The 69,119-nt window shown below is 56.2% G+C and overlaps 1 long non-coding RNA gene across 1 annotated transcript; it reads right to left on the bottom strand.

Moving 5' to 3' along the window:
- Nucleotides 1-10,455: 10,455 nt before the first annotated feature.
- On the bottom strand, nt 10,456-19,582 carry LOC309662651. Its single transcript, XR_014264872.1, has 4 exons — nt 19,288-19,582; nt 17,230-17,370; nt 14,454-14,599; nt 10,456-12,858 (listed from the first exon to the last, which is right to left on the bottom strand). It is a non-coding gene; the product is annotated as an uncharacterized lncRNA (long non-coding RNA).
- Between the last annotated feature and the right edge of the window lie 49,537 nt (nt 19,583-69,119).

The following is a 69,119-nucleotide window of genomic DNA, read 5'->3' as shown; positions in this document are numbered from 1 at the left end:
TCCAGCTTCTGGCCTGAGCGACCCACCTGGTAAGTGGTGAGCTGGCATCTCCCCAGCCGGCCTGACGCCACGTGCAGCTCTCGCCACAGCCTCCCTGCCCCCTCTGCCCACAGTTGACCATGACCACGGCTCTGAAGAGGGGCTCTCAGCAGAGTCCCAGCCCGGCTGCTCTCGCCCTTTGGCAGACTTGGAGGGGCCACTGGGCGAGTCTGCCTCCCCTCCTGGGCTCCAGGCGGGGGTGGGGCCTGAGGCCACCAGCTGTCCTGCCCCTGCGGGGTGGGCGTCTGGGGAGCAGGTCCCGGCTGGAGCTCCTGGCTCCCAGGGGCTGAGCAGGGCTGGCTGGAGGACCGTGCCTGGGTCTCCTAGGGGTCTGTGGAGAACTGAGCGGCCGGGGCTGGAGGGCCTGTCAGGAGGACGTCTGGACGCAAGTGGAGGGGTGGTGCCCGCCTGGCCTGCCCGCCCGAGGCCTCGCAGGGCGCCCACGGAGCGGCCCCTGGGGCTACGTGATGTGGGCCCGGCCCTGACCCTCGGGGCACCTGTCTTCTTGCCCTGGCTCCTCGACGTCCCTCGGCAGAGCTGGCCCCGCGCGCTCTGAACCTCCCCGACCAGCCTCCTCCTGAGCCCCAGGCGATGCCAGGCCTCCACCCGTGGTGTCCCTTCCGGGCTGCAGCTTTGTGTGTGTTTCTGTGCCCCTGTCTGTTGTAAAAGTGACACAAACACGGCTACAGAACATCTGGAAAAGACAGAAGAGAAAAACAAGCAGCCTGGCACCAGCAGGGCTGGCATTTTGGGGTATTTACCGCCAGTCCTTCGCCCTGACAAGGCTCCTCTATTCTGCTCCTGTGGGTGACAGGGGCCCAGCACAGCTCCGAGGCCTCCTTCCTCAGCGTCGGTGGACAGAGCCCAGGACCCATCCGGGTCTGGCTGGTCACACCCTATTTTTAGCAGCTCCCGGGGAGCTGAGGCTTCAGGGAGTGAATGTGAGCGATGGGGCTGGAATCCCCCAAGTGGTTCAAGATGTCAGGGGGGTTAGGGAGGGACGCGGGGCTGGCATTTCCTGTGCTTGCTTTGAAGATGTGCAGACAAAGGATGGACTGTGGACGTGGGCGGAGGGACCTGCCGCCTGTCTGGCCTCTGAGCCGGGATGTGCAGGGCAGGGGAGGGCTACTCACCCAGGAAGGGACTGGCGGGGACCAGCAGGGGGGACGTTGCCCGCGGGGCCTTCGGGCAGGGAGCCCCGGGCGGGAGAGCGCTCCCTCCTGGCCAGCTGGGGGCCCCCGCTGCGGCGACGGCCACCCTCCGGGCGCCCTCCTGGGGCCGGCGGGGTGATGATTTCCCAGACCTCTAACTGCGCCTGGGTCTCCCCAGGAGCCTGTCAGTTACCTCAGCTCCCCCCTCTCCCCACCGTCACCCCTGACCCAGGCCGGGAGGGTGCCAGCCCTGGGGCACTTGCTGACCCCTCCACAAGCACCTGATCAGTCACCTTCCCAGCTGCCCAGGTGGGGAAGGGGTTTCCAGGAGAGGTGCCCCCAGAAGATCTTTCAGCAGCTGCCCCCATTCTGCCGCAGTTCAGCAAACCCGCCTTGCATTGGGCGCTGTCAACAGCTACACACACATGGTCCTCCCATCACTGAGCTGATGCTGTCACAAAGGTGGGGTCCTCTTCCGGGTGGGACCCGGGCCTACGAGCTGACTGGGCAGGATGGCGCCATGGGAAGTAGAGAAAGTGTTGTGGGCAGGCAGATGGGCGCAGGCACAGAGCCCCCCGGGGGACTGCCCGTTCTCACTGCCCGTGAGGACAGCCCTGTGCCCTAATGGCCCTGCCAGCCCCCGCCCTGCTGCCGGCTCTCAACACCCCTCCCCTTGAAGATGGTAAAGGCAGCATTGCAGATCCTTTGGAGGGTGAGGGCTTCAGGGTGAATGCCCTGAGCTCCTTCTCCTCTTGGTCGCTCGCTGGGGGCAGGAGACAGAACAGGTGAGCGGAAATAAGAAGAAAAACCAATTTCTTAATGAAATCTGTCCACCACTGCACGCTTGTGCCCCAGCTCCTGCCTGTGGGAATTCTAGGGGGGCTGCCGCTGGGGGGGCGCCTCAAGGTGAGGGTGTTCGGGGGGGTGAGGGGGTCTGTTCTGGACGTGGGTGTGGCCCCGGGGCAGGGAAGGTCCAGCCTGGACCTTGTCACTGCGGCCCTGGCCCACGGCCCTCCTGCTGCTGGGCCTTGAGCGTGCTCACTCCCGGGCAGCCCTGCTTCTAGAAGGAGTGAGGGCAGAGCCGCAGAACCCGGGTGCTGCCTGCCTGGGCTGAGCCCACGTGGCCTGGGGTGCTGGGACCCACACCCCTCTTTCCCCTGAGGCCCTGTGAGGCCTTGGGCTGCGAGGCTGAGCAGGGGGTGCCCAAGGTCCAGTAGGCCCAGCCCTGCTCTCGCTCATATGGGGCGGGGGTACCCCGTCAGCTGCCCGGGGTTTGCTCAGCCCATCCCTCTGGGGTGAGGGTCCTCGATCCCGGAGACAGAGAGGGCAGGTCCGAGGACCCGGGCCCTGGCTGGCCTCCTCAGACCTGATGTCCAGGGGAGGGAGAGATTGTGAGCTGTCTCTGACCACGTTTCTGCCCCCAAACGTGATTGTTGAACCACATTCCGGAGCCCTGCACGCCCTCCATTGCTTCGTATGAAACCTCCCCTGACTCCACCTTCGTAAACTGGCCCCAAGCCCCCTGGCCTCTGCGGGGGGGCAGCGCCCCTGGCCTCACGTCTCCCTAGGGCGGTTCTGTGGAGCCCCCAGTCTGCCGCAGGGCTGGGCCTGGGCCAGGCCTCTGTCCTGTACACCCTGTGTCTGCAAGTCCCCCTGTCTGTGTGGGGCTGGCCTCCACCATGGGCAGGACCAAGGATCTTGCCTGAAGACAGAAATCCAGCTCAGAGGAGCTCAGTGATGGAGAAATGAGTGTCACATGTGAGACCAAGCTGCCTGCCGGGTGAGCTGTAAGTCACCTCTCCAAGCCCTGGTGGCTATGTGACCTCGGGGCAGTTTGGGGCAGAGTCAAGGCAGCTAGAAGATCCCTAACTCACCTGGAGCCAGAGGAAAGCCCAGAGACCTCGCCTTCACCTGGAATCCTGGAATATGAGTTCAAGGCTTCCCACCCAAGCAAGTGGGCTCAAGGCCCTCTTGCTGCAACTGAGGTCAGAGGTCAGTATCTGGGTTGTGGGCAACGAGGTGTGAGGCCTGGAGCCGGGCGAGGCGGCCACGGTGAAAGGGCCGGGGGTCCGGGCATGCAGGGAGCCGCTCGAGGCCCTGCAGGGAACAGGCGGGGCTGGCTGTGCAGCTGGGAAGGTTCACTGCGGAGATGGAGATGCGATGGGCGGAGGTGGATGAAAGGGCCACCCAGCAGGAGGCCGCTCAGCGCCCTTTGCTGCCCCCTCCCTGGGGCTGCGCTGGGCCAGCCTCCTCCCCAGCTCACGGTCACCCACCCTTGTGTACGTCCCTGCCCACCTTGGGATTCTGCAGGGCCACCCCTGCTGGCCCCTGGGGTCCCAGCTCTAGAGTCCCCAGCCAGCCGCTGCACCCGCCGCACCCCGCCTGCTCCAGGCCCTGTGTTACTGTGTTTCTTGTGTCCTTTCCTTGTAGATAGCTCAGCATCCCCCCACCCCTGCCTCACATACTTGAGGGTGAGATGCAGGTACTTTCTGGCACCTTCCTGCCCCACCCACAGATGTGTCTGCAGCTCCTGGGGCCAGGGTAGCCTTGTAGAAGGCCTAGCTCAGCTAGTGTTTACGGAGTGAAGGGCAGGGAGCAGAGGGGAGGGGAAGGGGCAGGGGCAGGAGAGAGAGCAGAGGGGAGGGGAGGGGAGGGGAGGGGAGGGGAGGGGAGGGGAGGGGCAGGGGAGAGAGCAGAGGGGAGGGGCAGGGGCAGGAGAGAGAGCAGAGGGGAGGGGCAGGGGAGAGAGCAGAGGGGAGGGAAGGGGCAGGGGCAGGAGAGAGAGCAGAGGGGAGGGGAGGGGAGGGGCAGGGCAGGGAGGGGAGGGGCGGCAGTGTGCCGGGAACAGCCGGCTTCCTCTGTGGTTCCGTGGCCTCCTTGGGTGGGGATGGATGAGTGGGTGGGTCGGGCCCCCGGCCAGGGAAGGGCCTCTCCCAAGGAGACCACCTGCTGGGAGGGACCGCCCATGGAGAGCCCAGTGCCCTCAGCCAGGAGCCCCGGGGCCTGGGCTGGGGTCCCTCCCCCACCCTTGGGCCCTGAAGGGGCGTCTGGGCAGCACATGCAGAGGCCACTCCAGCGGGGCCACACCGTAGCCTGCTGCAGGGCCAGATGCTCCTGGACACGGCTGGCTGCATGTCCCCGGGGGCTGGGCGTCGGGTCTTGTCGACTCTCTGCACCCTGTGTGTCACTTCTGTGGGTGGAGGCTGCGATCCCGTCAATGAGCTGCCCAGGTCACTCCGGCGTGTCCCTATGGTGGTGCTGAGGGTCAGAAGACCCAGGACCCGTGTTGGGGCCCCTCAGCACGTCACCCCCAGTCACTGAGGCTGCAGAAGTCAGTGTCGGTGGGGAGGGGCGAGACCCCCGGCCTTAGAAGCCCCCTGGTTGCTCAGCGTGGGTTCTAGTATTAAAGCAGAAACTCTAGAGTCCCAGCGCCCATCACATGTCCAGTGTAGACCCCACTGGCCCTCAGAGGGGGTGGGAGGGCCTCGCCCCTCACAGCACCAGCCTCACCCCAGGAAGCCCCCTTCCTAACACACCTCAGTCCTGGAGTCGCTTGTGACCTCGGTCTGTTCCCTAAACTGAAGGGGAAACGGTGCTTTCCCGCTTTGCGGTCTCCGGCTCTGCAATGTAACTTTCAGATCCGTTAAGCTGTTCAGGACTAAAGATCTGGATAAAATACATTCCGTCTACAGGACGTCAGCTTCTGGGATTCAGGGACACACAGCTGTGGGACCAGATGCTGCACATTTTAGACTTTTTATGAGGCAATTTCTAACGGTGGCGACACCGCCCTGGGGGTATTTGTGATGCCGCAGCCCTGTGGCCTCTGGTCAGGTGAGGGCCACGGGCAAGGAACTGGACGCCCCCTTGACCCTCCCTGGGGTGACCACAGCAGACAGAAGCTTCCAGAAAGCCCCCTCCCCCCGCTGCTCAGGCTTGTCCTGGACACTGAGAGGCTCGTCTCCCTCAGGGTGCTGCTGGTCTGCCTGGGCTCCTCCTCCTGTGTCTGGACGCCTGGTGGGTTGGCGGGGTGGACCCTGCAGGACCTCCCTGGAGATGGCAGGGGCTGGCTCACCCCTGGCCCGCCCTGGTCAGCATTCCCGCAGCCGAGGTCCTTCCCCAGAGATAAGCCCCCCCCAGAGCCCTCACAGCAACTCACCAACATCAGGCCACATGGTGTGGGAGTCTCCCAGGCCCCGACCGGGGCTCAGAGCCCATGGAGTCGGGCAGCGCTCGGCGGCTCTCCTCCCCCAACTCTGTGGGCCTCGATCTTATAGAACAGTCTGCTGGCTCTCCAAGCTCCCTTCCCTGGTTGCACCTGGGGGACTGGGGAGCTCTGACCGGCACCCCCAAGGAAGCGGAGGGCTCCGCGATCTTTGAGGATACAGGATGCTCATCGCTACGTGTTCTGTCTGGCCACACCGAGGCCTCTGTGGCCCTGCTGCCCGTGGTCAGCAGGCAGCCAGGCCTGGTCTCTGGGATACCCTTGGTCCCTCGGGGGCCTCTCTCCTGGGCAAGCCCGCCCTCCCCCACGGCCTCCAGGACAGCCTGCTGCTGAGGACTCCCTCGCTGTCCACACATCTCCCTGGTGGCGGCCGGGATTTCTCCCCAGACGCCCTCAGGGGAGCCAGCACCCCCGGGACCCCAGAGGAGCCCTCCTCCCGTCCGGCCCCAGCTCTTACCTCATGTACGCCAGGTCATCTCTGTCTGCTCACTGCTTAGCCCCCGGGCTGGCCCTGCCCCCGGCCCTCTCTACGCTGTGGCCAGACAGGTCCTCCCCAGATGTGCTGAGTCCTGGGCCTGGGTCACCCTCGGGATGGAGCCCAGTGTTGACCCTTCGTAATCCGGGCCAGCGCAGCCTGACCTCCTGACCCCCCACCCTAGTCTGAGGCTTTGTGGACCACTCAGGGCCCCCCGAGGGTCCAGCATTTCCGCCGCCCTGGCCCGGTGAACACCACATTCCTCGTTGGCGGTTTGGTGGCTGGGCCAGCCCTCTGGACGCCTTGCTCGGTGCTGAGCTCCCAGGTCATGGCTCTGACGACCCCGCGGGAGGTCTGGGCGAGTTGGTCCCTCTGCCTGCCTCCGTTTTCCTGTGTGTCCGCTGAGGAGGCCAGAACCCTGTTTTGCTACCTGTTGTCTGGGGTGGAAGGTGCTGGCCGTGCTGGGGTTTGGTCTGTGGAAGGTGTGCAGCTCTGGCTGCCTTTGGTCACGTCTTCGATCCCGGGAGGACCTGCCTGTGGGCTGGGTGAGAGGGTGTGAAGGCAAGGTCGGCCAGCAGCCCCTGCTGGGAGGGGCCCACGTCCCATAGGAGGAACAGGTGCTCCTGACCTTCTAGAGCTCGTGCCCTGCCCCATTTTTCCCTGAGCCTGAGGAAGCCTCCCATTGTGTGTTCAAAATGGGCATAGTGCCCAGGGCCCCAGCGGATGCAGAGGAGCGTAGATGGCCGTGAGTCAGGAGGTGTTCCTTAGGGCTCCCACTCTGGGCGCCCCCCCCAGCCCCCGCCTCCCCAGTCGGGCCACAGCCAACAGGAGTGTGGGAGCTGTCTCGGTCAGAGGCCTCCGGACAAGCTTTCTCCAGTGGAGAAGACTTCTGGGGTCCCTTCCAACTCTGGGGTTCTGGAATTGGGGACATCGTGACTCAGCAATTGAAGATGAGTCAGGAGCTATGAGATTTATAATTTAGCCATTTTCGATCGCATGACTCAACTATTTTAAAGTCCTATGATTCATCAATCTCGAAATGCTCGAATGGCTATTAAACCTCCTTTATTCATAATATCCAGATAGGACTGAAATGTGAATATCCTGATTGAAACGCCAAGATTACATTTATCTGTGACTTCAAGTTATTTGACTGTTCTAAGGATAACAGAGCTGCACAGAAATCTTTTTTTTTTAAAATTTTATTTATTTATTTATTTATTTTTGTCTGTGTTGGGTCTTTGTTTCTGTGCGAGGGCTTTCTCTAGCTGCGGCAAGTGAGGGCCACTCTTCATCGCGGTGCGCGGGCCTCTCACTATCACGGCCTCTCTTGTTGCGGAGCACAGGCTCCAGACGCGCAGGCTCAGTAGTTGTGGCTCACGGGCCCAGTTGGTCTGCGGCATGTGGGATCTTCCCAGACCAGGGCTCGAACCCACGTCCCCTGCATTAGCAGGCGGACTCTCAACCACTGCGCCACCAGGGAAGCCCCCAGAAATCTTAGTTTAATTGTTAGAAGTAATATGTTAATGTTTATCAAGTACGTGTGTGTTTTTATACTTCTGCTGTAGATGAATGCAAAAGAGTAGTTCAGTGATTAGGAGCAAAGATTTTTAATGTAAAAGACGAGAGACGCAAGTAGAAAAGTTGATTAAAAATCCTTACTGTCGGGCTTCCCTGGTGGTGCAGTGGTTGAGAATCTGCCTGCCAATGCAGGGGACACGGGTTCGAGCCCTGGTCTGGGAAGATCCCACATGCCGCGGAGCAACTGGGCCCGTGAGCCACAACTACTGAGCCTGCGTGTCTGGAGCCTGTGCTCCGCAACAAGAGAGGCCGCGATAGTGAGAGGCCCGCGCACCGTGATGAAGAGTGGCCCCCGCTTGCCGCAACTAGAGAAAGCCCTCGCACAGAAACGAAGACCCAACACAGCCATAAATAATAAAATAAATAAATAAATAACATTCCCTTAAAAAAAAAAAATCCTTACTATCAGGCTTGAGTTGTATCAGGATGAACTCATTCTTTTTTCTTTTCAAACAGATGTGTTTCCCAGCTCACTGCCCAGAAAAGGCGGGAAGCCGTGACAGCTGATGGCGGGAACACACGCGCCCACATGTGGGTCTGGACAGAGCCCCACCGATGGGAGCCCTCAGGGATCTTTGGTGAAATGGCCAAGTCCAGGTCTGGGGCAGGGAAAGCGTCTGCCGTGTTGTTTTAATAACAGCTTTGTTGAGAAATGATTCACATGCCATGTAACTCACTCAAGTACAGTGTGCAATTCACTGGCTTTTAAGTATGTTCACCCAGTTGCGCAACCTTCACCACTATCCAATTCCAGAGCCCCTCGTCACCCCAGAAGGAAACCCCCACGGCTGGCGGCTGCTACTCCCCGCCCCCGCCCGGGCCACCACGCGTCTGCTGTCCCTCTCTGCGCACTTGCGCGTTCCGGACATATCGCGTCGATATGGGCTTCAAGGCTGCCTGCTTTCCCTGAGCACATGGAATATGCAGGAGGTTGTTTTCGAAGATTGCCCTCCACCACCCAGTTCTTCCAAGAGCTCCTTTGTTGCTTCTCCCTTCAGGGCTGGGGTCTCCTTCTTGCTCCCCTTGCCTCTGGGCTGGCCTCGTCCCCCACAGCACTTGGTGGAAGCCACTCAGTGCCATCACATTCCTGTGGCCTCTGATGGGCCCCAGGGCCAGCAGACCCCGGCAGGCAGCGTCCTGTTTGTGGGTGACACTTGCGAGTGCCACTGAGGCCCTACAGACCCGAGTCCTCTTCATCCCCCACCGCCACCAGCTTCTTCAGGCCCACAGTGGCCTTCGGAGTGGGCCAGCCTGGTCCTTTGAACTCTTCCAGCCCATAAGCTCAGGCAGTGTAAACTGGCAGCCCCAGGCCAGCCAGGCCAGCCCAGCCCAGCCCAGCCCAGCCCAGCTCAGCCCAGACCAGCTCAGCCCAGCTCAGCCCAGACCAGTTCAGCCCAGCTCAGCCCAGCCCAGCCAAGCCCAGCTCAGCCCAGCCCAGCCCAGCCCAGCCCAGCCCAGCCCAGCTCAGCCCAGCTCAGCCCAGCTCAGCCCAAACCAGCCCAGTCCAGCTCAGCACAGCCCAGCCCAGACCAGCTCAGCCCAACTCAGCCCAGCCCAGCCCAGCCCAGACCAGCCCAGCACAGCTTAGCCCATCTTAGCCCAGCCCAGGCCAGTCCAGCTCAGCCCAGCCCAGCCCAGCCCAAGTCCTGTTCTTCTCCTACAGGAGGACGCGCTTTGTGGGTTGGAGCTGGGCCGTCAGAGAAGCGCATGTGGGGCTGGGGGCAGGGCCAAGAGGCCTCGCCAGGCTGTGCAGCTGAGGGCCTGACCCAGAGGAGCCTCGGAACTGGTACGGGAGGCAGGGCCAGGTGCTGGGCCGAGGCCGGTGGTGGGATACGCAGCGCATCATGGGTTTCTGTTGGTACAGTCCTCAGGTCAGCACCTGCCCTCTGCGGTGCCCACTGCACGTCTCCTCCCACCTCTGCGCCAGCCACGATGGGCGTTTGCACCTCAGAGACTGGCAATCGGGCAAAGCAGCCTGTCCCCATCTGAGAGCCCACCGCTGAGCATTAAGCCGCAGACTGCCAGTTTAACTGATTTACTGAAAATCAGGGTGGGATCAGTGTTCCCCCCAGAACAGTGCCTGCCCCAAGTCCTCACGGGCTGCAGGACGTGCTGGAGGGGGAGGGGAAGGACGCACCCTAAGGGAGGTGGGCATTGGGAGCGCCCTTTGGTGGCCCTGACCCTGGGCCTGCTGCAAGCCAGGTCCTGGGCCCTGAGGATGGGGCTTCCCCTGTCAGACCTGGTCCCGCACCCGTGGAGGGCTGGGCCCCATGCCGGGGCCGGAGCACACAGAGCAGGCCCTGCCACGGGCCCAGGAGACTCTGAGACCCACCCGTGACCACCGGGCAGGGCAGCCTGCAGGGGGCACAGAGCGGGTGGGGAGCGGCTGCCAGACCCAGGCGCCGCGTGTCCAGCTGGTCTCTCCTGGCCGTTTCCACGCTGCAGTTCACAGGGGTGACCTGGAGGGACCCCACGGCGGCCCAGCCCGATCCAGGAGTGTGGCAGAGCTGGGTGTGCCCTTCGTCCACTCATTCGTTCTCTCACCCCTTCATTCATTCATCTGGAAACATCCGGGGAGCACTGGGCTCTGACTGGTGCTGGGTCTAGGGGTGACTGGACAGGCTCTGTCCTCAGGGACTCACAGGTAGCTGAGAGACATAAACAGGAAAGAAAAATGAAGGGACAAAGAGACAGCGTGTTCAGGGCAACCTGCCGGGGCAGGGGAGGCGGCGTGTCCGATTTTCCAGGCCAGGACACAGAGGGCTCCTCCTGGGACGCTGGACCTTCCTAGTGCCCTTGCCTGCCTTCAGGGCTCCTTGACTCACGCCATGTGAGTGAGTTCTGTTCCTGGCGACCAAGCCTCTCCCAGACGCCGCCTTGCTGGCCAGCCACGCTGACCCCTGCAGCCCCGCGTCCCGGGACCCAGCAGCAGTGAGCATGTGGCTTTGTGGAGACGAGTGTGGGGCCGCAGCAGCGGGCGGCAACGAGTCTGAGCTGAGAGGAGGGGGAGGAAGCCAGACGTGCCCAGGGAGCCTCGCTTTTCTGACGTTAGGTGGGGATTGGCCATGAGAAGGGCCGGACAGTGACCTAAAGACAGGCTGGGAGGGTCAGAGGCTGACCGACTGCAGGCCTGAGGGTGCCTGGCCTGGGGGGTGAGGGGCTGCTACGGATGGCAGGCCCTCGGGCAGCCTGGCAGCCCTGTGCCCATCTACAGCTCCCCCGCCTGCCCCACACCTCAGCCCCCTCGTGCCAGCCACTCTGCTTCTCCATAAGGATGCTGGCGACACACACGCCCCACTTGGAGCTGGCCCGTGAGCTGTGCCAGCACGTGGTCTCCGAGAACCGGCTGCGGTTGCATACAAGACGCATTGATCTTGAGCGTGATTCATCTTCAGGTTCGTCAGAGCGTGGAGCCAAAAGATGGATTCATCCTTGGAGGGCAAAGTTTGCTTTCCAGAGCTAACTTACGGGGGATATAAACTGTGAATTTTAAAAGCTAAGAACAGCATGTGAAAAATCTTCCAAGCCTTTTAATTCTCTTATCTCCGAAGAACTGGTGAGGATACGCTGATAAACGCAGGATTCAGACCCATGCATCTCCCAGGCCCATTGGCTCCTCCAGCAGGTTTGGAGAGACCGTCTCTACCAGCAGCAAATCATTTCTGGGTTCAGCAGCTGCCATCTTTGCTGTGGACCACGGCAGAACCTGCAGCGAGCAGATTACCCCTGAAGTTCAAAGGCTGCACATACATTTTCATGGGCAAGGTTTTTTTAGTAACCTTTTCACTGAAGAGTAATATATATACAGAAAAGTTCACAAACTGTAAACGTGCAGCTTCATGCATTTAAAAGAGTGAACACACCCATGAAACCACCACCCAGACGAAGGCACAGAACATCAGCAGAGCCCCAAGAGCCGCTCATGCACCACTCCCCCTCGCTGACCCCCCTCAAAGGAAACCACCATTCTGACTTCCATTACCATCAGCGAGTTCTGTCTGGGTTTGAACTTTGCATAAATGAAATCATACAGTACATGCTCTTTTTTGTGTCTGGTTTCTTTTGCTCAACTTATATTTGTGAGATTCTTCCAGGTTATTACGGGCAGAAGTTCATTCTTTTTTTCCCTGTTGCATTCAACTGGATGACTATATAATTGAAAGTATTTCTCTATGGTATTGTCAATGGACAGTTATGTTTCTGGCTTAGGGCTCTGATGAATACCATTGCCCTGCCTCCATGCCGGTGTCCATTTGTGAATATACACAAGCATTCCTGGGAATGGAATCATTGGGCTGTAGACTATGTGTATTTCCAACTTTAGAAGATACTGCCGAACAGTTTCCTAAACTACAGCACCAATTTACACTCTCACCCAAAGCGTCGCTTCCCTTTCTTGCATTGGTGAGAACCCTTGGTTTTGTCAGTCCTTTTAATTTTAGCCATTCTGGTGATCACTGTGGTTTTAAATTTGCATTTCCCTGATGACAAATGACGTTGAGCACTTTTTTTCCACGTTTGTTTACTGTTTTGTGAGTGCCTTTTCAAGTCTTTTGCCCATTTAAAAAAAATGAGCTGTCCCTGCACACAGAGGTTTATAGCAGTTTTATTCATAATTGCCAAGACTGGAAGCAACCAAGATGTCTTTCAGTGATGGATAAATAAACTATGAGACATCCAGACCGGACTATTACTCAGCGCTGAAAAGAAATGAGTCTTCAAGCCAGGAAAAGACATGGAGGAACCCTAAATGCGTATGACTGAGTGAGAGAAGCCAGTCTGAAAAGGCTACATGTGTGTGATTCCAACTAGATGCCATTCTGGAAAAGGCAAAACTAAGGAGACAGTAGAAAGACCCATGGTTGTCAGTGTTTGGGGGGGCACAGGGGATTTTTAGGGCAGTGAAAATACTCTGTATGGTGCTGTAATGGTGGACACATGACATCATGCGTTTGTCCAGACCCACAGAATGTACACCACCCGTAGTGGACCCTAGATTACGGATTCTGGGTGATGACGTCATGTCAGTGTAGATTCATCAGTTGTAACAAATACACCATCCGGGGGGGATGTTGATCAGAGGGGAGGCTCTGCCTGTGTGGGGGCTGGAAGTAGATGGGAAATCTCTGTACCTTCCTCTCAATCTTGCTATGAACTTAAAACTGCTCTAAAAAAATAAAGTTTATTAATTAAAAAACACAGTATTTAGAAAAGAAGCAAGAAACAAAATAATAGGTGCAATACGATTTCTTTGATATAAAGTGACTTTTGATGGAATTTGTCAAGATGTTCATCGTGTCCTGATACACGATTATTTTTAGAAAGCTTATGGATGCTGGCAAAGAAGGTGTGTCCACTGACTGTAGCGCTCAGCGTGGGTTATACGTCTGAAATACAAATATGTAACATTGTGAAGTTCTACGTTCTTGTATGCATACTTTCAGTTGTGTTACATTCCATTAGTGAAATCTTTTCTATTTTGGGAGGTCAAAGGGGCTTTTCTGGACAAAACTCAAGTGCCAGAACATCGTTTTGTTTTACCTAAATCACAGGTCATTGCCGGGTGGGAACATGCCTGTCGGGCATCCCTGGGCACCTCCCCGGCCCGTCCCAGTCACTCAGGGTCCCCAGGGTCTCTCCCCGCCCAGACCTCGGCTGTGTCTTCAGTCCCCATGGTCGGTGTGGACACACGCGGGGTCAGGTCCACTGGGCCTGGTGATCTCCAAGTGCCCCAGGAAGGGCCACCGGGACTGCCCATGGGTGTGGGGTTGGCCGGTCCTCTTGGACCCTGCCACCTCCCTAGGGCGTTGCCATGGCTCCTCCTGTCCCCTGGGGCCCACCCCAATCCCACCCCTCGCCAGGGTGCCCCTGTCTGACCCCTCCAGGGGTCCCTCTGTCCGCTCTCCGCAGCAGGAGCCCTGCCCTCAGCTGCACGTCCCTGTAAACCTGCGCTGGGCTCCCCAAGCCGGGGGCGGGGGGAAGGGGGTGTATGGCACACTCCATTCGGCATATTTTTTTGCAATTTGCTGATTTCCATCTGCTGATTTTGGCCTTTTTGATCTTCCAGAGAAGACGGGAGCTTTTAAATTTGCCTGTTAATCTAGTCCCATCTATTTCTCCCTCTTCTCCTTTTTAAACAAGTATTTGTTTCCCCAAGTATTTGTTTATGCAAAGCCAGTGGGGAAGTTCACGTGTTTCATGCGTTTCTCACGAGCACCAGCCCGGTCATTTCCCTCCTCCTCACCCTCAGGGCCCGTGAGGCCCAGGCCTCCCTGCAGGAGAACCATTTGGCCCTGGTTTTGGCCCAGTCTTGTGGAGACTGAGTTCTGGGGCCAGCCGGGCGGGAAAGGGGGTCGAGGTGCTCAGCCTTCCCCGAATGGGTGCTTTCAGCACAGGCTGGGCTCCTGCCCTCCAGCCAGCACCCGGGGAGGGCGACACCTCCAGCTGGGCCCTCACAGGCTCTGCTGCCCCACGGCCCTGAAGCCCCTCCTGGTCCAGCACCCAGAAGCAGCAGCTGGCAGGGATGGGGCCGCAGTGGATGGGGGCAGCCGTGGGACCAGGTGTGCAGGTAGGGCCAGGCCAGGCGGGGCTCCCAGACTCTGCCCACGGGCCTGCCCTGTCGGCCTCGGGGAGGATCGGTCCTCCCAGACTCCGCTCCAGTTGTCTGCCCGTCCTCCTTTTCCAGAGAGGGAGAACTTGTGCTCTGGTCTTCGAGGATGGCTGAGCACCGACTGGGAGAGGCGGCCGGGGGGCGGCCTTGTGCCCTGAAGCTCTCGTGCCCGGCATATTAATTAAGACACTAAAATCATCAGACGTGTCGCTCGCTGCACTCCTGTGAGCAGAGTGCCGTGAGCCTGCACTGTGTGTGTCCAGGGCCCCTGCCCCAGTCTGGGGAGGGGGCTTCCTTCCCCTCCTGGGTGAGGGGCTGACCGAGCTCTCTGAGGCCCAGGGCCACCTGTCCCACCGGACGCTGTCTCCTCACCTTTCCTGGCATCGCTGTCCCCTGCTTTCCCCTGTTGGCTCCAAGCTGGATCACCCCCATGGGGGTGGGGGGAGGGGGGCAGCTGAGGACTTGGCTTCCGGTTGGTCCTTCCCAGTGGATTTGTGCTTCTGAGCCCTCGCCACGCTCTGTGGATGAGACACACAACCGGAGAGTCATTTCTTCTCGCTCCTGCCCGGAAGCCGGGCCAGGAGGGAGCTGTCGGCGCCGAGGCCCTTCTGCGGGCACACTGCTTGCCAGCCGCTGTTGGGCGAAAATCTCTCCTCCCTCGTCTGCGTGATGCTCTCCCTCTTCAAGACTCGCCCCCTAGGTGAAGTGCCCACTGGGAACCTCTCCCCGGTGCACCTGGCTCGGTTCTGCCCCGCATCACCTCTGTTCAGTGGAGTCCCAGGGGAAGGGGATGCCCTGTTCGCTCCCACTTAGTATCAGGCCCCAAACGTCTGGGCAGCATTGATTAAGTGAGTAGGGAAGAAAAGGCCCCAGATCCCGAAGAAGACAAGCCCCCGAATGAATGGAAAAAGATATTTGCAACATATGTAACAGACAAGACTTTGTATCCAGAGTATGTGAAGAGCTCCTGCAAAGCAATTACAAAACAGCAGGAAACAGAATAGAAAAACAGGCAAGACACTGGCCAGTTTTTCCCAAAGAGGAAACCCAAATGGCCATCAACCTCAGGGAAATGTGCCCAGCCTCGTAGCAAGCAGGGAGGTGTGCGTTGAACCACAGTGAATCACGACACAGCCACCAGAAGGGCAAAGATACCCAGTGGACGAGGCCGGGGGAAACAGGAACTGGCATACACTGAGTGCAAATCGATAAGGTCGCTCCGGGAGATGTTCTAACAACACGGAGTCGACCTCGCCCCTGACACACACCCTGGAGAAGTCGAGGTGTAAGTGATGGCACCAAGGTACACGGCAAAAGTGGTCATAGTGGCCTTATCCTAATGGCCAGAAATTGGAAAGGACCCGATGGCCGTTGGGAGTAGAATGGAGAAACGTGAGGCACAGGTGTTGCAGGAGGAGGCCGCCTGGGGCCACGACCGCAGTCTAGGGTGCCCAGGTGGCTGGGACCTGCACCTGCGCCGGCTCTTGGAGCCCTCGCCCGGCCAAGGAGGGCTCTGCAGCTTCTCCTGGGCCCAAGGAGAGCAGGGAAACTGAGTCTTCATTCCGTGGCAGCCGAGAGCACTGGTGTGTTGATTCCAAAGATCCAGCGAAAGTGAGTTTCAGCCCAACACCATCATCCCCCGGTGTTGTTAGTATTCGTTTTATTGGCTTCATACAATTGTTCCCGTTTAGCTTGCAAACATCTAGTTTTACGTTTAAATATGTTTAAATCGTACAATAAACCTGATTTAAGTCAATCTTGGAGCAGTAGGAATTGCATTGTCTTTTAAAGGGACCCATGGAAGTTGTTCCAGGGCTTTCTCTCGGGGCAGGGCTGGGGGCGCTGAGGACGGGGCAAGGACACTCCTAGAAAGCTGGGGCTCTCGGGGGTCCTGGTGGTCCCTGGTCCTCAGTGCTGAGGAGGGGGACACGGTCGAGGCCTGAGGCCAGTGACCAGGCCGGGGGCTGGACGCTCCTGACCCTGACGGCCACCACCAGACCCTGCCCACTGCCCACTGCCTGAGAGCCCAGTCTGGGGACCCTGCCCATGCCAGGGCCTTCAGGGGCCGGGGGTGGGGCCTGTGAGTGTCTGAGGGCAGGTTTGTCACGTGAATGCCTGCGTCGTGGCCGGGAGGCCTCTAGGGTGGGCTTCCCTCAGTGACAGCCTGTGATAAACAGGAGTTGAGTCATTCCTCAGGAATGTGACTCGCCCCTGTGGCCCCAGACCTCGCCACCCGGCTGGCATCAGAGGACCCTCCGGGCCAGACCTACACGCCCTCCTCCTTCTCTGGGTCTGGTCCTGTGGGCGTGGGGCAAGCACTGCTGCCCCCGCACAGATGGCCTGGGCTTGCCGGGCTGTGGGTGCATCTTCCCCGTCACGGCACCAGGGCCTGCTCGTCTCTGGACACCGGCTGAATGGCGCAGGGCCGTGGCCTTGCAGTCAGCCGGGAGCCTCAGTCCCAGAGGAGTTCCTGACCACGAGGAGGGCAGGTCAGGTCAGGTGGGGCCGGCCAGCCACCAGAGTCCAGGGGTGGGGAGGGGCCTGAGAGTGGCCGCACCAAGCCCGCCCCGGGGCCCTGTGCCTGCAGCCAGAAGCCTGGCCGTGGCCTGGTCAGAGCCCCGCGGGGGCCGCATGGGGCAAGAACCAGGGAACAGGCTGGGGTGGGGACCCTGGCCCTGGAGCAGGCCTCCGAGACAGCGCCCCCTGCAATCCCAGGGCCCAGCACCCGGGCCCCAGCTGGACAGCCCACAGAACTAGGGAGTCCGTCACCTGCAGCACCCCTGCCAGGCCGCGCTTATGGTGGACGAGGGCTCGGCCCTGGCCTGGTTGGGGCTGAGCGAGGATGAGGGTCAGCTTCTGAATGCGCGTCTCCTGGAACCTGGACCACGTCAGGGCAGACACGGCCCTGCTCTCGGGGGCAGGCAGACCAGAAACGGGCTGAATGCAGGGGGGCGTGACTGCGGGAGCACCGTTTCAGACCAGGGAGGGGCTCTGAGGAGGCGCCGTTCAGGCAGAGACCAGGAGGCAACGGGGTGAACCTGTGTCGGGGACGGCGCCCCTGACAGCCGAGCGGCTGTGCAAAGGCCCTGGGGCAACCTTTGGGAGGGGAGAGGTCAGTCCGTGCACGTACAAGGAAAGGGAGGCTTACGGCAGGAGCGGCCAGTGGAGCTTGACAGAGTCCTCTGCTGGTCACCCCAGGACCCCATGCAGCGGCCACGTGGAGCCTGGTCCCCACAGCACCTGGCACAAGGCCGCTGGGCCAGGCTGGGCAGGCTTTTGTCTGAGGAACCTGGAGAGGAGGAGAGAGGGAGCTCGGACCGAGTGAGAGGTTGGCTTCGGGGGGAAGAGGGCGCAGACCCCCGGGACCTGATGGTCAGGGGACCCATGTTGGACTAGAGGACCCAAGTTTGAGAGAACAGGAGGAAGCCTCAGTGTCCCCTGGGGTTTGAGAGCCAGGGGCGGCTCTGGGGGCCTCCCTGGCCCTCCTCCCTCTTCCCCACACCACCCCCTCCCGAGTCCCCCGTCATCCTGATTCTCTCATCTCCTGCCCCCACTGCCCTCCCCAGAGGCAGGAAACCTCTGTGGGAGGCTCCGCTCAGGACCTGTGTGCCACCTCAGGCCTCGGGGTGGGCAAGCCCAGGACTTCAAAGGCCCGAGGAAGCCCCCAACCCGCTCCCCCCTGGGTCTGGCGCACAGAGCCCCTTTGTCTCCCTGCCCCAGGCCCTTCCCCGCCCCTCTGCACACAGCAGTCTGCCGGAAATCCTTGGGGTTGCCAGCCAGGGGACCCCCACCACCACTGCCTGGACCGGTCCCTGGGAGCCTGGCCTGCCCAGGACACTTGGGCGGGCTCTGGGCCAGTGTCTATGGGGGGTGACAAGCAGAGGAGGGAGACCCCTCTTATTCCTGCGATGGTGGCTGCTGTACCGGGTTCCAGAAGCTTCTGCAGAGACCACGCGCTGAAGACCCAGAGAGGTAGGGACAGCCTCAGTGGGAAACCCAGCACAGACCAGCAGAGGCCAACACCAGATCAGAGGACCAAGCCAGTGGGGCCCTTGGCAGCCCCCTGGGGGACCCAGGCCAGCTCTCTGGTCAGACTGGATTCCAGGCTTCACGTCACCTGTTCCATCCCACGAGGCACTGTGTCTGCATCTGGGCTCAGCCCTCCCTGATCTACCTGAGTGCCAGGACTTCAGCACATCTGCCTGCTTTGTCTTACGTGTCCCGGGTGTGACAGGTCCTCAGCAGCTGCCCCAGCAGGTTCACCATCAGAAAAAGGTGCGAAGTCCCCCATCTGCCCTGCACCCTGCCTCTTGGCCCTCGCCCACCCCTCGGCCTGGTTCTCTCAGCTGTGGCCGTGCGGACCTCCCTGCTGTCCAAACATGAGATTGCCCCAGGGCCTGTGCACAGCCGCTCGGCTGTCAGGGGCGCCGTCCCCGGCACAGGTTCACCCCGTTGCCTCCTGGTCTCTGCCTGAACGGCGCCTCCTCAGAGCCCCTCCCTGGTCTGAAACGGTGCTCCCGCAGTCACGCCCCCCTGCATTCAGCCCGTTTCTGGTCTGCCTGCCCCCGAGAGCAGGGCCGTGTCTGCCCTGACGTGGTCCAGGTTCCAGGAGACGCGCATTCAGAAGCTGACCCTCATCCTCGCTCAGCCCCAACCAGGCCAGGGCCGAGCCCTCGTCCACCATAAGCGCGGCCTGGCAGGGGTGCTGCAGGTGACGGACTCCCTAGTTCTGTGGGCTGTCCATGACCCCTTCAGAGCCCCCAGGCATGAACATTCTAAAGGACCCACAGGAAGCCAGGAGCCCCGAGAAGCAGGTGGGGGCCCGGAGGCCTGCTTCCCTCCCTCCTTTTCTGCAGGGCGCTTTGTCCCTCCCAAGCCAGGCACCTGTTGGGGTGTGCAGGGGTGTCCCGGGAGCTGCAAGGGGCCGTGTGAGGGCTGTGGGCCAGGCCCCAGGTGTCCTCGGAGCCTCCTGGGTCCCAGCTCCCACATGGCGCAGCCCTGTGAGGCTTGGGAGTCTTTGTGGAGAAACCATGAATCGCAGTTAGGAGTGAAATGAAAATTCCTTGCTCACTTTCTTTTTCGCTAGGTTTAGGGAGTCTCTCCTGACAGCGCCTCCGCCCCCACTGTGGGCCTCTCCCCAAGGGGCCACAGGTCCCACCCCCAGAGACCTCCCTCCTTGGCACTGGGGCCAGACTCGCTTGCTTACAGATGAGTAGCCCAGCCGGGCCAGGGTGAGGCTGGCCCAAGGTCAGTGAAGGGCAAGCAGGGTGGGGAACCCAGCAGCCCCCCAGGCCCTGCAGGCCCTTTCCAGGACCTGGAGGGGGCTGGGCTCTGTGTGGCCAGCTGCCCCTGCCCTGGGGGCCCGATGCTGAGGGCCGTGTTCCGGCTCCGGGCCCGGCAGGTGCGGCCGGCCGCAGACAGCTGGGGCTTCCCGGGATGCCTGTGGCGTGAAGTCAGCTACCCATCCTCGGCCGCTGGCCACGGCCCAGGCTATTTTGGGAGCTCTAGCTCAGACCCCGGCCGGGCTGCTCCTACCCCCCTGAGCTCTTGGGAGTCCGGTGAGGGGAGGGGACGATACCCTCTTGTCACGCATCGGTCCCGTTCCCAGACCCTCTCCAGGGCACAGCCGGGCCGGCCAGGGTGGGTCCCCAGGAGGGCAGGGGTGCAGGGCTGCCACGGGCCGCATCCCTGCTGCTGCGCAGTGCCCCTGGAGCCTGCCCGCCAGGATGCCCTGGGGCAAGGCCACCTCCTTCTGGCAGAGAGGACCCTGGGAGGTTCCCCCTGAGCCTGAGTCTGTCCCTAGGGGAGGCGGCCAGGGTCAGCGAGGGCTTGCTGCTCAGAAAAGCCAGCTCTGTCTCCTTCGCCCAGCTGGGCACACGGGGGCGGCTCTAGAGGCTGAGAGGAGCTGGCTGACTCAGACCCTGTGTCCAGGTCCTGACCGACAGCCGTGAGGAGCCCTGGATGGCTGCCGTGGCCCTGCAGCCGCGAGATAATGCGGAAAGCGGCAGCCCTGCCTACACGGTGGCCCGACCCTGGCCCGGGGTGACGGCCCGGCAGGAGCCAAGGAGCAGCCGGGTGGCTCGGGCCCACCAGGGGTGGGGCCCTGGGAGGAAGACAGTGGGGACAGACCCCAAAGCCTGGCCCTCCTGGGCACACTTGCCTCACGCCGGTGGCCGTCCCGGGGACCCCCTGCGCCCCCTGGGTTCCCGCTGAGGGAGCCAGCCCCCAGGTCCAGCATGGGGAGGGCTCTGGGAGGTGACGGTGGTGGACCACAGACGCCCAATCCCACCTGGGACCCGGGCAGGTGGGGCTCCTCTGGAGGGGGTAAGAGGCAGTGGAAGTGCCCTCGGGGGGCCTTCTGCTGGATGAGCACGCAGCCCCCGAAGAAGGGGGTCCTGGAGCCTGGGGAGGGCACAGCGGAGGGGCAGGGACCTGAGGGGTGCTGGGCTGGTGGGGGACGCCCAGGAGACAGCCCTTGGTCTCGGGCCACGGCTCACAGCGCCTGTCGTGCCGTGCGGGGTCCAAGAGCCCAGCGGCGGGTTCCTGAGGCTCCAGACACAGGGCTGGCAGCCAGCGTGCTCCCCACCCCCATGCCCTTGGAGCCCCTTCCTGGCCTACAAGGAGGTGGGGGCAGAGGCCAGAGCTCTGGGGTCTTTTTGCTGACTTAAGCTGCAGGCACTTTAACGCCGCATTTTCAATTCTGTACAATCCTCATCACGTCCTTTCCTCCAGCGCCTTCTGAGCGGGCTCCCTGCTGCTTGGGGTGTGTATAAGCACATGTGTCTGTGCGTGCCTGCGTGTGCACGCGTGTACCGGTGAGCACTGCGTGTGTGTACATGCACGTGCCTGGATGTGCATGCGGGTGCGTGTGCGTGTGGGCTGGGGAGAGTTTCTGACCCTGAGATGTCCCTCCCCCTCCTTCTTCTCAGGCCCCCACTGGGTCAGGCTGTGTCTGGGACCTGAGCAGCGGTGGTCTTCCGTTCCCCCCAGACCCTCTGTCAATGAGGACCCCTTGGTGGGAGCAGAGACTCCTGCCAGGGGGCCATGTCTCCACCCTTTCCTTCCCAGGTAGGCTGCCCCCCAGCCAGCCTGCCTTCCGTCCTGTGGGCCGAGCCTTTCCCGTCTCCCTCCTGCAGGCCCTGGGGGGCTCCAGGGCCGCCCAGGGAAAAGAGGGCTGACCCCAGGGCATCTGCTCTGCACACCGGCCAGCGCATCGGGCAGAGGCTTCTGGCAGGAGCTCCAGTGTCCATGACGGATGCTCAGGGGCCCCCAGCACCCCCGTGGTCTTGGGGAGGCATGGGGAGGAAGCAGCCCCCCTCCACAGAGACAGGAGGAAAATCTCTCCCCACAGATACACGTCCCCCCCAGGCTGAGGCCACCGCTGTGCCCTCCCCTCCCGAGGATGAGCGTTGAGGGTGGCATCTGGGTTTGGTTCTTCCTTGTAAGCACGGGGCTGGGGGCCAGAGCCGAGATGTCCGGCCATGTGGGGTGTGGGATTTCTGGAGCCTCCTGTTTCCTGCTACAGGAGGCCGTAGCTCAGACAGAAGGACCCTGGACACCCTCCCAAGACTGTGGCAACCGAGAGGGGCGTGTTTGCCTGGCTGGGCGCTGAGGACTGGCCCAGCTGTCCTCTGGCCGCTGTCTGGACCCCTTTGTGGGCCTGTGGTGGAGGCCATGTGGCCAATTCCCCTGGAGGTTCTTGTTTAGGGCCTGGAATAAGCCCTTAAGGGGCTGAAATGGATCCAGTTTCCAGTGACACTCAGAGCTCAGCACCGGGTCCCCAAAGCTCGGTGAAGGAGAGGAGGGCTGGGGTGGGCGGTGCAGAGCTGCCCAGCAGGGGAGGCCCGTCTTCGCACTCTGGGGGGGCCCCGGGGACTGCCATGGCCCCAGCGCCCTCCGAGCCTCGGCCTGAGGAAGGGGAGCCTAGTGACAGCCGTCCTGAAGCCGTGCCCGTCCCGAGCCCGTCCAAGCCACAGGGCGGAGAGGAGAAAGCAGAAGCCAGAGTACAGCCAATAAAGTCTCCTTTATGCTCCGGCCAACCCGAATCCGCAGACTCAAAATAATAAAGTGAAGCTGTGGGTTGCACCCCAGATTCTGCCGGCACAGCCCAGAGACGCCACTGCTCCGGGGGCCTCCTACCCGGGCTTCTCCCTAGAGGCCCTGCCCTGCCCAGACATCCACGTGCTGTTGAGGAGGTGAAGAGGGGGGCCGCCCCGCCCCAGGATGCCGTGCGTCCTGACAGCCACTCCGAGGAGAGGAGGGAGCGGATACGGCCGGGAACGGAGGTGCGTTCAAGGTCGGGACCCCTGACCAGGCGCGCGAGGCAGAGCCCAAGCGGACCCAGACGCGCGCCCCTGCCCTGTCACCGCGCAGACAGGCTGCACAGCAGGAGCCTCGGGAAGTGACATCGTGGGAGGGCTGGCTCCTTTTCCCCTGCTTTTCCAAGTAGAGCGTGTCTAGCTCCCCAGGAGAAGGGGGGCGAGGGCTGGTGGACTTGGGGACTTTTGGTGGTGAGGGCGCAAAGGAGGGGCTGAAGTTCTTGTTGACTCTGACAAACGGGGTGCAGCCCATGCCTCTGGCTCCGCTGTGCAGGGGACGCGTGCTCAGCCTCGCTGGGGAGCCGCGTCCTCTCCAATTACCGCCTGGTGGGCCTCGGAGCCTTGGGAGCTGCCCAAGCTGCGCTGTTCCGACCGCAGGCCGGCTCGCCGGGGATGCTGGCTGTGCCGCAGGCTGGCAGGAGGGGCCTGCAGGGCAGCTCGGCAGTGGGAGGTCAACCCTGTCCCCCGGATTCATCGACAGTGTCCCCTGTGCGCCCGTCCCTGCACCCTGGTCCCAGGGAGCACGGAGCACAGGAGATGGGGGCAAGTGCTCTTCGGGTGCTGGGGCGGCTTGCGGGTTCAGAGGATGGGCTGGCATGGCCAGGGATGGCTGTGGCCAGAAACTCAAGTCCAGTCAAGGTTCCCAGCAAGGCCCCGGGGAGCAGGTGGACCGGGTAGGTATTCCGTTCCCCCGACCTACCAGCTGTGCAAACCTGGGAGAGTCACTCAGCCTCTCTGAGCCCACTTCCCCTTGCAAATGGGGGAGTTCCCATCTCCGGGGGTGCTGCAAGGTCTTCACGAGCAGGCAGGGGAGAGCTCAGCCCAGCGTGCTGCCGTCAGCGTGATCCGTCCCCCCGCAGCGGGTCTCAGCCAGGCCAGGATGATGAAGGGCGTTCACCCAGGTGGAAGGAAGGGGCCGGGCTGGCGAAGCTGGAAGGTGGCAGGTGCGAGGGCCATCGGGGAACAGCGAGCACTTTGCCTGGGCACAGAAGGAGGAATGTCCACCAAGACATGGCACCAAGCCACCCACGGGCCAGCGGCCCCGAATGCCGAGAGCTCACTGCCTGCCCACCGCAGTGCTGGCCGTTGACCTGAGTTATTCAAGTGCACGTGCGGGTGTGGACGAGGTGGGGCTGCCCCGTAGTTTCCCGGCTAGTGATGACGATCTCTTTCCTGAAAGCAGCGGGACCAGCTGGAGAGGTGTCTTCCATGACAAGTGTTCTCGAGGGGCTCAGGGTTTGGGGACCCAACTGACTCCGTGCCAGCAAGGACACGCTGTGCACCAGCGCCGTGCCAGGTGCCGGAGGAGAGGCGGGAGGGGGGCTGGCTGGGGACCTCCAGCCATACTCTGACAAGAGGCCTTTTGAAATCTGAGGACCACAGAGTAAAAGAAAATCAATTTCCGATTTCTTTGAAGCCCCAGGGTTACGCAGAAAGATAAGAGTGGGGCGCAGCCTCACAGGGGAGCGGAAAGCTAGTTCTCCCAGGCGCAGCCCCGGCGCCCTTCCCTCGGGACCTTGGTCAGGCCCCGTCCCCACGTGCTGTGGTCTGCTGTCCACCAGACACCTGGGGCTGGACAAGCAACGTCGCCATGGTCCCTTTCTCTTCTCCCCATCCTGATGCTTCGTTTAGCGTGTGATGGACGTCCAGCCTTGGGGGGGGGCGGGGGGGAGGCCTGCTGCCCTCAACCCCCCGGCGGGCAAGCAGGCGGGGGTGCGTGGCTCAGCGGGGCCCGGTGACTGGCAGTGACAGTGGCGTGACTTCCGGACACATCTGAGCTCAAAACGTGCTTGGCTTTTGGGAAAACACCACTTTGTTGGCCTCAGGAGTCAGCCATGCTCATCGGGGTAGCCAGCCAGGGGGCTTGAGGCTCTTCAGTTCCCCTCTGTCAGACCAGCCTCCCACGCGGCCCGAGAGCCTTGCTGTTTCTCTTTCTCCCCGGAACATCTCTCCTGGGGGCCGAGCTGGGTCTGGAGTCTGACCTGGGGTCAGCCAGCGTCCCCAGGCCGGTGTGGGGCTCCTCGGTCACTTCTCCCAGCTGCACCCACACCTCACTGCATCCTCTGCTCCAATGGCGTTTAAAATACGATTCTTGCACTTTGTCTGCTGTCTCTGGTTGCTGCTGTGGGCTGTCACGACCTACTGCATGCTGCACGGAAGCGCTTTCATTACAACAGAGGGCCTTGAGTGCCTGGCCACGTGCAGCCGCTGGTGGGCCCGACGAACAGGTAGGTGCCTCTCTCCTCACCAAGGCCGGCCAGGTGAGCCTGCCCATCGCGTGACTGCTTCCACAGGAAGGGGTGATGTCACCACACGTGCTCACGCTAGGTGCTCACGGGAAGGGGTGATGTCACCACACGTGCTCACGCTAGGTGCTCACGGGAAGGCGTGATGTCACCACACGTGCTCACGCTAGGTGCTCACGGGAAGGGGTGGGCGCAGACTGCCCCCCGGGCAGGAGCCCCACTCGATCGCACGCTTCCTGCAGCCGGCCTTAAGCTGTGGTTGTGTCCTTCCGGTTGATCTCGGGTAAGTTACCTACCATGACTCTCAGCACATAACCAAGCAGCATGCATGCGTGAGACGCTTTCATTACCGTCAAACACGAAAAGTTTAAATGTTAACTAAACGCAGCATATCTTACCTTTCGAATTGCCTGAGACAGTTCACATCAGAGCTGCGTGATGTCCATTTTGAGATTTGCACACCTGGCCTTCCCCGGCACAGGAAGGCGCCTCATTTCTATGGAAAACCAGTGAAAACATGACTTGTGCACATCTTCCATGAATTTCCTCTGCACTCCCACCCCTCCCCCGGCACGCTGGTCTCCTGTGGCTTCGAAACTTAGGAAGGCCCTCCCCGCTCCGCCCAGCGCACCATGAGTCCTCCAGGTAGCAGAGAGAGCTGCGGTCTGCCAGCTGCCTGCCCCCCCTGCTTCTCAGACCGGATCACTTCTCAGCCCAGCACCCCTGCCCAGCCCAGGCTGCCGCTGTCTTGTGCCTGGAAGTCACTTCCTCTCTGGGGCCTCTGTCACCCACCTGGCTACAGGCAGGCCGATCCCCCCACCCCGAGAAGAAACCCATCCCCTGACTAAGCGCCCTTGCTGAGCCCTGCTCGGCTTGGCTCTGGCCAGAGTGAACCCCGCCCGGCCTCCTTCACCCACGTGCTCTGGCCAAGCAGCCTCTACGTCCTCGGGAGGGCTCGGGGCCCGTCTGTCCCGACACCTCCATAGATCTGCGCAGCCGGCATAGGGCAGGTGCAGACGGGGCTCAGGGAGCGTGAGGGAATGGACGGATGCATGGATGGATGGACGGATGGATGCAGAGGGAGCCCAGGCCAGGCACCCAGCTCCCCCGCCCCAAACACACACATGGGGAAACAGCCTGTTTTCCGCAGCGCCCCTCTGCAGAGGGGGTGATCGCCCAGACACAGCTGGGGCCTGGGGGGCACGGGTGGGACTCCCGCTGAATGGGCATGAGATGGAGGGCCTTGAAGGGGCCCCCGCCCAGGCTGGCCCCGAGGGGGAGGCAGCATAAAGTCTCATTTTCCGGAAGAGTCCGTGAGACGCACAGGGGTCCGGGGCTGGGCCAGCCTTGAAATGGCGAAGCCCGCCCCCACTCCACACACTCCCCAAGCAGGGTGCAGGGCCTGGGGCTCCCGGGAGAGTGAGGGGGGCCTGGAAGGCGGTAGCCGCCGCCGCCCCTCTGCAGGGCCTCCAAGCACTTACTATTCGGCATTTGAAAATCCTGAATCGCTCCACCTGCTGCTTCCCGCGTGTGGTTGGGAGCCCTGAAAACAGCCAGCTCATCGGCCCCCAGGCCACCACTTGGCCCTGGGTGGGCACCAGGGACCACCTTCCGGGCCCTTCTCCCGGAGGGGCACCCAGATCCAATTCAGGGCACGTCCTATGTGGCAGATCCGGGGCTCTCCTCGGGGACTCCGGGAGGTACTGCGGCCCCAAGGGCACCCCAGGCCGAGCGGATAGCCCAGGGGGACGGGGGGCCTACATAGTCCTGGCAGGTGCTTCATGGGGAGACCCCCAGGTTGGCCATGTGTCAGCCAGGGTCCCTCCGTGTCCCATCAGGGTCACATCCTGGTCTGTCCTGCCCTGTCGGGAGAGCACAGCCCTCGGGGACAGTCCCAGGGTAGCCGGGGTGTGGTCCCACTGCTGCTGAGACAGATGGTGGGGATAGGCTGCGGGAGCTGGGCAGGGGGCTCTTGTGAGCCCTGTGACGGCCCAGGCCTCTCTGACCCTTTGCGGGGCCAGGCAGGGTGGCATCGCTAGCTCAGACATTTAACCCAGAGCCCCAGTCCTTTCAGGAGGGCGGACAGATGGGACCAGACCCTCATCCTGTCAGATCCAGGGGGGCTGACCTCCAGACACCACCGACTCCTGGCTTCTCATTATTCATGGGGGACCCAGACGCCCTCCGATGGGGCCCTGCGGCTGGGTAACCAAAGAGACTTAGCTCCAGGCCACCAAGGGCAGCATCTCAACATCAAAATGACCTTCCGTGATGCTCTAGCTGGTGGCACAGAAGGTCCCACAGGCCGGGGGAAGCAGCCCAGCCACGGCCAGTGCTGAGTCAGCCTGCATCTCCCCGCCCTGAAAAATGGGGTGTGGGGTGAAAGAGTCTCTGAAGCCCCCCACGGCTGCATAGGTAAGCTTCCCATTCTTTGGAGATGGTCCAGGGAGAGAAGCCTGACTCCCATGGATCTGCCTGACCTGCTTGAGCCTCCGTGGCCTGGCTTCTGGGAGGCGGGGATGGAGGGACCCAGGAATGCTCTTCCTAGTTCTTCCCTCCCTCCAATCGACTTCCCTGCAGGGACCCGGAGGCTCCGTGGATATTTGGGGTTGATTTTTGGATGCAAATCTTTGAATTTACCCAGAAGAGCTGGAGAGGTCCCCCCAAACCCCTTTACCTAATAAAATGACTTGGTCTCCACCTGGGAGTGAAGAAACGTGACGCTCAGTTTTGCCCTTAATTTTACGTGGCTTTTGGGAGGAGGGGGCGTCTCATGCTCTCCTGCCCTCATTTCCCCACTTTAGGGTGATGGTGATAACAGCTCAGGGTGAGCCCTTTCTGGACACCCGTGGGGACTATTTTCTATGCTCATGCCAGGAGTCCAGACTCGAGGGATTTGGAATACGGTCTTGCTAACACCTCCGCCAAAATTACCAAGGACACCTTCCAGGCCACTAAAAAAAATTTTTTTTAATAGGAAGGGCATTTTTTCGCATTTATAAAAGTAACACTCGCTTATTTTAAAGGACGCAGAGAATACAGAGACACACGACGCTGCCACTGCCCTGATCTCGTCACCCCCCTCTCCTTGCTGCTCTAGCTTCTGGCTTGTTGCCCTGCTGGCCTTTTCCTGGCCCACTGAACCCAGATATACACACGTACAAGTGGAATCGGATCGCATACACTGTTTTGTGGCCTGACCTTTTCACCAGCGTGGTACCTGGGCATCTTTCTGTGTCACTGTGCCTGCAGGCACTGCCCTTCCAGTGGCTGCGCGGTACCTGCTGGCGGTCGCCAGTGGCTTGGCCCGTTTCTGAGAGCTGCCCACCAGGAGCTCGGGGCTGGAGGACACTCTCGGACTCCCAGCTCTGCCCAATTCTTGTGTTGTTTGCTTACACTAAATTCCTAAAATTGGAATTTATGGGGCAAAGGGCATTCAACCTTTAAAGACCTTTAATATTTCCTGCCAAAAGGCCCTCCCAGGGAGCAGGATTAAGCCTCGAGCCCAGGGTGTGCGGTCACCCTCGACCCCGCCGCCACCAACGCCGTTGTCCCTGCCTTCTCATTTCCCCAGCGACAGGACTCAGAGGGCATTTCGTGCGGCTTCAATTTAATTTGTAAAAGTCCTAGAGAGGGGAAACATCCTTCTAGAAATTTCTGACTTGCCTTTGTTGCCTCGATCCCAAGAGGACTCTTTCCCTCCAGGCACTGGCTTCTGTCTTCCCTCGGAATTAGGGCTGTGGCGGCTTCCACAACTCCCTCCCCACAATGCTGTGGCCTCCGCAGCTCTCACCCTGGGTCACAGCTGTGTCTGTCTTTGTGGTCCCCTGACTTCAGAGCCCAGTGTGCCGGCCCACTCGCCTCTCGGGGTGCCTGGAGCCCACCCACGTTCCTTCCCCCTTTCTTTTCAGTGTTTCTCGGGCACTATTTTCAAAGCAGACGTTTTGGGGTCACCTTGAGGCTGCGCGCCACACATTTAGGTGCTGGTTTAGCTGAACTTGGAATTCTAGGTTCAAAATTAATTTCCTTCAGTCCTCTGAAAGCATCTGTCTTCTTCTGGTTCTCAGAATTTCGCTGGGCCCCTTGATAATCTGATGTCAGCACTCTCAGAGGTTAACAGCTTTTCTGAGAACATCTAGAATTTTATCTTTCCCTTTGATGTCTTGATCTCCTTTTAATCTGTGTGTGTCGTCTGTTTGCCCTTTCAACCCGAGGCTCTTATCTTCCTTTAAGATGAAGACACTCTCGTTATCTGATTCTTGAAATATGTACCCCTTTCCGTCCCTCCCTCTGCCTCTGTGACTTCAGTCCCATAGATCTTGACCCTGTGTGTCTAGTTTCTGTCTCTTAACCTTCCATTGTATTTTTTACCTCGAATCTCAGCCCCTTCCCTATGCCCCTGGGGGCCTTTCTTGACCCCATCTTCCATCTCCCTGAGCGTGTTCCCTGCGTTATTAAGCCCATGCATCAAGTCCACGGTCGTTTCCCCGGCCCAGCTTTTCCGCTGGTTCTGGTTCCTGCGCCTCGTTCCTGGCGCCCTCCATCCCCTCGTGGACGGCGTTTATTAAGCTGCCTCTTAGTTCTGGGTTGCCTGGTGCGGATGGGCTTCCGTGTCGCATCACTTCCCCTGTGCATTTATATTCCCACGGGAGGGGGTGGAGACGGGCAGCCGGGGCCGGGGGATGGGGGGGCTGCTGCCTGACCACTGGGGGTATGGAGGGAGATGAGTCGGGGTGAGCTGCTGGCTGCCACCTGGCCCCTTGCCCAGCTGGGCTCCCCTGTCCCCGGGCTTGGGACCCCCACTCCTGCCCCACCCCCTCCCACACTTGGACCCGGCACTTCTGCCCCCGGCTTCTCAGGTGTAGGGTGGCTAAGCTGGGGAGGGGGCTGGCGGCTCATCAGATTCCGCCCCTCCTGCTCCCACGGTGATGCCGGCGATGCCGAGTGAGATGCCAGCACATACTGAAGGGGCGGGTCATGGTCAGAGCCACATGCCCCTCCCGCTGCAGGTGGGCTGAGGCCCGGGAGGCAGGCGGCTGGGAGGACGGGGGAGTCTGCAGACAGAGACCCCTGTTCCCTCCCCGAGGGCTGCCTGGAGGGGACAGCCAGCCGGGCCCGCCCCGGCGGCCACTTCCAGGCTTTCGGATCTGCCCGAGCATCTGTTACGGTCTCCAAAAGCAAACCCGCCATCCCAGGAGGGAAACCTCGGGAACGTTCTGTCATGTTCTGTTGGATTCAAAAGTAGGTCTCCGGACGATTTTTGGCGTCTCTCCTCCACCCTCATTGCCAAACCAACTGCCGACTCCCTCCCAGTCCTTCCACATCTTCTTGCCTTTGACCTCTGAGACAGCACGGAAAGTTCCAGCCTCCCTGTTGGGATCTGACTCGAGGTCCCCAGCAGGTGTGGCCCGGGGCATGGGGGTAGGGTGCCAAGTCACCAGTCGGCCCTCAGGTCTGGGCTCCAGCTGTCTCGGGGGATTGACACCAACAACCCCCAAATGTTGCGGGGGGAGGGAGATTCTGATCAGCCGCAGAGCTCAGTGACGGGAAAGTCCCTCGGAGCCACCTGGGGATCCCAGTGACCTCCGACCTGTGTCGAGTCCTTGCAGGATCCCTGGGAGGAGGGAAGACCGGGGTGCTCTGGGCCTGCCTTTGGGGACCCCAGTTTTCCCGGGGTAAGGGATTGCTCACAGCACCAAGCAGACCCCAGAGGAGGCTGACCGTGGCCCGGGGCAGCCAGTGCGTGCAGGAGGGTCGGGGGGGTGGTGTTGGCAGGGGCCGTCACCCCAGAGGACCCCCGTGGAGGTGTCCTAGGAGGGCTGGACCTCTGGGGGCACTGCTGACAGGGTGGTGGCATCATGGCTCCACGCGTGAGGGGGTCTCGGCTTATAGGCCCTCGGGCAGAACGCTGTATGTTTGATCTGGGGTTGAAACGACCACAGTCTGTGCCTAAAACTCCAGAGCAGCCGCCAGGCACGAGGGTGGGAGAGGCAGGGGAGTCTCCTCTCCGTTGTCCAGGGTCTGGGATAAAACTGCCGACCCCGCATCATTCAGAGAATCCACCCGGGCGGCTCTACCCTGGGCAGGCACGTGCCGGGGCTGGCGGAGGATGGCCGCGGAAGGACCAGCCCATCCTCCCCCTTGGCCTCTGGCCTGCGGCCAAGCTTGCCCGGCATAAGGGAGGGACGGTGCCGGGCTCACCGCTGACAGCTCACAGCCGCTGGGAGCTTCACTTCCTTGGAGAGTGGGTGGGTCTTCAGCCCCAAGTGACACCTGGGGAAGCTGAGGCTGGGACACACCAGTGGCTTCCCGAGGTCTCCCAGCTAGTAAATCACCACGCGGGTCTGCCCGAGGCCAAAGCCGGTGCTCTGAGCCATCTGCGGTCCTGCTGCCAGCTCGGAGTGCGCTTGATTACCAAGTGCTAAGCAAGTCTGCGGGATGCCCGAGTGCCAGGCACCACTCAGAGGGGGAAGCTGGGAGTCCTGTTTGTCCCACCGATGCTCCACCAGGACACCTGGACACTGTCCTGTCTGTGGCTGGTCCAGGCAGCACCACTGTCTGTCCTGAGGCCTCTAGGACACCCCCCACGAGGCCAGCGCACCCAGGACCAAGAGCCATCCTCGTATGGCCTCACAGTGAGCACAAGAAACCCTAGGACCCCTCTGGCCCTTGGTCTCTTCTTCTTCTTCCAGACTCTGGGAGGCTCCTGCACGTGTGTGTGAGCCCAGGGCTCAGGACCCCACGGGCACCACATGGGCATCTGGTATCAAGTTACCTGGAATGTGTGACTGTGGGCCCTTTCAGCTCACATGGAGACTCATGTGGTTTCAAAGGTGATGCTTGGAGACCCCTGTGCTAGCCTTATGATCAGTTTAAAAAAAATCCTTCCTGGCTTGAGAACAGAAAAAACAGTCACAAATTATTTAAGCTGTCATAAAGCAAGGACATGAATTTGGTTTAAAGGACAAACATTTACCGTTCTTGATGTAATTTCTGAAAGTCTCATAATGAAGGAGAGAATCCAAATTGGAATCACACTGAATTAGGATGCAAGGGATTGCGGTGACCTGGTTAAACACTTGCACCAGCCATTTGCAATATTAAGCAGGACGATGGCACAGACACAAAAGGAAGACATGTACCCACGCGTCTCAGTGACTGACCGTTTTTTGTCAATGTGACGGTGCCTTTTGGCTCTCTGCGGCGAGAAGGCAGTCTGCCAGCGAAAGGCCAGGATGGGGCTGTGCACAACATCAAAGCACATGGGCAGAAGGCTTCGGCAGACCATCCGCTGCAGCTCCCTCTGCATGATCCGTTTGGGCGTCCCACCTTTGCTTGCATGCCTCCCTGGATGGCAGCCTCACTACTTCACAAAGGATCAGTCCTTTTATGGTGATGCTCCTGGTTTTCGCCCTTAGGAGACCCCACAGTCACTCCTCAGTGCTCTGGCTGGTCCGGCAGAGTCATCTGGAAACCAGCTTCCAGCAGCCTTGGCATGTTCTTCTTAAAGACGTACAGAGGAGGGGGAAAGTCCCAATAAATAAAAAGCCTGTTCTAAAGAACTGGGATTTCCTGATTACTAGTCCCCAAACCAGGCCTTTTACTGGCCATAGGGCATTTCATATTTAGCCCTTGAAAAGCACGCATTGACTAAAGGCAGGGGAATGGCATGTCTTGAATAGCATTTTGATGTAAATCCTCTTTGCTACATTTCATCCTGGCACTTCAAAGAAGCAGAGCCTCCTCTGTGAGCGCCTATTCACCACCTAAGACTCGTGCACCCACTGGGGATGGCCCCCATCTCCGGCCTCTCAGTCCAGACTGGCGGGCTCCCTGCGCTCAGCCATAAAGGAGCAGCCACGTGGAGGGGAGAGACACTAGGCACAGAGGGAGCAGATTTCAGCAGAGAGACAGCGACTGACACAAAACAGACGTAGCCTGTCTTCATCAAGGGCTTTGAAGAAAGAAATCCAAGCCGGATCGGATTCTAACAGGATGCAAACAGTTTGCACACAACCATCAGTGGGAGGTGCTTGCTGTAACGTCTTGCGAATGGCGGCTCGCGATGACATGCCGTCTGCAGACGGCTCAGGGGGAGTCCCGCGTGCACAGATGCTTTCCCGGAGCCGTCCTTGCGCTGCTGCAATTCATTTTTTCCAAAGTGGCGCATGAGCTAAAATGATCTTAATCGTAAGCTACTATTAACATGCCACAGCCCCTACATACCTTTTTTTTTTTCACAAAAGTAATTCAAAACAAATGTGCCAGCACTAGGAGTACAGGGGGATGTTTGCACACGGTGATGTGGAGGCATGGGGAAGGCTCCAGTGCCATCTAGCTCTTGTTACCATGTGCTCATGTGAAATGCAGCCAACCGACACTGAGCAGTTCCAACTCCAGCAGAGTTTTAAAGACGGTCACTGCACCCGTTTTCCTTCAGTGCCACCACCACAAGCTTTAGGTGACCTGCACCTAGAAGCTTCCTATGGTTGCTGTACCAGATTGCCACAAACGCAGTAGCTTGAAACAGCACAAGTGTATTGACTTACAGTTGTGAGGTCAGAAGTCCTCAGATCAAGGTGTCATCAGAGCCGCCTTCCTTCTGCCGGTGCTAAGGGAGAATCCATTCCCTGGCCTTTTCCAGCTTCTAGAGGCGCCTGCATCCCTTGGCTCATGGCCCTTCCTCCATCTTCAAAGCCAGCAGCACAGCATTGTCATCTCTCTCTCTCTCTCTCACCTCTGCTACCCTCCAAGTACCAAGTTCTGCTGAAGCCAGAGCTGAGAATGCAACATTCAGAAACGAGGAAGGAATTTAAGTGTTTCACTGCAAGAAACAACTAAACACAGTGATGCAGAAAATAAGGGACAAAAAAAGCTCTAGGGCATGTAGAAAACAAATAAGAAATGACAGAAGTAAGCCTCCCTTTATCAGTAATTGCTATAAATGTAAATGGATTAAACGATCCAATCAAAAGGCAGAGACTGGCAGAATGAATAAAAACATGTGATTATGCTGTCTACAAAAAGACTCACTTGAGATCTAAAGACATAAATAGATTGAAAGTAAAAGGATGGAAAAAGATATTCCATGCAAACAGTGACCAAAAGTGGGCAGGGGTGGCTATACCAATATAAGACAAAATAAACTTTAAATCAAAAAAAAGTTATAAGAGACAAAGAGGGACATTGTATTAATAAAAATTCAATACAGAAAGAATATGTAACAATTATAAACATTTATGCACCTAATGACAGACCATAAAAACGTAAGATGCAAAAACTGACAGAATTGAAGGAGGAAATAGACAGTTATACAATAATAGTTGGAGACTTCAATACCCCACTCTCAATAATGGATAGAACAGCTAGACAGAAGATAAGTAAGGAAATAGAGGACTTAACACAATAAACCAACCAGTTCCAACAGATGTATATGGAACGCTCCATCCAACAACAACAGAATGCACATCCTTCTCAAGTGCACATGGGACATTTTCCAGGACAGACCATCTGTTAGGCCACAAATTAAGAATCAACAGATTTTAAAAGACATCAACAGATTTTAGACATCATACAAAACATCTTCTCTGACCACAACAGGATGAAGTTAGAAATCAATAGCAGAAGGTAAACTGGAAAATTCACAAAATTGTGGAAATTAAACGACACCCTTTAAAACAACCAGTGGATCAAAGAAGAAATCACAAGTGAAATTAGAAGGTACTTAGAGATGAATGAAAATGAAAATGTGACATGCCAAAACTTATGGGATACAGCAAAAGCTGTGCGAAAGGGGAAATCTGTAGCTGTAAATGCCTGTGTGAAAAGACAGGAAAGATCTCAGCATCACTAATTATCAGATAAATGCAAATCAAAACATGACGAGCTATCACCTCACACTTGTTAGAATGGTTATCATAAAAACGACGAGAGATAAGTGCTGGCAAGGATGTGGAGAAAAGAGAATCCTTATACACTGTTGGTGGGAATATAAATTGGTGCAGCCACTATGGAAAAGAGTATGGAGGTTTCCCCCAAAATTAAAAACAGAACTACCATATGATCCAGCAATTCCACTTCTGGGTATATATCTGAAGGAAGCAAAGTTGCTATACTGAAGAGATATCTGTACACCCCCATGTTTACTGCAGCATTAGTTACAAAAGCCAAGACATGGAAACAACCTAAATGTTCATCAAGTGGTTGAATGGATACAAAATGTACTATATATACACAATGAATATTATTCAGCCATAAAAAAGAAGAAAATCCTGCCATTTGCAAAACTATGGCTGGACCTTGAGGGAGTCATGCTAAGTGAAATACATCAGACAGAGAAGGATGAATGCTGTATGATCTCATTTATATGTGGAATCTAACATATCTGAACTCATAGATACAAAGAACAGATTGGTGGTTGCCAAAGGCAGGAGGTGGGACCTGGGGAATATGATGAAGGTGGTCAAAAAGTACAAACTTCCAGTTATAAGTTCTGGAGATGTCATGCACAGTGTAGTGACTATAGTTAACAGTACCGTTTTGTATATTTGAAAGTCACTAAGACAGTGGAGATTAAAAAGTTCTCATCACAGGAAAAAAATTACAACTATGTGAGGTGAGGGATGTTAACTAAGCTTATGGTGGTAATCATTTCATGTTATCTGCATATATCACATCATTATGTTGTACACCTGAAACTAACACAATGATATCTGCCGATTACATCTCAATTCAACTGGGAAAAAAAATAAGACTGATCTCAAATCAACAACCTAACTGTACAACTTGAGGAACTAGGAAAAAAAGAACAAACTAAACCCAAAGCTAATAGAAGTAAGGCGATAATAAAGATCACAGCAGAGATAAATAAAATCGAGAATAGAAAAAATAGAGAAAATTAACAAAATTAAAGGTTAGTTCTTTTCAAAGATCAAAAAAATTGACAAACCTTTAGCTAGATGGACTAATAAAAAAGAGAGAAGACTCAAATTACTAAAATAAAAAATGAAAATGGGGACATTACTACTGATTCTACAGAAATAAAAAGTATTATAAGAGAGTACCGTGAACAACTGTACAGCAACAAATTGGATAACTTGGATGAAATGGAAAGATGCCTAGAAACTCAAAACCTAACAAGATTAAGTCACAAAGAGACAGAAAATCTGAATAGACCTGTAAATAACAAGGACATTGAATCAGTAGAAGCACACCTCAGAGATATTGTGGATTTGGTTCCAGATCACCACGATAAAGCAAATATCACAATAATATGAGTCACACAAAATTTTTGGTTTCCTAGTACATATAAAAATTATGTTTACACTATACCATAGTCTATTAAGTGTGCAATAGCATTATATGTAAAGAAACCATGTACATAGTTAATTGAAAAATACTTAATTGCTAAAAAATACGAGCGCTCATCTGAGCTTTCAGCAAGCCATAATCTTTTTGTGGGTGGAGGGTCCTGCCTCTGTGTCGGTGGCTGCTGACTGATCAGGGTGGTGGGTGCTGAAGCCTGGGGCGGCTGCGGCGATTTCCTAAAATAAGACAATGAAGTTTGCTGCATCGAGTGACTCTTCCTTTCACGAACGATTTCTCTGTAGCATGCAATGCTGTTTGATAGCATTTTATCCACAGTAGAACCTCTTTCAAAATTGGAGTCAATCCTCTCAAACCCTGTTGCTGCTTTATCAACTCAGTTTATGTAATATTCTAAATCCTTTGCTTTGAGATTCCATCTCAAGAAGCTACTTTCTTTGCTCATCTGTAAGACGCAACTCCTCAGCCATTCAAGTTGTATTATGACACTGCAGTAATTCAGTCACATCTTCAGGCCCTACTTCTAATTCTAGTTCTTTTGCTATTTCTACCGCATCTGCAGTTACAATAGTAACATCAAAAATCACTGATCACAGATCACCATGACAAACATAATAATAATAATGATGAATGTTTGAAATATTGCAAGAATTATCAAAATGTGACACAGGGAAATAAGATGTGCAAATGCTGTTGGAAAAATGACACTGATAAACTTGCTCAATGCAGGGTTGCCACAAACATTCAATTTGTAAAAACTGCAATATCTGTGAAGTGTATAAAGTGCAATAAAATAAGGTATGCCTGTAATCAAACATCTCCTTGCAAAGAAAAGTCCTGGACCTGATGGCGTCACTATTGAATTCTACCAAACATTTAAAGAATAATGAATACCAATCCTTCTCAAACGTCCACAAAATATTGAAAAGGAAAGAATACTTCCTAACTCATTTATGAGACCAGCATTACCCTGATATCAAAACCAGACAAAGACACTACAAGAAAACTACAGACCAATATCCCTCATTAACGCTGATGCAAAAATTCTCAAAAAATGCTAGCAAACTGAACTCAGCAGCGTATTAGAAGGATTATACACCATGACTAAGTGGATTTATTCCTGGAATGCAAGGATGATTCAATGTAACAAAATCAATCAATATAATATGCCACATTAACAGAATGAAGGGAGAAAAACCACATGACCATCCTAATTGATGCAGAAAAAGCATTTGACAAAATTCAACACCCTTTCATGATAAAACACTCAACAAACTAGGAATAGGGGAAAACTACCGAAACATAATAAAAGCCATATATGAAAAGCCCACAGCAAACATCATACTCAATGGTGAAAGATTGAAAGCGTTTCCTCTAAGATCAGGAACAAGACAAGGATGGCCATTTTTGCCACTTCTATTCAACATACTACTGGAAGTTTTAAAGCTATTAGGCAAGACAAAGAAATAAAAGGTATCCAAACTGAAAAGGAAGAAGTAAAACAATAACTGTTCACAGATGGTAGGATTTTATATGTAGAACACCCTAAATAGTCCACAAAAACCTGTTAGAGTTAATAAATGTATTCAGTAGCAGAATACAAAGTCAACACACAAAAACCAGTTGCATTTCTATAAAATACTTAGGAATAAACTTAACTAAGGAGGTGAAAGACTTGTACAATTAAAGTGACAAAACATTGCTGAAAGAAATTAATGATGACTTAAATAAATGAAAATACATCCTATGTTCATTGATTGGAAGGCTTAAAATTGTTGAGATGTCAACACAACCCAAAGCAATTTACAGATTGAATGCAATCCCTATCAAAATTCCAATGACTTCTTTACAGAAATAGAAAAACCCAGCCTAAAATTCATATGGAATCTCAAGGGACCTAAGAAAGCCAAGATGATCTTGAAAAAGAACAAAGCTGGGGACTCACAATCCCTGATTTCAAAACTTACTATAAAGCTACAGTGACCAAAACAGTGTGATATTGGCACAAAGACAGACATATAGACTAGTGCAATAGAATAGAGAGCCCAGAAATAAATCCTCAAATATATGGTCAAATACATTTTGACAAGGATGTCGAGGCCATTCAATGGGGAATAGACAATCTTTTCAACAAATGGCACAGGGAATACTGAATATTCACAAAAGAATGACATTGGACTCTTCCTTTACACCATATGCAAAAATTAACTCGAAATGGATCAAAGACTTAAATGTAAGACATAAAGCTATAAAACTCTTCAAAGAAAACAGTGCAAAAGCTTCATGACATGAGATTTGGTAATGGGATATGACATGAAAATCACAGGCAATAAAAGAAGAATAGACAAATTGGATTTCATGAAAATTAAAAAATTTGTGCATCAAAAGATAATAACAACAGAGTAAAAATGTAACCCACAGAATACGTGAAAACATTTGCCAATCATATATCTGATAAAGGGTTAATATCTAGAATATACAGAGAACTCCTAAAACTCAACAACAACAACAAAACAAACAACCCAATTTTAAAAAATGGACAAAGGACTTGAATAGTCATTTCTCCAAGGAAGATATACAAATGGCCAATAGGCACATGAAAAGATGCTCAACCTCACTGATCCTTAAGGATGTAAATCAAAACTACAGATACCACCTCATACCCATTAAGATAACTACTGCCACTAAGAGAGAGAGGATGCGGAGAAATTGGAACCCTTGTGCACTGTTGGTGAGAATGCAAAATGGCACATCTGCTATAGAAACCAGTATGGTGGTTCCTCAAAAAATTAAAAATAGAATTACCATATGATCCAGCAATTCCGCTTCTGGGAAATGGCCAAAAGAATTGAAAGCAGGGTCTCAAAGAGATATTTGTATACCCGTGGCCATAACAGCATTATTCACAATAGCTAAAATATGGAAGGAACCCAAGTGTCCACTGACAGATGAATGGATAAGCAAAATGTGGTCTATAAATACAATGGAACATTATTCAGCCTTAAAAGAAAGGAAATTCTGACACAGGCTTCAACATGGTTGAACCTTGACGACATTGTGCTGAGTGAAATAAGCCAGTCACAAAAAGACAAATACTGTATGATCCCACATACACAAGACACTTAGAGTAAACAAAATCATAAAGACAGAAAGTAGAATGGTGACTGCTGGGGGAGGGGAGGGGCAGTTATTATTTAATGGGCATGGAGTTTCAGTTTTACAAGATGAAAGGAGGTCCAGAGAAGGATGGTGGTGATGGTTGCACAACAGCGTGAAATGTCCTTAATGCCACAGAACCGTGCACTTAAAAAAGGTTCAGATGCTAAATTGTGTCATGTGTATTTTACCACAATAAAAAAAAATTGAAAAGAAAATTTGTGGCTTAAAACAACAGTAGATTATTATCTTACATAGTTCTGTGGGTTAATGAGGTTCATGCAAGATGCCTTCAACAGCATGTCTGGTGCTGTGTCTAGATGGGATGGCTGGGCTCACCCTAGTCTATTGATGAAGCACTTACATGTGGCCCCCCGCGTGGTGGTCTCAGGGTGGGTGGGCTCCAAGAGTCCTGGGTAGAAGCTGCAAGACTTCTTAGGACAAGCTTGCAAGTCCCAGGACACTCTTTCTGGTGTGCCCTCTTGCTCACGCTGGTTGCTAAGGACAGCTCGGATTCCGTGGGAGAGCATCCAAGAATGAGCAGTTATCCTGAACCAACCCATGTCAGAGTCCGCCCCTTGCCCCATCGTGTAGCAGTCATGAAGGTTGGGTGGGGGACCCACATGCAGCTCCAGATGTGCACTGACCAGAGCTTTCACCCCTGCCATAGTGATTGGGTCAAGGACGGACAGTAGAGGCCCAAGCTGGTCACATCATGCAATCCCTCCAACCCTGATAATTGGTTGAGGTTAGAATGTGCATGACATGAACTGTTTGTGTTTATGTCCAGAGAGGTGACATCTTCTTTCTCTTGCTTCAGGCCAGGGCTGCCCAAGAAACAGAATGAGAGCCACATGTGTAATTTACAGTTTTCAAGTAGTCACATGAAAACAAGTAAACGGGAATAGATAAAATTAATTTTAATGTTTTATTTAACTCAAGATGACCCCAATATTATTATTTCAACAGGTGATCAATTTAAAAATGACTACTAAGGGACTTCCCTGGTGGTCCACTGGTTAAGACTCCACGCTCCCAATGCAGGGGCCCAGGTTCGATCCCTGGTCAGGGAACTAGATCCCACATGCCGCAACTAAAGATCCCGCATGCCACAACGACGATCCCACGTGCCGCAACTAAGAACTGGCACAGCCAAATAAATAAATAAATAAATATTTAAAAAATAAAATAAAAATGACTACTAGGATACTTTACATTTTGTTTATGACATCTTCCAAATCAGACATGGACTTTATTTTCCATACATCTCAGGTTCAGTGAGCAAGCCTCATTTCATGTGTTCAGCAGCCAGTGAGGCCAGTGGCTACCCTGGTGGATGGTGCAGGTTTCCAGGGTGAGGGGAAAGATGAGGCCGACTTCACACCCCAGGAAGGTGCAGGCATCACCACGTGCGGAACAGAACAGAGAGGACGGCAGAGAAACAAAAACGAGCCCTGGGCAATCCTGACCTGAAGACCACACTACTACCGGGGTTTTCAGCAACAAGAGTCAGTAATTTCCTAATTGCTTCAGCCTGTTGGAGCTGTGCTTTCAGTGCCACACCCAGCGGCCTGGCAGTCAACCCCACTTCTGTCTGGTGGTCTGGGAGGGTCACCCCTTTGAAGAGGGCCAGCTGGCTTTTGAGAGGCTTCTCGCTGATTTGGTGGGGGGCCCTGCCTCTTTCAGAAAAAAGAAAACCAAATTCAGAAATACAGATTAGGTCAGGGGATTTGTAAGGGCCCAGTGCAAACCACACAGCACATCCGCCGCCGGTTCTGGGTCTCTGGGCACAGCCGGGCAAGGCTCAAATCCCTACACACCTGCTTCACCAGGATTCTTCCTCAGCGCTCCTTATGGCTTCCTTCTTAGTATTGCTGGGCTTATATGTTCTATACAATTTTGACCAGATCTTATCATTTTATTGTGCTTCTTCCATCATTACAAACTCTGTAGAGATGTACACATGTGCTTCAGAATCCAACCACCAGTCTGTCGCTGGCCGTCCCCAGGAGGAGGGCACGTGGGGAGGGGGTCTCCCAGGGCTTTGATGTCAGCCACCTGAGGTGAGGGGCGCACCGCCCTGAGGTCTGCATCAATATGCTCTGTTTTCCCTGGAAGAGACCTGCTGTGAGCTCTCGGAGGTGAGACATGTGGGCTGGTTTGGTCTAATGAGAGCTTGCTGGGCAGCTGGTGAGTCTAGACGAGGGCAAGGCAGGCCTGACCCATGACCCAGGGCAGTGGGGTTGGTGGCATGGACAGGGGCCCGGACAGGGGTCAGGAGTCAGTCCAGCAGGAAGGGAGACTCCGAGGCCACCATCCCTCCCCCGCAGTGTGGAATGCCGAGCTTCCACTGGACCAGGGTGCTTCAGGGTCCCCTGGAACCAAGCACCCCCTTGGGCTCAATCCTGGCCTGTGGCAGCCTCCTGCCACCTGGCTTTGGCGTAAAGGGTGGTTTCCACCCTCCCCTGGCCCCCTCTGAGGGTGGGGAGCCCTGCGAGAGGACCAGCTGCCGTCCCCGCCATCCCGGCCAGGCTGGCGTCCTCACTGGACGGGGGCTGGACTCATTAGCAGGTCTTGAACCTCTTTGCTGGGCGGAGGAGGGGCTTACCCACCGGGGACGCCGACCCTCTGTCCCTGTCCTCCCTCCACTGATGGGGACACGCGTGGGGGGCAGCATTCCCAGGCGGGAGGAGTCGCCCCATGCCCTCGCTGCCCGCGAGGCTGACCTCGAGGCAGGGGTGACCAGCAGCCTGCCTCCGGCTCCACGGAGCCCTCCTGGCGGTGCCCAGGGCTGGGGGCCGTCCCCCTGCCTGTGTCCTGGGTTGCTCACCGCCATGTGCCCTTCACTAAAGGCTGAAAACAGCCCCTCGCCCTCCCCCAGGCGTCCCGGGACCCTGACCACACGGGGCCAGGAGGCCCGTGACCACCGTTGTCGTGCCAGGCCTGGTCCCAGGTCTCCAAGCCCCACACGCCCCGGGCGTCCTGCAGCAAAGCCGAACCTGGACGTGTGTTCACAGAGCGAGGGTCCAGGAGGGGCCCCGGGGTCGGAGCGCTGCCAGCCGGGGCTCCTGGAGAGAGGGTCTGTGAGGCAGGCCTGGGCAATCCTGCCGCCAGGTGGGCAGCCTGGGGCGGTGGGAGCAGGCGCTGCAGGAGGTGCTGGGGGGAGGGAGGAGCAGCTGCGTCCACACCGCCCACCCCTTGCCTCCCCGGACTCCCCGAGCCTGGCTTGTGTCCAGTTCTCAACAGGGACCGGGAAGGGGCCCGGCTCCCACGTGTGGGCACCACCAGCCTGGGTCCCAGAGACTCCTGTGCCAGGGGGGTGTTTGGGGAAGTGAACTTTTAAAAATGGGGTTCAGAGTCGCTTTAATAATTAGACATTTAAGCCATGGCTGGAGGGGAGGTGACGGGGGTGGGCCCTGGCACGGGGGGCTTCTGCTCTGCACCCCACGCTGGGTCTCTGTTACACAGGCAGCAAGAGCTCAGCCTCAGGGACCCAGCGTGGATCTCACGACGTGGCTCAGGGCCGCGGAGGGGCTTCCACAGTGTCCGGACTGGGGGGTCTGTCCCCCTGCCTTGGATGGAGCAAAGGGGCTTCAGGGAGCTGGAAACCAGGGCACAGAGGATGGGGCCTCACTTGGGGTCCACCTGCCTCTCTCCAGCCAAGCTCTGGTTCTAATCTCTGGGCCAGGCCTGCCCTTTTATCTGATGGGGGATGGGGACCCCTCGTCCTGCCTGGCATGGTGGCCCTTCGGAGGCGTCCTGCCCTGAAGTGCCCCGTGCTCGGTGCTTGTGGGAGGTTGGGTGCTGGCCCTGGGGTGGGACCCGCCCTGCGCTGATGCAGAAAGCCCCCTCCTCCCGGAGCTGGCATGCCAAGTGGGCTCACCCTGTCCTTGAAAGCCAGACCCAAAGGTGGGCGGGAGGGGCAGCAGTCGGGGGCCTCCAGCTCCAGGTCCCACGTCCCAGGCCCCCATCCGCCTGTCGCTGGGAGGCCTGGGGCGGAGGGGAGCTGCAAACACTGTCCCACTGTGGCCCTGGTGCAGGTCTTGCTCTGGGGGAAAGGCTCTTCCATCCTGGGGTCAGAGAGCACTGAGAGTCACGTTCGCCTTTGAGCCTGGAAAGCGGGAGGGAGGCCTGTCCTGCCGTAGCCGCAGGGCCAGCCTGGGTCCCCTCCCTGGGTCCCCTCCCTGGGTCCCCTCCCTGCTCACACAGAGTCCCATTCATCCTGTGCACAGCGCCGATGGCTGGGCACCCGCCCCGGAAGGGCCGTCTGACCACACCGCCCAGCCTCGCTCCTGGCGGGGAGGTATGACAAGATCCCTTTAACCAGAGTACGGTGGAGCAGATTCTCCTGCGGACCAGGGTGCCACCCTCCCCCAAAGTGGGCAGGGCCCACCGAGACCCTGCCTCTGGCATCAGAAGCCGTGTGGGCCAGCGGGAAGAAGCAAAGCGAGGAGGGCCAGCGTCTGGCCCCTCGCCAAGTCTGAAGGCCCCACCCGAAGGCAGCCCTGACCACCCCTGGGAAATTGGGGCTGACGGGGAGGGAGCCGAGTGTCCGAGCGAGCACTGCTCAGGCCTCCTGGCAGCGACTGGCGCTTGGCTCCAGGGAGGTGTGACTTGGACAGCACCCTCTCAAGACTGGGGGTCCCAGGCCAAGAGCTTGGGGTGTCAGAGACCGGGCACTACCGTGCCCCCTGCTAGACTCAACTCCCGAGACCACAGGTCACCACTGAACGGGTGGAGGAGTTCGCTGTGCGGGGCCCTGGGTCCCAGCAGGTCAGGGGAGGGAAGGAGGGGGTGCAAGACGGCCGCCTGCATTTCGGCTTCCCAGCCTGGGAGACAAAGCAGAGCCCCTGGTCCTGGAAACCAGAGCCCCTCCCCTCCCCACCCCCGCGCCTGTGTGGTCCAGGTGGGACTGTGCTGGCCTGTGATGCGGAAGTCATTGAGCCTCTCTCAGGCACTACTTAAAGTTTCTTTTTTCTCAGCCAACAGTAGCACCTGGGCTGTCTTTGGAGTCAGCTCTCCTTGGGCTAGAACGGCCGTGACCCAGCGATGCCCACAGATGTTAGACTCGGGGTGGGGGGCTTGCGCCCACCCCTCCCTCCGGCAGCCTCCATCCTCCGCTCCCCCAGGTGTAGACTCTGCAGCCTTTTCACTGTCACCTGCATGAGAGGCCTTGGGAGTCTGCAGGGAGGGGTCGCCAACCAGCGCAGGGGGCCCGGAGCCTGTGCCCCGCGGGGACCCCGCCGGGGACCGGCTGCCTGTGCTGCAAGCCCGTCTGAGACTCACGTGGTTTCGGGCCTCCCCAGCTGCCTGGGCTCAGGTCTTGGCCGTGGGTCCCACGACTGAATTTGCTGCTGCCTGTCGGGGACCCACGGAAGGAGGAAGCTGAGTTCACCCTACGTCCGCGTCAGTGTCCTGGGGCAGCCGGCGCCCAGCACCGCACTTGGGTGCCCTCCCGTAACAGGAGTTTATCCTCTCATGGCTCTGGAGGCCAGAAGACACCAAGGTGTCCCAGGGCCAAGCTCCCTCTGGAGGCTCCTTCCCGCCTCTTCAGCTTCCGGCAGCCCCATGCGTCCCTTGGCTTGTGGCCGCGTCCCTCCGACCTCTGCCTCTGTCTCTCCGTGGCTGTCTTCCCTCCAGGCATCGGAGTCTTGAATTTCCTCTTCCTTCTCAGGTAAGGACACCTGCCCTTGGGTTGAGGTCGCACCTAACCCAGGATGGTCTAATCTCAAGACCCTTATCTAACTACATCTGTAAAGTTCCCTTTTCCAAATAAGGTCACACTCACAGCTTCTGGTGCTGAGGACCCAGACATATTTTGGGGCCACGGTTCAACCCACTACAACCACCACCCATGCAAGCTGGACGCAAGGCCCCTGACCCACCTGCCTGCCTGGGCTTTGTAGCCCCAGGTGTAAACCGAGGGGGCTGGGGCTGGTGACCTCCTCTGACCCCTCGGCTGTAAGCCTTCGTCCTGAAGACGAGGATGCAGCCAGAGCACTGGGAAGGTGCAAAGCGTCCATGGTAGGGCTTGAAGACGCTGGGCGTCTGGCCTCGAGGAGCTCCTGGAAACAACCCTCAGGGTGGGTCCCACAGCAGGAGAAACTTCCGCGAGCAGAGGCAGCCTGAGCAGGAGGCAACAGAGAAGCAGGAAGGAGGGGCAGGGCCTGGAAGCTTCCGGAAACAAGCACCGCATCTTGAACACTGTGAGCAAACAGCAGAAGCGCGTGCAGTTATCTATTACCCGGTAACACACTGCCTGTCCTCTTCGTGGCTCAGAGCAAGAGCGAAACCCCTCGTCTCACCCGATGGGGGGTGAGCCCCCCGCTTCCAGCCAGCGGGGGTGCCTGAGAGGGGACGGGCAGGTTTCTTCCAACTTTAGGTGCCCTTGGTGGCCAGCCCTCCTTTTACACACCCATCCGTCTGCTTATGCTAAAAAGCCAGGGCGGTCCCAAGGCTCTCCTCTGGAGGTGGCCCCAAGCCTCTGCCCGGGCCAGCCGAGCCCTCAGTGCATCTTGAGCGTCGGGTAAGATGCTCGAGAATCACACTTACCGCTTGTGTATCACTCATAAGGCGTTCTAATTTAAATTCGGTGGCCCTATCAACAATACCAAAGAGGGTGTCGGACAAGACAGCAGCTTAGCTCCGCACGGGCAGCCCCGGTGGACACGGCGACTCCTCGGCGACAGGGCTGAGCTGGCCCCTTCCTGCTCCTGTGCCACCCTGGGCACTGCCTCTGCCTGCGTGGCCCGAGGAGGCTCACTGCCACCCTGCCCACCCCGGGTTTGCTCCAGCTGGAGGGGCTGGAGGATGGGTCCCTTCTCTTGGAGGGCACGCTCTGGACCATCCACCTCCACTCACGTCCCCTGGGACAGAGCAGAGCCACACGTCCACCCCAGCAGCGGCAGGGATGCTGGAGAAGCGCGTGTTTATTCTGGGTGGCCGTGTGCCGGCGGGTGGGCGCTCGTTACCAAGGCGAGAAGGGGAGAAAGCACGTCGGGCAGAGCCAGTGATCTCGGCACACGCGGGCTGTTTCTCCCTCGCCAGAGGTGACAATAGAATACTGAGGAAGTGACCTTCTTATTGTCCGTTCATTTTCAAGACCCTCCCCATGGAAGGATTGTACATCCTGGGCTGCCGGCTTTGAGGGTGCCATGTGACGTCTTTGGCCAATGAAACAGCAGAAGAATCGTGGTCACCACTCAGAGATGTTCAAGAGCTAGCCCGGGCCCCTTCCCTCTTCTCTGCCAAGACTGGCCGTGGGTCCGACAGAGGCAGCAGCTTTCCAGGCAGCTGCCAAGAGGGTGATGCAGACCAGACTCTCCGCTGACCCTGGTGGACCCATGGCGTGAAGGACAAATGACTCTTGGCTGAGGCAGGCCGCTGCGATCTGGATGCCATATGCTACCGAGGCATAACCCAGCCTCCCAAGGCTGATATATGTAACCCATGATATATGGTATTTCTGCGAGTGTCCATGAGTGTGTGTGCACAGAGTTGAGAGAATAAACTATAGACAGTTCAGAATTGTGCTTTTTCCAGTTAACTTACTTCAGAGCCTTTCCCATTTCATTCAAGTTCTTGAACCCATTTTTAGTGGCCTGAGGCCCAGATATGTCATGTTTTTGTCCAACCCGCCCTGATGATGGACATATATTGATAGATTGCCGTAGAGTTTGTGTTGTTTTACACAATGATGTGAAGATTATCTTTGTATATATGTGTTTGAATTCCTTATTATTTATTTAACTTAATGTCTGGAAATGGAATTTCTGGGACAGAGTATATAAATAACTTAAGGCTCTTTCTACACATTTGCCAACTTGCTTTCTAGAAATACTATATGGATTCGCCCTTTTGTTGGCAAAATACTAGTTCATGTCTCACCCTAAGCTCACCAGCACTATCATTTCTAAAAGTCTTGGCAATTTTGATAGACAAAACATGCTCTTTTGCTCTTTTGTTTGTATTGCATTGATTAACACCGAATTTAAATTGATTTTAGAAATATGTCAGATAACCACTTATGTTTCTTTTATTGTGACTTTTTTACTTGTCCATTTTTTTCTATTAACGTCCTGGTGGTGTGAAAAGTACTTGCTTTTATCTTAAATCAGTATAGTCACATAGTTAAGATGTGTTAATGGGCGCATTGAACAAGCCTCTGGCTCACAAGTGCCCTCGTCTTGCTCCCAAGATGAGGACTTTTCACTCTTTGAATGCCTGGTTTTTGTCTGTCTGGTGGTGACCTCTGGATTCCTTATGGTATGTCTGGAATTTGGAATGATATACTCACCCTGCTCTGTTTTTGCCAAGCTCTGCTGTCTTCCTGCGATGGTGTTGGAGAATTTAGCTCTTCAAGCCCTCTGGCCCCATCCCTGTGTCCTGTGCTCAGTTTTCTTTTTTGGCTGCGCCTCGAGGCTTGTGGGATCTTAGTTCCCCGACCAGGGATCGAACCCGGGCCCTGGCAGTGAACGCGCTGAGTCCCAACCACTGGGCGGCCAGGGAATTCCCAGCTGTGCTCAGCTCTTTCATGGCCCATCTTTCACTCTAATCACCACTAATGACGTTTGCCGTATCCCAGGTCCCCGTGTGGTGTGATGAAGACCATAGCGCCCCTGCCCCATCCTTTCACCTCTTTCCACTCCTTCCTACGTTCACATTTCACTTTCACCTTGTCAAGGTGGGTGACGTTTGCATTCTGTTCTGAAATTGTATTAAGTCTTCTCTACTTTACCCCAAAGTTTAAAATCTAAAATTTAAAAACAAGAGTGTCTACCTTATTGTGACTATGTAAATATTATCTTAAAGCCAGAAAATTTATTTGTATTATTTAATTGAAACTTTGTTATATTATTTATTTCAGAGCCATGATACAGCTTCATGGCTCCTTAATGGTACAGCTATTTGTTTTTCCTAGAATTATTAACTGCCTCTTTTTTTCCTCACACTGTCTGTCTTTGTCACTCAGTGAGCTGTGTAAGAATCTCAAGGATGGTACCTGATCTTTGAAATCCCTCTTCTCGCGATGTTTCCCCCTGGAACCTGTGTCCGCTCAACCCAGTCTCGGGGGGCTGCTTGCTGGGGTCTTGGCACCTTCACCTTTTCACCCCCAGTGGAATCTGTTGTGATCTGGATCTTATCTCTCTCTGATGCATCTGACTTTTTCATTTTTCAAGGACCCATCCTTAACACAAGTGATCAAAGAAAAAAAAAATAGATAAATTCGAGTTCATCAAAATTTAAAGCTTTTGTGTGCCAAAGGACACTATCAATAAAGTGAAAAGACAGCCTACAGAATGGGAGAATATATCTGCAAATCATGTATTTGGTAAGGGTCTAGTACCTAGAATGTATAAGAAACTCTTACAACTCAAAAATAAAAAGACAAATAACCTAATTAAAAATGGCAAAGGATCTGAATAGACCTTTCTCCAAGGAAGACATATGAATGGCCAATAAATACATGGAAAGATACTCAACATCATTAGTCATCAGAGGAAGGCAGGTTAAAACCACAATGAGATGCCACTTCACACCCACTAGGATAATTAGAATCAAAACATCAGATAATAAGTGTTGGTGAGGATGTGGAGAAATCAGAACGCTCATACACTGCTGGTAGGGATGTAAAATGGTGCAATTACTTTAGAAGGCAGTCTGGTAGTTCCTCAGAAACTTAAATAGAGAATTACCATATGTCCTGGCAATTCTATTCTTAGATATATACCTGAGAGAATTGAAAATATATGTTCAAACAAAAACTTGTACACAAATTGTTCATAGAAGCATTCTTTATAATAACCAAAAAGTGGATATAATCCAAATGTCCATAAACAGATGGTTGGATAAACAAAATGTAGCATATTCATAAAATGGAATATTATTCAGCCATAAAAAGGAATGAAGTGCTCATACACGCTACAATGCGGATGAAGCTTAAAAACATTATGCTAACTGAAAAAAAAAAAGACATACACAAAGGCTACATATCTTAGGCTTCCATTTATTGGAAATGTCCAGAATAGGGAAATCCATAGAAACAGTAATTAGATTAGTGGTTGTCAGGGGCTGGGGGAAAAGAGGAGTGGGAATGAGAGCTTGTGGGTATGGGGTTTCATTTCTGGGTTGTGAAATGGTCTGGAATTAGATAGTGATGATGGTTGCATGATGTTGTGAACATACTAATCGCCACGGAACTGTATACTTTAAAACAGGATCTTATAGAATGTAAATTGTATCTCAATAACAATTAAAAAACCCACACAGTTGTGTGATTTCCTTTTCAAAAAGGATCTGTGAAGAACACTCTCTGAGAACTCATTTCCCCGAAAACGTCTTTATTTTCCACTCATGTCTGTCTATTGATTGACTGATTGATTGATTGCTGTATAGGGCGTACCTCCCAGACTCTCCCTGGTTAATGCTTTCCTGGTAAATGTCTCTTGGATTTTAATAACAATTGGTAGAATGTATGAATCTCTCATTACAAAGTTTTTCAGCTGATGTTTGATTGTATGGGAAAAATTTGCATTACTATCCTCAATATGCAATACAATATTTTAATCAAAACTATGCCTTGAATTACCCTCCAAGCAACAGGTGGGGTGTCAAATGTCAGCAAAGGGGTACAAGACTTGGATGTCACCGCCCCACGGATACATCTCGGTTTTCTTGGCAACCACACATCACTGCCAGGCTGACTGTTTCCCATAAGGATGTGGTTTTAACATTTTCTAATCAAACAGACCTTGTCACTATATAGGGGTTCTTTCATATTTTATTTCATTTTAGGGAATGAGTGTGAATTTAGGGTTGATATGTAATACATATAATTGTCTCTTTTAAAATTTATTTTTTTAATTTTATTTATTTATTTATTTATTTGTGGCTGTGTTGGGTCTTCGTTTCTGTGCGAGGGCTTTCTTTAGTTGCGGCAAGCGGGGTCCACTCTTCATCGCGGTGCGCGGGCCTCTCACTATCGCGGCCTCTCTTGTTGCGGAGCACAGGCTCCAGACGCGCAGGCTCAGTAGTTGTGGCTCACGGGCCCAGTTGCTCCGCGGCACGTGGGATCTTCCCAGACCAGGGCTCGAACCCGTGTCCCCTGCATTGGCAGGTAGATTCTCAACCACTGCGCCACCAGGGAAGCCCTGTCTCTTTTTAAAATAATGGAACATGGTTTCCCAGGTAGCATTTTCATGTGAAACAGCTGACCTTCAGGAATGGACTGTCGATGCCACGTGTGACTCGTCTGTAGGTGGACCGGGTATAGAATTCCAGGTTCAGAATGACTTTCCCTCGACCTGTGGCCGGTGTTATTGTACTGTCTTCAGGAATCTGGGTACTGATGAGACTTTTGATGCCAGGCTGATCTTTGTTCTTGTCGAGTGACCTATTCTCACTGAGAGTTTCTGGAAGTTTCCTTCCCCTGCTGTGTGGATGCTCACCTGTTACTCTGGGCAGGACGTTCACCCTCCCCCGTGACCTGTGGATGGTGATGTTGCAACCTCCCAGGGTTGCTGTGACGACGGGCGAGGTGATGTTCCTGGGGATCTGCCCGTTCCCGCCGCCCGGCCACTCACTGTTCCTCTCCTGCGTCCCCTGATCTTGAGATGGACCCCACTGCCCCCCAGCCCCTGTCTGGCAGACCTGCCACCAAGTTGAGTCCAGAGGAAAGAGTTAGTGAAGATTGGAAAGTCAGGCAGACCGCGGGTTTTCTCTCTGAACTCACCCCTGGTCTTCTGTTCTGTACGTAAAGGGGCGTTGGGTGACCAGAGCAACAGAGGAAATCCAGAAGCCGCAAGCGCTCTACTGGGCCTTGCAGGACAAGCTGCGGAAGCTCATGGAGCCTGGCTTAGCTGTGCCTGGATTCTCCCACATCCCCAGCGTGGGCCGATGTCCCCAGTTACCAATCCTGCCCCAAACAGCTGCTCCTGCAAACTGGCATCTCAGGCGCCAGAGCTGGGCCGAGCCTCGGAATCTGGCTCCTGGGTCCCGTGGCCACAGCCAGAGGGCCTGTCCTGTCTCCTTGTCATCACTACAGAACCGGAAAACTAATTAGCAAACACATGACGTTTCATGAATAGAGGCTCAGATTTTCCAAGAAAGACCAGGGATTGCGAGGGAACCAGGAACCCCATTGAGCAGATTCATGACGTGAGGAGGCCATGAAGAGTGACCCTGGGGAGGCGCTGGGCAGCCTGGGTGCTCCTACGGGGGCCCCAGACCACGTGGCCCTGCTTCCGGGGGGAGAGCTCTAGGCTGCGACAGAGTACACTGCTGCTGTGGCCAGCCACGCACCTTGCGGTCACTTGTCACAGTAGCCCTGGGAGACTAATACACCCAGAGTAAACGTCAGCACTGTCCTGAGGACGGGAGAAGATGCTATAAAAACAGCAAGAAAGTATTAAAAGGAAGAAAGGAATCATCTTCCTTTAAATTGCTTACTTTGAGCAGCTTGTCTTATGGAGATAGCATCTAGAAGGTCGAACCGGACAAAGAGGAGGCCCTGCTGCCGGGAGACACCCCACGAGTCCCTTTATAACCAGGGACAAGAGGCGTCGCGCTGACACTGTCACGAGCCTGGAGGAGGCTTGTCGACAGAAGGTCATTCCGGGCCCGCCCCCCGCAGAGCAGCACCGGGCACGGCCCCACTTCCCGGCACGGTTACAGCGTCAGAGGCCCCTCCGGTGTCATCCCAGCACTGCTGTGCTGTCGCAGGACCACAGAACAGGCCTTCCCGTGGTTCCACTCTACTGACTGAGCCCCTGCGTGTTGCCTGGTGCCCCCGCCCCCCGAGGATGGCCGCTCCGCCCTGCACACAGAGCGCCCGCTAATCAGCAGCGCTTTGCGACACTGTGTCCCCAACACATAGAACACGGACCCGCAGGGCCCCCCTTTCCTCCCCAGTCACTCGCTTCGATGCATTGGCGCTTCTTGCTCTATGCTTTGTGGGTCTACCTGGGCCGGTTCCCAGAGGGGTTTCGCTTCCACAGGGGACCCAGCAGGACTCTCCTGCTGCCACCCGGTCATTTCAGGCTTCTTAAGCCGAGAGACCAATAGGCCAGGGAGAGAGTCACCCAATCAGCAGGGGATTGGTGGTCAGCAGGAGGTGGGGCAGAAAGAATGACACCCTGGGTGTCTCCGGGTACGTTGGGGGAGGCAGGGGTGGGCCTTGTGGTGACCAGGGGTGCAGACCCCTTGGGACGAGGGCCCGGGGCATCCCTCCAGGTGGGGCACCTGTCCGTAGGGGCATACCCCAGGGAGGTGGGAAGCGGGCGTGGTGCGTGCAGCCGTCCTTTGTCCTGCTGCCCTTCCTGCTGGCAGTGTCCCAGGAAGAGACTGGCCAGGGCCTGTAGGAGCTTCTCCCACAGGGCAGACTGCGCAGGTCTGAGCGATGGGGAGTGGGCTGTAGCGATGATGTAGCGCATGCCCCTCACCCCCAGACTGAGGGCCTGGCTCGGTGAGAAAAGGGAGCCAGGTCCCTCCCTGGGAATCTCCTTTGCTCAAAGGAGCCGCCTCCCCCAGGTTTAGGCCCCTCCCTGGGGAAGCGCCCATCCAACGACAAGTCCATGCAGTGGTCCAGACACCAGCCTCAGTTTGGGAATCCTCTGGAGGGCGGTCAAGGGTCAGAGCTCCCCGGGGATTGGCTGAGGCTGGCGTGACAAGGACATCATATCTCAGCTCCCCACAGGCCCATCCTACTTCCCCAGTTCCCTCTAGAGGTGGTCCTTGAGGACAGTCAGTCCCCATAAGCCGGCTGCACAGAAACACCCTGGGGAGTCTGCCCCCTCCCCGGAGCCCAGGCCGTGAGGGCCACTTTGACGCCTTGTCCCCCATTCCCCGCCATGACCAGTCACTGTGGGAGAGAATTAGCCCACTCGGCCTCGCTGCCCCCTTTCCCCTTCTCCCAGTGAGACAGTGTCAGTTCTTTCCCTCTTTTTACCTTTGCAGCAATGAATACACAACAGTCCTCCACACACTTGTTTTTATTTCTAACGCCTTCATTTATCAGCGTGAATCAGCTGACATGGCTTTTCTGTCCTCAGAGATACTTTTCCCTGACCTCTCCCTCCATTTCCTAATTTGCTTTGTCCTCTGTAATCGACTTTTGCATCATAAGGCGTGAAACGTTTACATCCTGTTCTGTAACCAAAATCCAGTCCTTTTATGTTATAGATAAGATTATCCTAAATTTGAAAATAAATGAAATGCTCACGTTTTGGGAATTTGGTCAATATTAGCCACCGAAGAACCAAGGAATGCAAAGCTTTCTGGTCTTTTCTGGAGTTTCAAATCTGTTTTGCTTTTTCTTCTGTTTAGCACTGTTTGCTTGACCCTGTTACGACAGTTTTTCAAACTCTCCCTGCAGTCAAGTGTTTCATCAGCGCCCCCATTTCCTGGCCCACTTGTGGGGTGTCGGAGCTGACGTGCCCTCCAGCCGAGGGCTGTCATCCAGGGCCCCTTGGATCCCATGCCATTTTCTTTCCTGGTTTCCCCTTGTTGGGCTGCATGTTCGGATGTAACTTTTTAGGAAGGCGAGCGGGTGGTCTGAAAGGGCCTCTACTTCCCCACCCTTGACGGCGATGTTGAAGGACTGTGAAGGATGGGTCTTTGGGGCTGTGGGGGCGGTCTCTGCTCCGTGGCTGGGCTGTGGGTCAGTCCCCGTGCTCCCAGCGCCTCGCCCCTGCTTCCTGCTCCCTGGGCGAGGTCTCTGTGCCTGAACTGCCCGGTCCCCCTGCACGTGGACAGTCCGCTCTGGCCGCGTCCTCCTCCGTGCGGTGGGGTCCCCGCTGCCGTCGCCCCATCAGCACTCAGACGCCGATGAACCTGATGAGATCTCGTGTCCAAGAAGGTGCCTCTGCTCCTTTTTTTGTGGCGACGTCTGTCTTGTTTAAAACTCCATTCTGCTAACATTTTGACTCGTCTCTGGACGCAGAGGAGCTAAACGAGCCCGGGCCCGTCTTTGATGGGAAGTCTTGCTCTCGTGGCCGGTCGGGGAACCCGCGAGCTACGCAGCCTCCCCACCGTGCTGGTGTGGAAACCGAGGCCTGAGGACCTAAACTCACTCTTGTTCACAGAGTGATCGCACACAGTCTCATACCGAGAGGGCGCGGCTGCGATTTGGCCCAGCTGCTCTGACGCCCGGCTCGCCGTGCCCCTAAGCCGAGGGCGTGCCATCTTCCGAGGCCTCCGGACTTAACACCAGAACGACCCCCTCACTCCCAGCCCCCCTGCAGAGCAGAGGCTCCGCTGGATTTGGGGACCTTGGGAGCACGTGGCATCCCGGGTGGCACGTGGCATCTGGCTTCTCACCCTCACTTGCTGTGGGCAGGGGTCTGGGCCGGCGCTGGCCCATCTTTCCTCCCTGGTGCTGGCCAGGCCGCAGAACAGCTGTTTGTCATCCCCTGGGTGTGTGAGGTCACAGGGTTGCAGACCTCAAATGCAGCAAGTTACTGCAGAGTTGGGGAAGTCTCTTCACTGCTGCTTTCCTGACACCCATTTTTAACGGATTTCAGAGCAACAAGGAGCAGTGGAGTCCTTGTCGCCCCTTCACGTGGTGTCAGGAACGGGGACGCACCTCCGGCTAGCTCTTTCCGGCCCAGCTGGGTGAGAGCTCTCCCCACTCAGCACCCCCTTCCCTTCCGACTCTCCCATAAGAAGGCACACAAGTCCTCCTGGTGGAGATCTAAACAGAGGAGCGTCCCTGCAAAGGTGACACCTCCATCCGCCCCTCCTGCCATCTCAGTGTCCTCCCCGGAGGTCGCCACCTTGCCCCGTGGCTGTCCTTCCAGGAGAGCTCCTGCACGGCACGTCTGCGCCTGTACGAATGCGTGTGTGTGTATTTATGTGCTCAGCTTTAATTTTTATAAACATAATCACCTCTAAGCACTGTTCTACAACTTGCTTCTCTCGCTTAGCAATTCCTTGGGGATTTCCTGTTTAATGGTTCCTTATCAGTGGGCATTTGGGCTGTTTCCATTTTTTCTCAATTACCGACGATGCCGTCATCAACATTTTCAGATGTGCTTCCTTTAGCGCGTAGGAGAGTCTGTCTGCTGGAGAGATTCTTTTTTTAATAAATTTATTTATTTATTTGCGCACAGGCTTTTCTCTAGTTGCAGCGAGCAGGGGCTACTCTTCGTTGCAGTGCACAGGCTTCTCATTGCAGTGCCTTCTCTTGTTGCGGAGCACGGGCTCTAGGGCATGCAGGCTTCAGTAGTTGTGGCATGCAGCCTCAGTAGCTGTGGCTCGCAGGCTCTAGAGCGCAGTCTCGGTAGTTGTGGCGCACGGGCTTAGTTGCTCCGCGGCATGTGGGATCTTCCCGGACCAGGGCTCAAACCTGTGTCCCCTGCATTGGCAGGCGGATTCTTAACCACCGTGCCACCAGGGAAGCCCTGGAGAGATTCTTAAATGTGGCATTTCTGGGATAAACCTGCAGACCTCTCTACCCCTCTCCTCATTTCCTACAAGAACACTGGTTCGAATGCTAAATCTGCCAAACAGAGATGTCGTTGGTGAATAGCTGGCTGTAGGGACTAGGGCCAGGGTCCCATCTGATCCCACCACGGGGGTCCCACCACCACCGGGCGCTCTGACAGCGCACCCCTGTGTCGGTGACAGCTGAGAACGGAGAATGGTCGCTAGGGCTCAGAGACGGTCTGTCCCACGGAAAGGACTCACGTGAGGGGCACTTTGTAGGGTCTTCTTTTACGTCAGGGGACCACAGCCCTGTGAGGACAAGAGCGCTCCACAGGGGCCTGCAGACTGGCCCCCAGCAGCCCACCCCCAGGCGTCGGACTCTGTCACTCTTCTTGGATGAGGACCTACTGTTGAGGACCTGGACGGTTGGCTTTGGGAACCAGGGGGACTCTGCAAAGCTGGGGGCTGACGGGGCTGGGTGACATGGCAGCAGGGAGGCGATGGGCATGGCCCCAAGATCCAGCCAGCCCAGAGGAGATGAAAACTCTTATGGGGAAGTAATCGAGTCTTTGCACATCGACAAGGCTTTCTTGAGCCAGAGAAAGGGGGTTTTCCACTTCCCAAGGTGACCCGGCGGCCCCGTGGCGTCCACTTTCTAATTCCTTTTGTGCCTCGGTTCCTGTGGCACCCGAACCCTCTCCCCACAGCGTGCTCTCCCCGGCTCCTCTCAAGACTTTCCGGTGACTCCCACCCACAAGATCTTCCCTTCCCTCCCTCTGGGGGCCGCAGTCTCTGGCTCAGGGTGGATGAAGGGCCCCTGAGCCCATCCCTGCCCTCCCGCTGCAGACTGGGGTGCATGTCCCTCCCCCATCCTGGATGCCGGAAGGAGGCGGAGAGGAAGGGCTCTCCAGGACGCAGCCCCGGCATGGCAGGGGTACTCCACCCGAGGCCACAGGTAGAGAGAGTCCTCCCGGGGGAACTCTCTGCCCATTGTGAGCCAGTTCAGGGCCTTCTGAGGGATGCAGGGGGGCGCACGGTCCATGTGATGGGGACATGCCCGGAGCTGCCTAAAACAGACAGACAGCAGCTCCTCTGTGTTCTGGGCCCAGCTGAGACAGCTGGACATTCCTGAAGCCTGACCGCAGCAGCCGGCTGCCCTTCCCTGGGCCACCACTAACAGCTGGGCCCCACCCCCCAGCCAGGAGGCGCAGGCCAGTGTGGGATGTGCTGCCGGAACAGTGTAAGGAGATTTAGGCAAGACGAGAGGCTAAGGAAAGGGTCCAGAAGAAGGCCCCCGTTTTCAGAGCACTTCATCTCATTTAGTGCATCTTCAGCGGACACTTGCTAAGTGCAAGGCTCTGGGCTATGTTGGAGATTCATTGCTTTGATTCCGCAGACATTTGTTTAGTGCTTATTTTGTGCATGGCTCTGCACTGGGTGAGGGGACATGGGGAGGACCAGGTTAGAGTTCTTGTTCTTGGGCTCACGATCTGCTAGGGGAGCATCAGGTCAGGACGAGGGTGAGGCTGGGAGGGCACGGGGTCAGGAAGGCGCTCACTTCCAGGACCAGCCCGTCCTTGTATGAACCCGGAGGGGACGCCTCCATAATCTTTGTGCCATCTAATTGGCTGTTAAACCCGTCTGTTTATTTCTTAATTTCAGTTATTGAACACTTCGGTTCTAGACTTTCCATTTGATTCTTTTGAAATGCATTCCAGCATCGTGTCATCTAGTTCCTTGAGTGCATCAATCAGTTATTTAAAATTTTCTATCTGACAAATCCAATATCTAGGCCGTCTGAGGTTCTGTTTGTAATGTTTGTATTTTTCCGTTGGTTGCTGTTCCAATGATCTTGTCTTCTGACATCCCTGGTGATTTTTTAATTAAATGCTGGACACTGTGTTTTTAAAATTACTGAGTTTAACTGAAGTTCTGGATGGTTTTAACTTTGTGCAGATAAGACTTACTTTTGTTTAGACAGATATTTGGGTTTACTTCTGGTAGATTATCCGAATCCCATTTGGACTGTGGGCTGAAGTGGGCTTTTGTGTTTGAGAGGGCGAGTCTGTTTCCTTTAGGGCACTCAGACTTCTAGACGGTCCTGCAGAGATCCTGCGCCGTGCCCCCTCTCTGCCCCCTGAACCTCTTCTCGGGGACGAATAGCTGCTTTTGTCCCTCGAGTCCTGAACCAGCGCTGGGAGCTCTGCTTGGGTTCTCAGACGCAAGAGGCGCTGAAGTTGGGATCATCTTTCCGAACTTCCCTTTTCTCTGGAATCCTGGTTCCTCAGCTCCTTGCTGACTTAGCAATTCTCTCCACGGCCTCCAAAGAATTGATCTTCTGCTTATTATCCAGATTTTCTAGCTGTTTTCAGCAGAACAGTTAGTCTAAAAAAATAACCCACCCCTCCTGGGAGTGGAAAATCAGTCTCACTTTTGAGAGCAGCAAGTGTACCCATCGTTTTCTTTACGGACGGTGCTTTTTGGTGCTGCTGTGGTTTTCCCAGGAACGCCTTTGCTATCCTCAAACCATGCAAATATTTCCCCACATTATTTCCCAAAACATTTTTAGCTTTCCCTTTCATATCTGTCTTTAATTCATCTAAAATTGATTTTTAGTGTGGTGCCGGGGAGGGGACTGTGGTGGCTCAAAAGCCTCAAGATTGAGGACGAGAGCTGCACTATTGCCTTCGGTTGCCACTCCTGTCAAGCTGTTAGGCCCCGCCGTTTTGCAATTCTTTTGTTTTAAAAATGCTAATTCACATCCACATTCCTCTCTGGATCCAAGTGTTTTTCTTCCTGGCTTTTGTGACAAGACCCCTTACAGAGCCCTTGTCATTCTTGCCACTCACCGGTCTCGTTGGAAGGTGTCCAGCCCAGGACCTGGCTGCGTCTGTTAAATCCCCAAACTGAGGAACGATTCCTTTTGCTGTCTGTGTGGGGAAGAGGCCAGAGTGCAGCGAGCGCTGGTCTGAAATGGGCTCCTGTCCGAGGGGCCGGACAGAGCAGGTCGGTTGTTGGAACATAGATGAGGAATCTGCTTGAAGCCGGCCGGGGCTCTGGGAAGTCGCAGCTGTTGCAAGTGGCTGCGGGGTGACACCCAGGCCTGGGGAGAGGTCAGGGCTGCAAGACAGCCGGGCGGGGGGCCTGAGCTCTGAGTCCAAGGTCCTCACCACGTTCAGAGGGGGCCTGGGGGCTTGGCAAGGGGCCCCTCTGCACCCTTTCTCCTCCACCGTGACCAGGTTTACCCCGCGATTCCAGACGGCGGCCAGGACAGGGCTGAGGACAGCAGCTTTGGGGGGACAGGGTCAGAAGCAGGCAGTTCTGGGGGGGATGGCTGCCCAGAGGCACGTCGGGGGCCCCTCTCATCGCCTCCGTCTTCAGGCGAGGGGCGCCCGCAGGCAGGCCAGAGCTTTCCCGCCTCCTGTGTGAGGGCTGCTGCGGCCCTGATGACTGGAGTTCACCACGTGACCTCCTGCCCCAGCTCACAGGTGGGAACAGGGCGGCACACGGCCAGTTTGTCCCAGCTGCTCACCTGGAGGACGTGGCTTAAACCTGCGGCCAGAGACAGGCCTTCCGGGCCCCACCCACCCCCGCCCCCATGGCCACAGTGGGAGCCCACCTGCGGGCAGGGCTGGGTCTGGGGAGCAGACAGTTCCCCAGCGAGAGATTCAGAGTCAAGCCTGCTTCACACACCCACCCAGCAGAGAATTCTCTGAGACCTGGAACCCAGAGCCATGGTTCCAGATCCTCCCCGCAAAGGCCCTGGAGCCCCGGGGATGTGAGAAGGAGCCATTGGGTCGAGGGGTCCCTGCTCTGCTCCTGGGGAGACCAAGGGGCGTGTGCTGGGGCGGAGCGGGCCGGGGCGGGGTGGGAGGGGCAGAGGCTTCGTCCTGATGCTGCCAGCAGATCCAAGGGCTGGAAACAAAAGAGGCAGCTCGGAACGGGGGGGAAAGCAGTTCCCCCTTACAGTGGGTTGAATACCGTCCTCCTTAATTCACATCCACCCAGAACCTCAGAACATGACCTTATTTGGAAATAGGGTCTTGGCGGATGTAATTAAAGTTCGGATGAGGTCACGGTGGATTAGGGAGGGTCCAACCCAATGACTGGTGTCTTTATAAGAAGAGAAACAGAGACAGACACGCACAGAGAAGAAGCCATATGAGGATGGCGCAGAGCTGGAGCGAGGCGTCCACCCGCCGAGGAACACCACGGATTGCCTGCAGCCACCGGAAGCAGGAGAGAGACCTGGGACGGACTCTCCTTGGCGGCCGCAGAAGGAACCAACCCTGCCGACTCCTTGATCTCAGACTTCCAGCTTCTGAACGTGAGAGAGTAAAGCCCCCAGTTTGTGGTGGTTCGTTACGGCTGCTCCAGGAAGCAATGACACCCCCAAGTGACCCTCATCACCCCGTCTGCACCCGGAAGAGGGTCAGGCCTGTCGGCAGGTCACCTGAACTCCCGAGGTCGGCAGCGGGGAGCGTGGACTTGGGCTCCTCAGGGATCAGTGAGGCCAGGTTGCTGGGACAAGTCGAGAGACCCCAAGGAAATGCTGGGCTCTGGGCAGCAACGGCGGCCAGCGTGGCCTGGGCTGACCACCCACTGGATGGTCGGCTTCTAGAGGAGAGCATCCCCTGCTCCAGAGTTTCCTGCAATGAGATCAACCTCAGAAACGCCAGAGAGAAGGGGAAATTGCTCTGAAACGTTGGGGTCCCGTCCCTTGAGCAGGGAAAGGCGGGGAGAGAACGGGGTGTGTGACATTGCCTCTGGTGGTTCTGGCGACCTTTCAGCCCAACAACAAACTAAAACTGCCTGAATCACAGGTGGAGGGAAAACATCAACGTGGTTGTCTCTAGGCAGGAGAATTTGTTTTCTCTATTACTTTTCTGTATTTTCTAAATTTTCTATAATGATGACATGTCTCTTTGAAAATGAAAGGAGAAATTCCTTTGTAAAGGGTCTTGGCTAATAGGAATGAACACTGACTTGCAGGTCACAAGTACCCACAATTCTGGGAATGGGACAGTGACCTGGCAGCCTGCTGATGTGGAGGATGGTTTCCTGCCCATTGCCAGATACGACTGAGCGGCCTGTGGGCAGGATGCAATTATTTGCTGGTTTGGAAACCAGTGATTCATGGTTTTAGATCAGCAGTTCTCAAAAGAGTTCTCAGCTGATCTTTAGATCACGTCAGAACCCTTTCCATGTGTTTGGGCTCTATCTACCGTATTTACAGCATTAGCAATTAGAGTAGAGAAAATTTTAAATATTTACTTGTCAATTCATTAAAAATTAACCACAGCAAACTCACTACATGTCATGACAAATAATACTTTTGATGAAAAATAGCTATAGTTTCCAAAAGAAAAACAAGGGAGGAAAGGGGCTTTAATTTTTTTTTTTTTTTTTTGGCAGATCTCTTTAGCGTGTGGCTTTAATACAAGATGGCTGGATTTTTCTGCTTCTGCATTCAATCTGTTGTTTTATATTATCTGGGTTGGTGTATAAGAAGAAAAGCCGGCCTCACACAGGTATGTAATTGGAAAAGAAAGGAGCATTTTATCAGCATTTTTCAGGTAGTTATAGATATTGTTCTTTGATACCACTCTAACTTGACAGTTTCTTGAAATTAGTTACAATGTGGATTCTGACAGCCTTCCGAGCTTTCCCCCCCCCCCACCCCCCCGCTGCCCCATTCTAACAGAGCGGGAGGTCAAGGGCAGTGGAACTGGTCCACGGGATGCGGCACTCTGATGGAACAAGGCAGTGGGAGCAGCTGGGGAGCCCCAGGCTATTGACTTGAATACCTAATGAGACAGCAGGACAGCCTAGGGAAGAAAGTGCAAGATGAACTAGGGACTGAGTATTCTGAGCTACAAGTGGACAATGTCACAGGTGACATTCTTGCTCCTTGCTTGGAGAGAATGCTCGAAACCTGGCCTTGGAGGCCCGGAAGGCCGGTGGGACTGGGACCCAGGGCCCATCTCAAGTGGGTGGGAGCAGCCCTCCCTCTGCAAGGCCATCGGCATTGCCCAGTGGGACAGGGGTCTCTGGAGACTCAAGAGTGACCTGTGGGGATGGGGTGACAGGTGAGGAGGGAGCTCATAGGCCCCATGATATCTGTGCCTGAGGACGTGGACACCCCTCCCCGGGGACGGGGCAGGAGGAGCCTGAGAAAGCAGGCAGTCTTCCTCCAAGCCCTCCTCCTCTCCCGGCTAGACCCCCGGTCACCTGAGGACAGAGAGTCTTGGGGTCCTGTTCCCCAGCCCTGCCAGGGGGGCCACGTCAGGGTCTGTTGAAAAGAGGTATGAACCAACAGGTAAGTGACTCTTGAACGCATTAGGAGCTTGGGTGCTGGGAGGGCTGGCGGGATAAAGCCAGCCAGAGTCTGGGACTGCCCGGCAGGGGCTCCTTAGCCTTGTCTGAAGGCACTAAGGTCCCCGGGACCTGTGTACTGTCTCCTGGCTGGCTCTGCTAACCCTTTTATTTAGAAAAAGTTAGAATATGGACGTGGCAGAAAGTAAGAAGAAAGGAAGGAAGGGAGGGAGGAAGGAATTAGACTAGGAAACAGGCAGGCAAACACTGCCCGGGCCCCTCCTCCGCCCCCTCTCAGTCCCGACCTCCAGGGAGGCCCTTGCTGTCAAGAGCTCCTGGGCAGCTCTCAGAACAGGAGGGAGTTTTCGGCGCGTGCACTTGCGTGTTGATATATTGATACATATAAACATTTCGAGATTTTTTGAAATTGATCTTGTGGGCCCTTGCTGAGCGTGTTCTGCGTCTGGGCAGGTTTTCCAGGAGCACATGATAGTCTGAAGACCTGCACCACAGGCGTCATCGTTCACTAAACCGAACCCTCGGGAGAGCAATTTCAGGATGGTGTTTGCATGACAATAACATGGAGATAATGACATGCAGTGTCGCGTCCATGGTGTGACTCTCTCAGCCTTCTTCTCCTCAGAGGTTCTGGTGGCCGAGTTTCCGGGTCAAAGGGCAGGTGCACTGTGGGTTTGGGTTTGGCCACATTGTTGGAACGTCCCCCCCAGAGGCTGTGCTCACAGGCTGTTCCTGTGGCCTCGGGGCCCGATCACCAGCTGGTCCACTCTGCCTGGAGCACCGATGGTGCACCGTCACCCTGGCCATGTCTCTGTGTAGAGCTGAGCAGTTTTTCCACATTTACTGTCGCTGGGCTGAATTTCAATTCCCATTTTTTTTTTTTTCTGGACTGAGAAAGCCTCCTTCGGGGGCAAGGCAATTCAATTAAGTTAACTGGAGTGCCCAAAGACACAGCTTTCTGGGATCCAGAGCTGAGGGGCGTGTTATTGGCAGGATCCCCTGCCCCCAGCCCCACTGTGCTCATGAGATTTCCTGGATGAGGCCCAGCAATCAATTAGTTCATCTGGAACGAAGGTCCTTGGGGTCATGGGCCAGCGTCGGGGCCCTGACCACGTGGCAGAGGCCCCCTCCTTCCCTGGGGAGCACAGCCCCTCGTCGGTCCCCGGTGGGCCGCCCTGCAGGCTGCCCCCAAGCCCCCAGGGCCCTGCCTTCCTGGCTGTCACCTGCCAAGTTCTCATGAGGCCTCCTTGCTCCTGATGACCCTCTGCACGGGCAGGACCTGTGATGGGCAGCCCGACGCGGTGCCTGCTGACCAGGCCAGTAGGACCCGCATTCTCGTGGCAGCTGCTTTATTCCACTTGAGTAGAAATGACCCAGCAGAACACAGAGTCTTGGGCCTCCTGAGAGGAAAGTTTTTATGACAGGAGCTTGCGTTCATTGGACGGCTACCGCCAGGCGTCTGATAAAGACTTAACCTGTGTGACATTCTTTAAAGATGGCAAAGCCACTAGGAGGAGGTGACGTTAGCCTCATCCTGCAGGATGAGGCCAGGATGGATGAGGCATCTGGGCCACAGAAGGGGGCTTCGGCACAGATAGTGCTGTTGCGTTCTGGTGGGAAGGGGGTGCTGGCGGGCACGGTGCAGGACAGGGCATGTGCGCTGGGATGTCCCCCCACTGCAGACTGGATTCCAGCAGGAGAGGGGCACTTTCCCTGTGGGCCAAGCCCCCCTCTTCTTGGAATCACCAGAGGCAGCTCCTTCAGGCGGGCCTTTGGGACAGGAGGCGGGAGAAACACTGTCGGGCCACCTCCTCAGTGTGAGCACCTGGGCTCTGTCCTCTGCACTGGGCACCCATGGATGGTTCTAGAAGGCAAGGGATGCTCTTTTCACTGGCCTGGGGATGTGGGTGCTGCCCCAGCAGTGAGACCCTACCCTGAGCTCCCTGCTCCCCTGGCAGGGCAGCTCTGGACAGACCTTGTCAACCAGGGGGACACCAGAGGAGCCCTGCAGGATGGCAGCCTGGCCCCGTCTCATGAATATGCAACAGCCAGGCCGGTTCCCTGGGGCCTCCCCCCAGAGACGGCACTTATCTCTGCCGACGAATAGGGTGCTATTGTGGGCAGGGCTTCAGAATTTTAATGACTTGCAAAATATAGTTAATTATGTAGAAAGACATCTTCTGCACTTTTTCATGTAAATGAGACAAATTAATTGGCGTTCAGTAGCTGTGAGAAGGCGCCGTCCCAGGAGGGGCGGAGGGAGTCCTTTTCGATTCTGAAGTAGGTGCCTGCCAGAGAGCAAGGTGAAAAGCAGAAACAGAGAAGGGTAATTTCTGATCCGTCCAATTAATCCCAGCACCGGCCGCTTGGGTTGTAACCCAAACCGTGAGAAAGCGCCGCCCGCGGGTTCTCGCCGCTGTGCCGCCACTGAGAAACCAGGGAACCTGGGGCTGAGCCCCCTCCCTCAGCCCCCCCCGGTCCTTGGCCAAGTTCCCGAAAGTGGCCCTGGGGGAGGTGACAGTCTGGCCACTGTGGGGGGATGGGCAGTGTCCACACTGGTTCCAAATCAGTCAGAACATTTGAGTCAAAAAAATCAGCCACTTCAAAGGACTGGAATAAACGTTTCTCCAAAGAAGATGCACAAATGGCCAAGCATGGAAGGATGCTCGACAGTGTTAGTCATGAGGGAAATGCAAATCAAAACCACAGTGAGACGGCGCCTCACACCCACTAGGACAGCTACTATCAAAAAAATCCCAGAGATAACAAGCGTTGGTGAAGTTGTGGAGAAGCTGGCAGACTCCTGTGTAGCTGGTGGGGAGGTAAGATGGTGCAGCCACTGTAGAAAACGGTTTGGCAGTTTCTCAAAAGGTGAAACGTAGAATTACGATATGACCCAGCAGTTCCACTTGCGGGCATACACCCAAGAGAACTGAAAGCAGGATCTCGAAGAGAGATTTGCACAGCCCTGTCTGCAGCAGCATGACTCACAGTAGCCTATAGGTGGAAGCAACCCTGGTGCCCACTGACCGCTGAATGAGTAAAGAAGATGTGGTCTGTCCACGCAGTGGAGTATTATTCACCCTAGGTGATGAAGTTCTGACAGGGGCTGCCACACAGATGAACTTGGAGGACGTTCAGTGAAATAAGCCAGACACAGAAGGACAGGTACTTACTATACGATTCCATTTACGTGAGGGGCCTGCAATAGTCAAGTTCGTAGAGACAGAAGGTAAGTTAGAAGGTACCAGGGCCTGGGGCAGGGGTGTTTCTGTTTAACGGGCACACGGTTTCTGCTGGGGAGGATGAAAAAGTTTTAGCTGTAGATAGTGGTGGTGTTTGCAAAACACTGTGAAGGTATTTGATGCCACTTAACTGTACAATTACGCGTGCAATCATTATTTTAAAAAATCTGCCCCTTAGCATTTGCTGAGACCCCCCTTGTCCAAGCCTCTGCCTGGCTGTGTAGGTGAGAGGTGGGAGGAAGAAATGAAGACCCCTTCAGGCTTCTCGTCCGAGTTTCCTGTGGACCTCTGTCCAGGGCAGCTGGGCCGGGCGTGGGCAGCCAGGAGCAGTGCTGGTGCCCAGCGGCGCCCTGGCCCTCAGCCCCTCCTCCTCTCTGCTTCCAGGAGCCACCGAGGGTCACTTTACCACACTCCCAGCCCCCAGTCACACCAGATCTGCCCCACTCGGCTCATCTTTCTGAAGCCCCCGGGGCTCACCCAGCCTGGGTGGGGATGCCATGGCCCCCAGAGGGCCCTGCTCTCCCTGGGAAACGCCGTGGGAGAGCCAGCCGACAATGGGCTTCTATCTCCGGGGAGAAACCAGACCCGGCTCGGCTCAGAAGCCCCCAGCACCACATTCTTATCAGGCCGGACTCCTCAGCGAGTTCCACTTAGGAGGAAACCCGACCTGCCCACGGCTGTTGGAGTCCCCCAGGCTTTGAAAATGAGAATGTGTGACCGGGACCAGCCTCTCAAAGCCTGGCGGGCAGTGTGGCTCCCTGGATCTTTCCAGAAAGCTTCCTGAAGCCCCTGGGGAGGGGGGTGGGGCCCTGGGGATCTGCGCTGGTCCTTGGAGACGCCACTGCCTGGCCCGGGCACAGGGCGCCTGCCGCAGTCAGTCTCTGGATCCTAGCCAGAGCCTCGGAGACAGTGCGTGTTCCCGAGCAGCGGGCCTCACTGCCACGCAGAGTCGCAGACCAGAGACCTGGACAGACGCCCCCGCCGGCGGCGCAGCAGTCACGTGGAGGAATGCAAAAACGACCTCGTTTCCCAAAGTTGCTGCCTGTGCACCTGCCCCATGTGCAGAGCGCTCGCCTAGCCAAGGCCCTTGCAGCTGGACACGGGGCCCTCCCGGAGGGCACGGTGGCTCCTTCCCCAGGGCTTGCCTCCGTGCCTGGGTCCCAGAATAGACCACTGGACACTAAGGCCAGACTCGTTCAGGACAGCCTGGCTCCAGGTCCAAAGCTCAGGCCGCTGGGGACAGAGCTGACCAGGGCCTCCGTGGGCACAGCCCCACAACTCAGGGCCACCCGTGACTCAATATGGGCTGCCCTGGCCCTTTCCGGGAGGAGCCAGTGCCCCTCGTGTGGTCCCTGCCTCCCTGGGCAGCTGGACAGCTGAGATGCAGTGGGGGGGGATCTCCCCCACTGGCCGCAGCTGCCTCTGGGCACTGCAGCCCTGGAGGTCCCAGCTGTCTCCCAGCACGGCCTGCCCGGGAGGGCCAGAAGGACAGACTCTGGGAAAGGGTCTCCTCCTCCCCTCTCCTTCCTTGCAAAGGCCAAGACTCACACCACAGCCCTGCAGGCCTGGCCACCCAGAGCCCTGCAGGCTGGAGGGCTGCCGGGGCCGGAGTCGCTCGCCCAGACCAAAGGGCCCAGTGTCACAGCTGCTTTGCCACACTGAGAGGTTTGCAGGTCTAGACAGGGATTAGCCAAAATTGCACTAATTTCCTTTTACATGATGCTCCGGGCGTGAAATCATGCAATGCAGAAGTCACAAGTAGACCCAAATAAGGGACATTCACGTAGATGGAAGATGCTGGAAAGCAGTGCGGTTTCTGGAAGCCCTTGGGGCCGTGGGAACTCAGGGAAACGTGAGCTTGGCTAGGACGGGCCGAGGCCCAGCTTCCACCTAAGGGGCTTGTGGGGGCCTCTTGCCCTTTCTCTTCCATTAATTGTGGCCACAAATCCAAGGGGGTTTAAATTTTGACCAACCTACAAAGTATCCCTCTCTGCTAAGAGTTAGATTACGCTGGTTAAGAACAGTTCCCACCATAACCGACTACCTTCTGTGTGTTAATTAAATGACAGCTCACGGTAGTTCAAAGAAAAGCCATCTTGAAAGAGGAGCTGGCCACAGACCGGCAGCTCCAGCCCTGGGCTCCCCGCCCCTCCTGGAGGTTCCGTTTGGTCCCCCTCGTCGCATCTGGTCCTGGACGTGGATGCGAAGCGTTGCGCCTCCCCGGGCAGACCCTGGGCTGTGTCTGCACGGGGCCGGGGGCCCTTCATCTTGGGGTCCTCAGCGGTCCAGCCCCTGGAGGCACCCAGAAAGTGAGAGAGGGAGGGACGGGGGGAGAGAGAGAGAGAGAGAGAGACCGCGAGCTGGCCGAGGACTGCGCCTGGCGGCTCCTGGGCACCTGACCCTCTGCTCCTCAGGCTGGCGTGGCCTCTGGGAAGTCTGTCCCTCTGCTGCCCAGGCCCATTTCCTCCTCCCTGAATGACGACTAAGGGCTGGGGCAGGACGGGGTCTGCAGGAGGGAGCCTGTCCCGCCTGTCCCCTCCCTGAGGGGGTAGGGGTATTAGGGCATGGAAAGCAACCAGTCCTGGCTGAAAATGTACTCCCTCAGCCCACTTTCTTTAAATAAAAAAGGTTTTGAATGCCCAGGCACTCTGATGGAGAATTGTGCCGTTGAGACAGACGACTTTCAGGGGACCGTTTTTACTCGGTGGCACGATGAGCCCACCGTTCAGAGCTGCCTCTTTCTGTCGGGCGGCCCCTGCGAGCCGGGGCCCCGGGGCGCGGCCGTATCTCTCCGCAGGTGAGATGCTTTCCGGATCACGGCAAGGGGCTTCTGTGGGAATGAGTGGAAACCAACTGAAACTGGCTCAAAGGAAAGGGAAGTGGGCAGTGGAGGATGCAAGGCGAGGGTCTGCAGGATTGAAAGGGAGAGATTTCCCTTCTGAGCTGAAAGGTATTTCAGTCCTAGAACAATGACACAGACACAAGGGAAAGTCGCCCAGGAGCCTTTGGCCTGCCCGGCGTCTGAGCAGCACGCCTGCCTCCCCTCCCCCGCCCAGGGCCAACAGGTGGGCCACGCGGGGCGGCCTTGGCCGGGGGGTAGGCCCCTGGTGAAATGGCGAAACGGGGGCACCGACCCGCCTCCAAGGCTTCAAGGTGGGCGATCAGAACGCAGGGGCAGCGTGGAGGCCGCCTCGAAGGGGTGGCCGAGGAGGATCCCGCAGCCCAGGATGAGACCCGCTGTCAGGCAAGAACCCACTCCCAGCGCCAGGCCTGCAGGCTCGGGGACACCCCACCCAGCAGAGGGACGGGCACTCACTGCAAACAAGCATCAACGCAGAGGAGCACCGAAGGACGAAACCCACGGTGGCCTCGCTGGCCCTCCCAGCGCTGCTCTCTTAGAGTAAAGCATCCTTACAAGGAGCGTTTCCTCACTTTGGTGCATCTACACGCGCCTAAGGATGTCTGCACACAAATGTGCTCTTAGTTTACATCAGTAGTTACACCTCACGTGTGTGTTGGCTGTTTCCAAGTCATAAACGTCTTAGAGATCTCACCTGTGCTCCGTGGCACAGAGACGTCCGTCGTCCATCCTAGGTAGATGGTGACATATGTGTGTCTTCGTGGGCTCGGAGGCCCTGACGGAAACTGTGTCCACTTACATCCGTGAACTCCTCTGACACGAGCTCTGTCCAGGTTGCTGCTCCCGGGTGGGGACTTTGCTATGCTCACAGCTGTGTCCCCAGCGCCAAGGCCGTAAGCTTTGTTCTGGCCCGTGAACGCCTGTCCGCAAACCTGTGTCATCAGCCGTCTACACTTCGGCCAACCCCGCGGCCAGGACGGCGGCTCTGGGGCTCCGCCCGCATTGGCCACGTCCCTGGGAGGCTCAGCGTCTCGCCGGGTGTCTCCCGGGCACTGGCCTTCCTCCTCTTCGAGCCGTCTCCCCCCACCCCGTTCCTCTCTCTTCCTTCTGAGGACTTGCCTCACTGACTGGAG

Source organism: Balaenoptera physalus (assembly GCF_965194825.1).
Source record: "Balaenoptera physalus genome assembly, chromosome: 6".
NCBI lineage: Eukaryota > Metazoa > Chordata > Mammalia > Artiodactyla > Balaenopteridae > Balaenoptera > Balaenoptera physalus.
The sequence above is the reverse complement of the archived record's forward strand: the minus strand, read 5'-3'. Positions and strand labels throughout refer to the sequence as shown.